This window comes from Cervus elaphus, chromosome 4 (genome assembly GCF_910594005.1).
Source record: "Cervus elaphus chromosome 4, mCerEla1.1, whole genome shotgun sequence".
NCBI lineage: Eukaryota > Metazoa > Chordata > Mammalia > Artiodactyla > Cervidae > Cervus > Cervus elaphus.
Genome location: NC_057818.1, coordinates 31,452,198 through 31,524,286, shown reverse-complemented (window position 1 = coordinate 31,524,286; position 72,089 = coordinate 31,452,198). Strand labels below are relative to the sequence as shown.

General features: G+C 36.6%; 1 non-coding gene across 1 annotated transcript; it reads left to right on the top strand.

The window, feature by feature from the left end:
* Positions 1-52,013: 52,013 nt before the first annotated feature.
* TRNAG-CCC lies at positions 52,014-52,086 on the top strand. The gene has a single exon. It is a non-coding gene; the product is annotated as a tRNA-Gly (tRNA).
* Positions 52,087-72,089: the final 20,003 nt, after the last annotated feature.

Below are 72,089 nucleotides of genomic sequence, written 5' to 3'. Positions count from 1 at the left end.
GGTTCCCATAGCCACTCAGGAAAGAAGTGACAGGCGCTGGCAGTTGTATGTCAGCCTTAAAAAGAAACAAGTTAGAAAAGAGAAATAAGCAAGTGTCTCTTCCAGGAATAATTCCTGTAAATATAGAAATGAAACAGAAAAAAAAAAAACAATAAAAGTGCTCATCTTTCAAGAGTAGTGAATGTAGAAAGACAAGGAAAAGTGATTTTACAGGTGTACTATAGAGAAGATTTGACTAGTGGGAGGCTGTGTAGACTCCCTTTATAATCCTCAAATCTAAGTTTGATGAACTAGGAAGGACATGAGTTAGAGTCATAATATGTGGATTTATCTAATCTCCAACACATATAACCTTTGAGCAGTGTGTTTTAGCTCTCTTCCTTAGTTTGATATTAAGTAAAATAGATTCTTAAAAGCTTGACACGTGATTAATGCCCAAACTGTGTTCCACAGAGCCTAGTCTTTCTTTACTAGAAGAATCTCAGACTTCTTTGAAGGTGGTAGAGCAAGACCAAGTAATTGGGACCCCAGGATTCCATCTTTTCCCACTTAAAGTAACTCCATTTTGACTGTGTTATTGCTGAGATCACAGAAAAGATTCAATAACAACAACAAAATCTTATGAGGTAACAGTTTTTCTCCTAAAAATATTTGAAAACCAATGAAATAGTGCATTAGAAAACTGCTCTATAATCTCTGTATCATTATAGAAATGTGATTTATAAATCTCTGCATTTGAGGATAGGGTGTCATTCATACACATAAAAAGCAACCCATTGTTCAAAATTAATGACAATTTTTTTAAGTGCAGTAATACTGCAGTTATTTGGAATTTCTGCCTCCTAGCATTTCCCATTCAATCATAAATATCTCCTTTAAAATAGGCTCTCTAATGCTCATGTATTAAACAATGCTCATGTATTAAAACAAGGGTTTTAAATGTTAATACAGCAAATGTAAAATGGAAACAGAGGGCTTTCAATGTCATATTTTTTTTGATCAAAGCAAGTAATTTTAGCCTGTGAAAGTATATTTTAAAAATTACCTAGAGAATATTGGCACACCAAATGTTAAAGTCGGTGTTATATTTAGAAATTATCTGGTCTTTTCTTTTTTATTTCTTGTTTATTTTATGATAAACACAAAGAAATACCCAGAATGGGAAATTTCATCTGTTTATTTTATACTCATTCAACAAAGATTTATTCACCACTTATAATATCTTGCCCACAATAGTGTGCACAGAAATAAGATGACTGCCAAATAGCTCCACCTTGAGAGCCCAGTCTACAGAGGAGACATATACAGAAAACCAGGGCTTCCCAGGTGGCTCAGTGGTAAAGAATTCACCTGCCAAGGGCTCTGTCTCTGGACTGGGAAGATCCTCTGGAGGAGGAAATGGCAACCCACTCCAGTATTCTTGCCTGGGAAATCCTATAGACCGTAGCCCACCAGGCTACTCTGTTCGTGGGGTTTTGCTCCTCTGTCGCAAAAGAGTCAGACACTACTTAGTGATTAAACAACAACAATATTTTATAAGGCTTTTGAGGAGTGATAAAACAGATTTGTGTTTCTGAGACATCATAAGGGAAGAACAACAAGTGTGGAGGAGTCCTGGATGAAATTGTAAATTGTCTGGGTAACCAGTGAGCACATGATGAAATTGAAGCCCCCTAACACTCCTGTGGGAAGTGACAGTTGGGGAAACTCGAAGGCTCCCTTTGAATGTCATAAAACTTCAGATGAAATATGCAACTGAAGCACATGGTATCACCAGAATGAGGGTATTCAGCTAATCTTTAATAATTTATATTTGACAAGATCTAGAGTTATTATGATTTTCACTTCAGTGTCCTCTCACGATTCAGGCAACAAAGCTGCTCTTAAAAGTTTTTCCAGTTATGAGATTTGTTTCTATAAGACTCTATAGGATCATACAGTATCAAAGAAATATTTATCACTGATTATCAAGGGTATTTGGAGTACATGGAAGAGAAACTTATTCAAGTTTGCTTAAGCACAAGCTACTTAAGATTTGTGCCCTTTTAAGTATGAAAATGACCATTTTACTCTCAACAGTATCTTCCTTTGTATGATAAATTAGGGGTCACCCTATCAATGAGAGTGAGATGGGAGATTTAATATTAGGATATGGGAGGAATTTAATAAGACTATGATATATTAAGGGAGCAGTCTCTCTCTTTCTCTTATTTACCCTATCCATTCATCCATCTTTTATTTATAGCTCTCTTTCTCTCATCTTCTTTACATATAGGTAGAGAACTTTTCCAAGGAAAAATAGAGAGTCAGTGAACCTGATTGTCATTTCATTGCACAAAAACTTTTGGAGACTTTATCATGCCAAACATTTTGCAAGACACAAAATAATAACATAAAATAACACATAGTTTACCTGTGTGATACTGAAATTTTGATGGAGGAGACAGATAAACAGATTGATTATAATGCAGAATGCCAATTTCCTCAATAAACACAAGTACAAAGTGACAAGGAAGAGGGAAGAGGGGGATTCAAATCAAACTGCAGGAGATAAGGGATCCAAAATTTTATTTGAGCAACTATTAGGTATAGTCTCGATTAGGAGCATTCTAGGAAAACTTCAAAGAGACATATATTGGTGGTATTGGGTAAAGTACAGTTTGGAAGACTTGGTTATAATATGAAGTATTTTGTGTTTGTGTGCTTAATCAAAAGGTATATAGCAGCAGTTGAGTTTCTAATCACTTGTAGTGTTCATATAGTAGCCAGGAACCCCACTTTTTTGGAAAATATATTTGATTATATGCAAATAAAATCTGCAATGAGATATCACTCAGCTTCACCCACACAATGAATAAAATTTAAAAGACTGCCCATACCAAGTGTTGGTAAGTATATGGCAAAACTAATATATTCATACATGAGTTTTGGAAATGAAAATTGGTAGTATAATTAATTTGGTGTATACCCCACATATACATAAATATAAAAACTGACCCAATAATTTCATACTGTGTATAAACCCAACAAAAGTTAATGTTTGCACTTTTTCTACATGTAAAAAACTATTTTAATGATGCATATATAATATCCCCAAAATTGAAAAACTGTGGAATAAATAATCACATATTTATGACATAAAACCTTCACAGTGATGAAAAAAGATGTACTACTGCTCCATGTGATATCATGGGTGAATAGCTCAGACAAATATTGAAGGGAAGAAGCTAAACACACAGTTTAATTTACATGAATTCAAACTCATCTGTGTTCAGAATTATCCTTGGTGACAGTGGTAATATTTCAGGGGACGATTGACTGAGCTGAGACAAGAAGACACCTATCAGAGTGATAGACATAATTTGTACCTCACACTGGGCAATGGTTATGTGAATGTAAACATTCCGTAAGCTGTACACATAAGGTTTGTGCAATTTACTATGTATATATATATACACACACACACATATATATACACACACATATATATATCACCTTAATTAAAAAAAAAAGAATAGTCCACTGCATTGTTAGAGGGATTGATTAATTTGTTCATCTAAGCAGTCAGAAATACCGAAAACAGTGCTAATTACAAGGCATATAAGCAAAGGAGATAATTGACATTTTCATAGGGAAATTAATGGAGGTTGGAAGATGCTACAGTTCAGGTCAATTCAAGGCTGAAATGCTGTGTTTCAACGTGAGATACTGAATCCACTTGCATTTTCCATTCAAAATACAAATATACACTTACTGAATACCTCTTGAGGGTCAGGCACCATAGCAGGGGCTGAGAACTCAGAAGAGGGATAGAATGACCTGTTCTTTAAGGAATTCCCAATTCATTTACACCTGATGCTCCTGTCAAAACATCCACTTTGCATCCCCAATGATTAAGGAATTATGGTCACCAGTCTTATCTGCCATGTTTAAATAGCTGTAGAGACAAAGATATGTTTCAGAATCAATATAAACTGTCAATTGTTTTTATTATCTTATCAACATCCCTTTTATTTTTCCTGAATATTTATGTCACCATCATTGAATGTTTAGGGGAAACACACACCTTCAAAGTAGGTAGGTTCATATAACTAAGAATAGCTTGATGAACAAATCCAGAAGAATGCTACTAAGCCTTAGTAAAGTATGTCATTTTTATGAGTTACAAAATCATTTAAAATATTTCATAACATATATAAATGAATGGAACTAAATTTATAATTGAAATCCAAGAAATACTTTAGTAAATTTGATAGCTCTACATTTTTTCTTTAAAGTATGCATCTTAAGTTTGCATTTACAGTGATTAGTCTCCCTGTCTCTGAGAGGAAAGCTTTCCAAATAATAGTAGCATGACTTTAAAAGGTCTAGGTAATAGGAAAGAAACTCTATAAATTTCTCTTCACACTGTACTTCTGACGAACACCAGAAGACCCTCTAAGCTGTCAAGAACTGCCAAATGATAAAAGGGAAAATGATGAAAAGAAATGGAAACTTGGAGCTGACCACCTAAAAGCTAAATTTCTCCTGGGATTTCTAGATACAAAAGAGAGGTTTCAATACTTCCCAAAGAACACCAGATCACATTAACTTATTCAAATATGAGGTCAGATCTCAGTGTTTAGATTTAAAGCTGTCCTGTATATGCCTTGATAAAGGGGGAAAAAAGTGACAAATCACACCTTTGAATAAATTCATTTTAATCCTTTTCTTCCTTTTGATGTAATAAAAATAGTCTTGTCATGTAGCTACGATTGCATTTAATGGTTGTCATTTACAGAAATGGAAAAATGATATCTGAGTATAATGCCTTCAAATATGGCTAATAGCATTTTTACATATGGAGAAAAATACTTTCATTTTACATGAATAAGACCATTGCTTCATGATGATGATTATTGAAAATTCAGCAGCTTCTCTTATTATAGAATAATGATAAGAAGAGCTCCATCTCTTCTCTGTCATTTATGTTAAAAATGGTAATCCAAGCGAATCTATATTCCTAATGTTTGTTGTAACCCCATTAGTTCTCAGACAAATTCTTAGCAAAATCTTGCCTAATTATTACCACTTTACCTGATTTTAATCTCATATTTTAAATAATAAAGATGCCTCAATCTGTTATATTATAAGATGACCTAGTAATGCTGTTTTTTTTCCTCTGTTAAGCATTTCTTAAGCACATAACTTGTCACTTCTGTGCTAATTTGCTGTAACACTCGTTGATAAGTGGACATTAATTAATGCTAAATTACAATGGAATTTTTATGGAATTACAGGTGACATCCGCATCAGCACCAAATGAGTTCATCATGATTAAACTTATTACCATTTCTAATTAACCTTGAGAGCCCCTGGATGTTAACTGCACACAAGGCAAGTGTATGTGCAGCCTGCAGCTCCCATTGAAAACAAACTTTACACATCACATAACCTTTAAAATAATCTAAGAATAGCATAGGACACATTTGTACTCATTGCAAAGGATCATAAAATAAAATGCCAGGAATAATCTGAAGACTTTGAGCAACTAAATTTTTGCCCTCCAAACAGAAGTCAGAAAAGTGTCTTCCACAAATTGAATTTGTTTGAATGTCATAGGCAGTCATATGGAGAAGGTTTACTTCATTCCCTATAATCACGTTAAGACCTATTCATTACCTACCCCTTCCCTCACTGCCAACAGCAAAACTTTCTCTGATGAATGTTGCTAGACTGTAAGCCTTAGCTCTAAAATCTCTCTATAACCCCCTATGTGACCAAGGGACCAGAGGCATGGAGCAGAAATGATCTGATGTGCATATCTGTTTCAAACTGAGCTACCAGAGTGGAGTCCGGTATGTAGCAGGAAGTGAAAGATGGCAATTACCAACAGCTTCTCATCCTGGAAGCACCTTTTCCTAAACATGAACTGTGGTTAGGAAACCACATCCTGCCTGCTGTAGGGAACATAACTTATTTACAGCCCCAGAGGCTCTCCCACTGGGTCTACTACTGCATTTGCTCCAAAACCAGCCAATGACTGCATGACAGTGATACCAGGGCAGAATCATCCCAGGAAAATATGGGACTCCTCCAGAGAGCACCTTCTACCTAAAGACTCCCAGTGTTTTAGCCAAAATTGGTGAAATTGCACTGCAGTTCAAACAATTTCTACACCATCCTCTTTCCTCTTCTCTTTTACGGGGATCAAAGGTTCATCCCATATCCAACAAAGATGGACGTGTAGCACAGGAAACTCTGCTCAATGTTATATGTTAGCCTGGATAGGAAGGGAGTTTGTGGGAGAATGAATACATGTATTAGGTTGTTGCCAAAGTAACTGGAAGTTTTGCGTTGTTGACCTTTGCTATCTAGTATTGGAATACATTCTTAAATGTGGTTATGTTATACATCATTTTAATGCACATTTCTCACTGTTTTTGCTAATGATTTATTACTCTATCTTTAATATTTATTTTAGATTATGGAAATGATGTTAGAACAAAAGTGAATTTGAGTGATTTTCTTGTTCAAAATGGGTTGTAAAGCAGCAGAGACAACTCATAACATCAACAACACATTTGTCCCAGGAACTGCTAATAAATGTACAGTGCAGTGGCGGTTTCAAGAAGTTTTACAAAGGAGACAAGAGCCTTGAAGATGAGGAGCACAGTGGCCAGCCATTGGAAGTTGATAACGGCTGACTTAGAGCAATCATGGAAGCTGATCCTCTTAAAACTACACGAGAAGTTGCAAAGAACTCAGTGCTGACTATTCTATAATTATTGGACACTTGAAGCAAATTGGAAAGGTGAAAAAGCTCGATACATGGGTGCTTCATGAGCTGACCACAAATCAAACAATTTGTAGTTTTAAAAAAGTGTCATCTTCTCTTATTCTATTTAACATCAGTGAACCATCTCTCAACCGAATTGTGGTGTATGATGAAAAGTGGATTTTATACGACAACCAGCAACAGCCAGCTCAGTGGTTGGACCGAGAAGAAGCTCCAGAGCACTTCCCAAAACCAAGTGTGTTAGTTGCTCAGTCGTGTCCAACTCTTTGCAACCCCATGGATTTTAGCCCACCAGGCTCCTCTGTCCATGGAATTCTTCAGGCAAGAATACTGGAGTGGGTTGCCAAAAAATGGTCATGGTCACTGTTTTGTGATCTGTTGCCCATCTGATCCACTACAGCTTTCTAAACCCTGGTGAAACCATTACATCTGAGAAGTACGCTCACCAAGTTGATGAGATGCACTAGTAACTACAGTACTGCAGCTGCCATTGGGCAACAGACAGGACCCACTTTTTCCCCACAACACCAGACCGTATGCTGCACAGCCAATGCTTGAATGAATTGGGCTATGAAGTTTGACCTCATTTGCCATATTCATCTGGCCTCTCGTCAACTGACCACCACTTCTTCAAGCATCTCAACAACTTTTTGCAGGGAAAATGCTTCCATAACCAGCAGAAGGCAGAAAACGCTTTCCAAGAGTTCATTGAATCCTGAAGCTCGGATTTTTATGCTACAGGAATAAACAAACTTATTTCTCATTGGCAAAAATGTGTTGATTGTAATGGTCCCATTTTGATTAATAAAGATGTGTTTGGGCCCAGTTATAATGATTTAAAAATCCACAGCCTGAAACCAGTTACGTTTGCGCCAACTTAGTATATACACGTCCTTCTTGCTGTCTGCCTGAAGCTACCACAATATTGTTGATCAGCTGTACTCCAGTATAAAATTAAAAAGTTTTCAAAAAACCTTTATGCCAATCCAGAGTCTCTTTCTCTCTGCTTTTTTCAGCCTATCAATTCTCATCTTGGCAACTGTTGCTTGAAAGTACCAAGCTAACCCACTTAATCATTGGTAAACAGGACTCAGAAAACTCTAAGTTCTGATAAATGAATGTAACGACATCTGTTTCCAGAGTGAGTAGCTAGAGGAAAAGAAGGCAAAATTTCCTCAAAATGTTCTTAATGGTTTCACAGAAAATATAACCAAAGAAGTAATAATCTGATAGTGCCAGTAACTATTATAACGGCTCTGCACTATGTTGCTCAGCATAACGCAGGACTTGTCCATAATCAAAACCTAGTTCTTGAAAATTGTCAACCCAGTTTGGGAGCAGATATTTTACTTTCTTCACCTTATTAGAGTTATATATCCATATGCCAATCAAAAAAAAAAAAAAAAAACAGCATGTTTTACACGTTTCTCTTTTGTAGCCAATATTATTAAAACTCAGTGGCTCCTTAAGTTGAGTGATACCTATATTAGAAGAATGGACATTTTTATTAAAAATAAAGACACTTAACTCATATGGTATTGAATAAAAATAATTTTATTGCTGTAATATACATTTGCATATTACAGCTTTCAACAACTGACAGGCAAGAAGGAGTTCTACCTACAAAGGTAATTTTCTTGGGTGAAATTTCCTTGAGGGATATGTTAAAATATTGAATTCAGGTGACTCTAGCCTCCATTTTTTTTTTTTTTTTGCAAATCCTTCTTATCAAATCTTTCTTATTTTTTATAAACCCCAATGCATTGGATGTTGAAACCATTCCCTGTCTCATGAAGCTAGCTTCACCAGTAAGATCCAACTTTGAGATATGTTTGGTTTCAGACATACTCTTTTTTTTTTTTTTTTCAGACATACTCTTTTATGATACTCTCACATCTATCACTTGGTACACATAATCAGCTGATACACAGATTATTGGCCCTTTCTGACTTATCACCCTATTTAATAGAGATTTTATTTTGTTAATGCTAGCTGCTCTGCTCTCCTGAAATAATATCTATGGATAATCTGTCCTATCATACTAGTTAGCAAAGAATAAAATGGACTGTTCCAAGTCTAATATAGAAGAGAAATAGAAAAAAAAGTTATTATAAAATAATTTTTAACATGGAGATGACTGAGCATAACTAAAATAGAATAAAGTAACTGTTTACCTCTAAACCAAAATCTATTATCAAAATAGCCAGACTGCTACAGTTGGGTTGTGATATAAAACAGGGCAAGCATTATTACCATTTAAAAAAAAAAAAAAGTTTTTCTGAAATGGGGAATGACTCTTGCGAAACTTCAAAACCAAACAAAGTAAATATTTCCTCACTTTATCGATTAGTCTTTCTCTAGAATTTAGGGCATATTAAACTATTTTACATTATAGATTTGAGTGATTATAAATTATATACAGTTTTATACATATACACATATATACAAAAATAATGTTCCCTCTCCAAATGAATGGGTAAAGAGATATTCACAAGTTGTGTTGAATATGGGAAGCATTTTTAGGGGGGAAGGGGGCTGCCCCACAGTTTAAATGAGGGTGAAAATGAAAGTCACTCAGTTGTGTTTGACTCTTTGCAACCCCGTGGACTATACAGTCCATGGAATTCTCCAGGCCAGAACACTGGAGTGGGTAGCCTATCCCTTCTCCAGTGGATCTTCCTGACCCAGGAACTGAACCAGGGTCTCCTGCATTGCAGGCAGATTCTTTACAAACTGAGCTATCAGGGAAACCCTTAAATGAGGGTGGAGGGTGAAAATCAGTGTGCAATGAAAAATGTCTTTATATATTTCTGAACATCATTCCAGAATGTGGCCTTCCCTTGTGCAGAATGTTTATCCTAGTTTATCTTTAGCCCCAGTTTTTGAAGTTTGAGTCAACTCCTTGTCTTTACTGAGAAAGCACAAGGACAGCTAAGTGGGAAGCATATTTTGGATAGATAGATTACTCACTTCTGCTTTATTATGTATCACTTTAAAACAATATAAAATTATTATGAGTCAAAAGGAAACCAATACAGAATTATTCAGACCTTGTACATTTCTAGCTAGCCAAGTGTTACATAGACACGTTTTATCAACTCAGCTTATGTTAAAATCTCTTCCCCTTCCTTTTTCACTTCCTCTTAATTTGTTTCTCTCAGAGGTGGGAGTCTAGAGACACCCCATCTGGTTTTCTGTATTAATCTTCCTCTGGCAGAACCTCCACATAGATATTGCAACATACCTACAGTATACTTTCACAAAGGTGTACCTGTTGCAGAAAAGAGCTACAAAGGAAGACTCATCTAAAACACTGCCTGTAGAGTATGACCAATGGTTCCTTTTTCTCAGATGATTGTCTGTCCTCTCGTAATTATTTATCTGCAGACAGTTTTAGGTCAGTCCTCTGATTGAATCATGTCAATTCACCATACAGGTCAGGAGAGCACAAGAAACCTCCTGCCACAATCTTATAATAGAGTCTGTACCTCTTCACAGACTGCTGAAATAGGATAAAAGGATTTGCTTTTCATCATAGGAAAAATTAAATTTTAATTGCCTGTTAAAACACAAATGTCAAAAGCAAGTCTTAAAGGCAAGGTTGCAGTCCTCTCATACATCATGCTTTAGACCTATTTGCATGCAAATTAATTCCTTTCTTAATTTTAACTGTGTCTTTTCACAGACAATATTAACTATTTATTTCAAAACATTGTATGGTGATATAACCTTACTCTGTGTATGTGTGTGTGCAGCAAAGACAGTCAACATTTTTTTAAATATAAAATGTCTTTCATATATGTATTGAGCAACAGCAGATAATTATCTCAGGTGAGTGTGATTCTTTTAAGCTGAAGAGTAAAATCATACACTATGGGTAGTCAGATCTCAAAGTTATTTCAGTCTTGAGTTATTGCCCTGCCCAAACATTATTATGTTTCTGATACACCTTATCTCCCTTGCTATTCCTATTAAAGTATCCTTATTTTGGAAATGACAAGGTGATTTGTAGGCAAAATTTGTGCTCTGCTAGGTCCTATTTGGAAACACATGAGAGTGAAGAATAAGGGATGTATTCTTAAGACCTTAGCAATGCTGATGTGAACATAATTATTTAGTTTCATTTAATTATCATTCAAATATGGCATGTAATTGTGAAACTTATGGAACTATGAAAGTGGAAATTTATAATGATGCAGGCTTAATTTCATTAATTTAATGCATAAAGCACATATTACACAGAGACAGACGTCAAATTAAAAACTCTCAGGCTCTAATTAGCTTTAGAAATCTCTTATGTCTAATTGATATGGCTGTCATAATTAATTTAAATAGTGATTTCAACCTGGCTATGATGCAGACAAATCATTCATTAATAATCTTTAAGGGAAAAAATATAAGATACAGACATATCTATATGTATGTCTAGATAGAGATAGATGTAAATATAAATAGATATAGATATCCTTCTATTTGGTATTGTCAATGAATCACCTTAGAAAGATAGCTTGAAAAGCTTGATTATATGAGTAAATTATCTTTGTCATATTAAAAAATCCTATGATTAACCCAACTTTTTAAAATTCATAGAGTATTCAGAACATTTATTTTAATCACTAGTACTGAATCATTTCTACCAAAATTATGCAAGTGAAATATTTGACTGATTGAAGAAGTTTTCATAGAATTCTAGCTTTAAGCGATATTTTAACAGAAAGGATAGATGATTGATATTACTAGGTAGAGAGGTATTCAGTTCAGTTCAGTCACTCAGTAGTGTCCAACTCTTTGTGATCCCATGGACTGTAGTACGCCAGGCCTCCCGTCAATCACTAACTCCTGGAGTTTACTCAAACTCATGTCCATTATTCCCCTAGCAAACATGTTTTCTGCTGTACTTTACTAACTCTACAGTGTGCTTGTGTGAATGAATGGCATGCCCTGCACAAAGCAAGTGAGGAGCCCAGCTCTGTGGTTCCGTGGTGACCTCATACTGCTTATGGCAGAAACCCTTGTCGGGGGTTTATACCAGCGTGCCAATGGACTTCCCTGGTGCCTCAGACAGTAAAGCATCTGCCTACAATGCAGGAGACCCGGGTTCAACCCCTGGGTTGGAAAGATCTCCTGGAGAAGGAAATGGCAACCCACTCCAGTATTCTTGCCTGGAAAAATCCCATGGATGGAGGAGCCTGGTAGGCTACAGTCCATGGGGTCACAAAGAGTCAGACACGATGGAGCGACTTCACTTTCTTTCACTCTCTTGCTTTCATGTCCATTGAGTCAATGATGCCGTCCAACCATCTAATCCTCTCTCATCCTCTTCTCCCACCTTCAGTCTTTCCCTGCATCATAGTTTTTCAAATGAGTCAGTTCTTCACATCAGGTGGCCAAAGTATTGGAGTTTCAGCTTCAGCATCAGTTCTTCCAATGAACACTCAGGACTGATTTGCTTTAGGATGGACTGGTTAGATCTCCTTATAGTCCAAGGGACTCTCAAGAGTCTTCTCCAATACCACACTTCAAAAGCATCAATTATTTGGGGCTCAGCTTTCATTATAATCCAACTCTCACATCCATACATGATTACTGGAAAAACCATAGCCTTGGCTAGATGGATCTTTGTTGGTAAAGTAATGTCTCTGCTTTTTAATATGCTATCTAGGTTGGTCATGACTTTTCTTCCAAGAGGTCTTTTAATATCATGGCTGCAGTCACCATCTGCAGTGATTTTGGAGCCCCCCAAATTAAAGTCTGTCACTGTTTCCACTGTTTTCCCATCTATTTGCCATGAAGTGATGGGACCAGATGCCATGAGCTTAGTTTCCTGAATGTTGAACTTTAAGCCAACTTTTTTACTCTCCTCTTTCACTTTCTTCAAGAGGCTCTTTAGCTCCTCTTCGCTTTCTGCCATAAAGGTGGTGTCATCTGCATATCTGAGGTTATTGATATTTCTCCTGGCAATCTTGATTCTAGCTTGTGCTTCATCCAGCCCAGCATTTCTCATGATGTACTCTGCATATAAGTTAAATAAACAGGGTGACAATATATAGCCTTGAAGCACTCCTTTTCCTATTTGGAACCAGTCTGTTGTTCCATGTCCAGTTCTAACTGTTGCTTCCTGACCTGCATACAGCTTTCTCAAGAGGCAGGTCAGGTGGTCTGGTATTTCTGTTTCTTTCAGAATTTTCCACAGTTTGCAGTGATCCACACAGTCAAAGGCTTTGGCATAGTCAATAAGGCAGAAATAGATGTTTTTCTGGAACTCTCTTGCTTTTTTGATGATCTAGTGGATGTTGGCAATTTGATTTCTGGTTCCTCTGCCTTTTCTAAAACCAGCTTGAACACCTGGAAGTTCACAGTTCACATACTGTTGAAGCCTGGCTTGGAGAATTTTGAGCATTATTTTACTAGTGTGTGAGATGAGTGCAATTGTGCGGTAGTTTGAGCATTCTTTGGCATTGCCTTTCTTTGGGATTGGAATGAAAAGTGACCTCTTCCATTCCTGTTTTCCTGAGTTTTCCAAATTTGCTGGCATATTGAGTGCAGCACTTTCACAGCATAGATGATGGATGATACTAGGTAGACAGGTATAGATAGAAATAAAATGTTGGTAAAAGAAAAATAGCAGATTGATAAAGCAAAAATATAAGTATAGGTATAGACATAGGCTGTGATGATAGGGTAATTATGAAAAGAAATAAGTTAAAGTGTTAATTAAATTTAAAACCTTGCAACATATTCCATCAGTTGATTATCTGGATATGTCATTGTTCATGAAAGTGCCCTTTTGGTTGCTACCTGTCCACAGGCATGCTTATCTAGATCTAGAATATGGTCTCAGATTGGATGGATGTTGATTAAAAGTATATGTCTACATTTTGTCTCCTTTAGATACTAGGTAGGGACTTCCCTGGTGTTCCTGTGGTTAAGAATCCACCGTCTAACACAGGGGACATCTGTTTGATTTGATCCCTAATGAGGGAACTAAGATCCCACATGCTGCAGGGCAACTAAGCTGGCGTGTCACAACTAGAAAGCCCGTGTGCTGCATCTACAGAGCCCACATGCTCCACAGCCTGCAGACCACAACTAGAGAGAAGCCCATGCACTGCAAGGAAGATCCCACATGCTGCAAGGAAGACCTGATGCAGCCATAAAATACATAAATAAATAGACACAAAGTAAAAACTTTTGTGTAGACTCAAAATGACTGTTAAAAAAAATAAAGAAAAATGGGCAATAGACACTTTATTGGCTCACTAATAAAGTAACTTGTGAAGATAAATGTAAAAATCCCACCATAAATTGTTTTCTTAGAATATGGCCATATCATATGGAAGAAATGGAGATCTTTAAATGAAAGACAGCACTCTATGATCCACAGGCTTTGCAAAAGCACAGATTAACCTCCCCCCCCCCCCAACTGATGAAAATACATAAAAACTCACCAGCACTTCATTTCTTTCTTTGGTGGTGGTGTTTTGGTCGCTAAGACATGTCTGACTCTCATGAGTCCATGGATTGTAACCTGCCATGTAACCTTTGTCCATGGAATTCTCCAGGCAAGAATACTGGAGTGGATTGACATTTCCTTCTCCAAGGGATCTTCCCAACCCAGGAATCGAACCCAGATCTCCCGCATTGCAGACAGACTCTTTACCTACTGAGCTATAAGGGAAGCCCCCCGCTTCTTCCTTTGGGATGCCACTATTTGACCTGAATCTTTCAGCAAAGACCGAGGCAGTAAGTTTACCGCTAGTGTCAATTTTGGCTAACTTATGGAGGGAACACTCCTAACATTCTACTTCAAGGATCCCTTCCTTCCTTGTTGCAGACATCCAGTGTCTTCATCTTCCTGTTTTCAAACCGGTTTACAGGTATGATGAGGACACAAGCCCGACTCTCAGACACATTTTGTAATGATGGCTTTGGAGCGACACGGCTGTTTCCTTGTCTTTTCTTATTAATTCTCTGAATGAGATGAAGTCACTTTCTAATAGTTTCTTGTAGTATATTTTTTTTGTTCTAAGTTATAGCCCCATAATTATTTTCTCTTAAAGGAATATATATTTCTGTTTGCATACATATGGACCTAATTCCAAGAGTGATTCTGAGCTGTGAAAGCAGCTTTTGAAGATTCTTCACCACGTGTGTGTGGTAAACTAAAGAAACTGGCCTCCCAAAGTATATTTACTTCCTAATCTGTGAAATCTGTGACTATCACCCATATGGCTAAAGAGTAAATATTAGCTTATATGTGAAGAAGTGTGATTAAGACTCTTGAGAGGTAAAGCTTATCCTGGATTACCTGGCAAGCACATGTGTCCTTGTAAGAAAGAAGTACAGGTCAGTTTCAGGCAGACACACATAGTTGTGAAGATGAAGGTAATGTTTGGAATGATACTGCCACAAGCTAAAGCCTGCAGTCACCAGGGGCTAAAAGATGTGAGGAAGATTCTTCTTTTGAACCTCTGGAGGGAGTGCCACCCTACAGACACCCCGATTTCAGACTCTTATCCTTCATAACTGTGATACATCCCCTTTCTTTGTTTTAGCCACAAAATATGTGGTAATTTGTTGATGCAGCCACAAGAAGCTAAAACAATGTGATGAAATATAAACTTGCAGGTCATCTTTACTCCTTAACGTCATGTGACTTTGAGTAATGTCTTACTGTCTTAGTTTCCACATCTGTGAAAACCAATGCAAAACACTTTCCCACCTCATGAGATGATGGTGAAGGCTTCAAAAAACAAAGCGCCATATTAGGAAAGATAAAAGTAGTGACTGGCATAAAATCAGGATGTCATGAAATGTTAAGAAATGTAAAGAGTAATACTGGAGACTCCTTACTGTTGGTTCTCCACCAGTCCTATAGGAGAGTAAACCACTGACTGAGATGTAATCCCTTCCAGAGATTTATTTAACTATTTAAACTAGTCACTACCTGGGGTAATTTGCTCCACTGTGTGTGGGTTTTTTTTTTTTTTTTTTGTCATTTGAAAGAAATGCCTGTAATGATATTCCAAAAGGCTTCCTAAGAAAAACGGGCCTGAAGAAAAGCGAGGCCCAAAGTGTTACTAGTCCAGTGATGTAGAGGAGAGGTTCCCTTCAAGCTCTATAACTCTAAGAGGAGAGATATTTCAAGGGAAAATATCCTGTGACATATTTTGGGCCCCTCTCTCCCCAACTACTGAAAATACTCTAGTTATTGTAGAAGATATTGCACTAGGTGCAATAAAGAATACAAAAAGACTTGTCATGTATGCTATGATGCATCCAATTTTTTTTACACAAACACACACACAGGCATTCCCTAATCTCCCAGGCCTTGAAGAATGGACCAATTAATAATAGTCAATGTACACCTTGAAAGGAAGACAGTGGATTTTCCCCTTGTGAAATTGCTATGTGAGAAATAACTTCCAAGTGAAATTTCATTCTACTTCTACACTAAGAAAAGAAACTCTCATGAAGTCTTTAGACACTAGACATGGATGTTGAAGATCCAAATAAAATTCTGGTTTTTCGACTGAGGTTTGGCTCACCAAATCCCATTTCAGTCATTTTTTCCCTTGCCTATATTCACTGTAGAAGCTGGAAAAGCTAAACATTCACTGTGGCCCAGTGATATAATTTTATGAATATTGATGTAAGCTTCCTGCGCTGACATTGTTTTATTGCTTTCTTTCCTTGCTTTCTCTTCCAAGTATGGACATTATGTCTGGAATTTGACAGCCATCTTGTAAATGACAACTTGAAAACATGAGGCAAATGTGTGCATGTGCTCAAATATGCACACATACACACGTACACACACAAATACTTCAGCAGAATCCCTGGTTTGTATTATGAGCTGCTGAGCCATGAACTTCAGCTAACTGGAATATTCAACCTTCTATATTGTTTTTATTATTATTGCCTGTGAATGCATTCCCAACTGATATATCATAGGAGGTTAGGACCTGAGGGAATGTCCATAATTTGCAAAGAACAAAGTATTTTCATATTCAAAGTATATGAAAATACCAAAGGTATGCTTCTAACCTCAAGGATCTCATGTTTAAGGTGAGTTAAACTCATTCCTGTGTGAAACAGTTATGTTTGATGATCACTTTATTGGTAACTCAAGGCTCAAGGCCAGCGTACAGGAATGAGAAGATCGTAAATTGAGGAACTCAAGGCCTCACACATAACATAGTGTTTCTAGTGCATCTTAAATAAAGATCCCAGGTGTATCAGCAGAGATCAGCTACTCCTGACATAGGAAACTAAGTACTAACACAAGAATGACATGTTCTGGTGATTATATACGTAATTATATTACTTAACTTTGGTGCTCTTGAGAAAGCAGAACAAATTACAATAGTTTAACTGGATAGCTCACCAAGGGCCAAATCAGAAAAGTATAAACAGTAACCAAAATTGTTGATAATTTATCAAGCTATACTAAAAAGCTACAATAATCAAAACAACATGGTCCTGGCACACACACACACACACACACACACACACACACACAGATCAGTGGAACAGAATCGAATGCCCAGAAATGAACCCACGTTTATGTGGACAATTAATCTACAATGAAGAAGGCAACAGTGTACAAAGGGGAAGTAATAGCCTCCTCAATAAATGATGTTGGGACAACTGGACAGCTACATGCAAAAGAATCAAACTGGACTATTCTCTACACCATGCACAAATATAAGTTTAAAATGGAAAAATAAAATGGATTAAAGACTTCAATGTAAGAACCCAAACTATGAAACTTCTAGAAGAAAACAGAGTGCACTCTTTGACTTTGGTCTTAGTAATATTTTTTAGTGTGTCTCCTTAGGCAAGGGGAGCGGGAAGCAAAAATAAACAAATGGAACTATATCAAGCTAGCACAGAGAAGGAAACTATTAACAAAATGAGAAGATCACCTGCTGAATGGGAGAAGAGATTTGCAAATGGTCTATTTGATAAGGGATAGTGATAAGGGATTGTCTGTCCAAAATACACAAAGAACTAATACAACTCAACGTCAAAAACAAAACCAAGACACTAACCAATTTAAAAAATTGGCAGAGGATCTGAACAAACATTCTTCCAAAAAAGAGAAACAGGTGGCAAACAGGCACTTGAAAAGGTGCTCAACATTATCAGAGAAATGCAAATCAAAGCCACCATGAAATATCACCTCACACTGGACAGAATGGCTAGTGTCAAAAAGAAGAAATAGCAAGTGTTGGTGAGGATGCAGAGAAGAAGAAACTCTCACGCACTGTTAGTAGGAATGTAAATTGGTGAAACCACTATGGGAAACAGTATATTTTTCTGTTCCACAAAAGCTTAATCAAAAGTTTCTACAAAACTTATAAAAGAGCTACTGTATGATCCAGCAATTCCACACCTAGGTATTTATCAAAAAAAAAAAAAAAATGAAAGCACTAATTAGAAAAGATATACATACCCTTATGTTCACCGCAGCATTATTTACAATAATCAAGATATGAAAGCAACCTCATTGCCCGTCAATAGATGAATGAATAAAAAATATGTAGTATACATATATACACACACACAATGGAATATTAGTCATGATAAAGAATGAAATCTTTCCACTTACAACAACATGGATGGACCTAGAGGGTATTATGCTATGTAAAATAAGACAAAGACAAATAATGTATGGTTTCATTTATGTGAAATCTAAAAAATAAATGAGCAACAACAATGAAAAAAAAACTGGAATCATAGATACAGAGAACAAAAAGGGGTTGCCAGAGGGGAAGAGGAAAGAAATAGGTGAGGGAGGCAGGAAAGAAATAGGTGAGGGAGATTTAGAGGTACAAACTTCCAGTTGCAAAATAAATGTCAAGGAAATCAAGTGTTCAGCATGCACAGTATAATAGCTAACTATGTAATATCTTTGAATGGTGACAGATGGTAATTAGATTTATCATGATGATCACTTTGAAATGCAAATAAATATAAAAGCACTATATTGTGTGACAGGAATTAACACAGTATTGAGGGTCAATCATATTTCAAAAAAAAAAAAGGGAACTCAGAAAAAAAAGCCCAGATTTGTGGTAGCCAGAGGTGAGGGATGGGACAAGGGGGAATTGGACGAAAGTGGTTAAAAGGTAGAAACTTCCAGTTATAAGGAAATAAGTGCTAGGAATGTAATGTACAATATGATAAATATAATTAACATGATTGTATGTTATATGTGAAAGAATAAATCCGAAGAGTTCTCATGACAAGGAAAAATATCTATGTCTTTACATTTCTGTCTATATGAGATGACTGATGTTAACTAAACTTGTTGTGCTCATCGCTTCATGATGTACATAAGTCAAATCATTATGCTGTACACCTTAAGCTTATACAGTGCTGTGTGTCAATTATATCTCCCTAAAACAGAAAGAAAAAAGGAGTGCGAACAATAAGCAAAAATGCTGAGAATTTATCCTGTGAGCCATGAGCAACTACTGAAAATTTCAAAGTAACTAGTCAAATAGTCATGCTTTATTGTTTTGAACAAAGGTGTCAAGAACTCAGCTAAAAGAATACTACAGAGGCTTAGATAAGTCAAGCAGCAATAGAGTTTCAGTGTAGTGTTCCAATTTTACTAATTACAGTGAATACTCAGATTTTAATTTCCTGGGTTCATATCCTATCTCTGTCATCTATGAGCTGTGTGACAAAGCAAATAAGCTCTCTTTGCTTCAACTATTCATGTGTGAATTTAGAGTAATAATTACATCTCATATAATCGTTATGAGGATTAAATGAATCTGTACTGATAAAACATTTATAATAATATTTGACAGAAAATAAGCATTATGTAAACTTGATAAATAGGAAATCAGGTATGGAAATAATTCATTTTTATAAGGAGTAAGAGTCAAAAGTGTTTTCAAGTTTCCTTATAGGGAGTCAACTGGTTTTCCTCTTAATCCTTTAGCAAATAAATCTAACATTTAAGAATAAAATTTCATTTTTCAAGAACTCGACTATTCTGCTAATTCTGTGGCAAAATGGAGAATGATTTTAAAAATTCTCAGTTTTCTAGTATATGAAATTATCATGTCATTCCTCTGTGAATTTTGAAGCAATGCTAAAACTTCTTAGCATTCACCAATGTTGTCAAAAGCACAACATATATATACACACAGAAAAAAAAGAAAATTATGGTCACAATTTTTCATATTCAGAAGATGAAATTTTTAACTTTATTTTCTGTTATCAAGAAAACTAGGTGCATCAACAACAACAACAAACTATATTATAGGAAAAATAATGTGTGTATGTGTATGTGTTTGTGTGTCCTTTTAATCCTGACATTTGATCCTGCATACTGAAATTTTTAATGTTATTTTTTTCAGTAATTAGCAACTGAACACAAATTTCCATTTTGAAAGTGGCCTTCCAGTGGTGAATTTGATAATTGTATGAAAATGAAGAGTTTTAATAAGCTGTGGCAACATAATAAACTGTCACAGAGGACTAATTATCACTTAAGGAACTTACAATAGTTGTCATCTTTTCATACTGAGAACGCGAACCCTAAACAACCATAGAGAAAGAAAAACAATTTCTGCAGAAGCATGCAAAAGAGCTATTTTCTGCCTTGCTAGGAGTAATAAAAGAACTAAATGTGAATAGTCATTCATCATGCAAATGGAGCTGTTTGTTAGATTTGTATTTTATGGAACTAGAAGATACTAAAAATTCTCTTTATAAAAACTTAGAAAAAGAATGGGTTTTTTCTTTCTTATTTTTAAAAGATTTCTTTGCAGAGTAAGTTTTGTTACTTCCTGAAACTTACTCCTGGTCATTTAGGTTCCCTTGGAAACATCATGATCCCTGTTACTCATTGAAAGTTAATTTCTCATAACATTACTAGCTTTTGTTTATTTGATGATTTGTCACTGAGAAATGTGAGATTACTTTTAAACATGTGGTAAGTTTATGTAATTATAAGACATAGTCAGAAAATTGATAACTTAACCTGCCAAAGATGAAAGAACATTATTCCTGGATATCTAGCTTTCACTAGAATAATTAAAAGTGAAAATCTTCTCTCATCTCACATATTCTCAAAACACACAACCTTTTGGACTTAGAGATTTGCTTCCTTGAAAATTCCCCACTTGTCGCCTAGCCCACCTCCTGGGTTCCAGCCTGATCTAGTGATGTTCCTCCCTCAAGAAGCCCATATATAAGAATTCTACTTCCAATTAGGATATGGAAGGACTATAAGATCATTAGCCCATGAGTAACATAAAGAAAAATCCAGAAAGTTTAAAAAGCAAGCCTATCTAATGTACAAGGAAGATTGATAAACTGACTTCCAGAGAAATAAGTTCTGGCTGTTGACAGTTGGATGTCTGTCAAAGCAGAGACTTGACTTGATAACAATGATAAGAGAACAGGAAAGTTATTGTTGCTGGTGGTGGAATAGATTGGAGTTTGTAACACTTTACATTTGGAATCATCAATAATTTTCTCAGCATATCTATTCTCTTCTAATCCTCCTTCCCAGTGTTACAGGATAGTGAAGGCCCACAGTGAAAAGTGAAGGAATCCATGCATTCTTACCCATTTTCATAGTGATTGGTATCAGTCTCTGCTAAGACAAAATAAAAAAGTTGAACTCTGGGTCTAATACCTTTCTAGCTCAAAGTTGGCTAAATAAAAGTGAGTAGCCCCAGGCTGCAACAGTGCTAGACTTTGAGATCTGGTCTCACTTGAGTTTATTTCAAATTTGTTAAACCTGTACAACTTATTTCTTGGTTATTTTTAGATGTTCTTCTTCCTATGTTGGTTTCCAAGCATAGAAAACAAAAATTTCATCTGAGACTTGCATCAACTCAGCAAAAAAAAATGTCTTTTAACTATTGAGGTGAAATAAAGATATTTTCTTTTATTCGTGGGCTAAAAACTACAGCAGATGGTGACTGCAGCCATGAAATTAAAAAGATCCTTGCTCCTTGGCAGAAAAGCTATGTCAAACCTAGACAGCATATTAAAAAGCAGAAACATCACTTTGCCAATAAAGGTCCATATAGTCAGGCTACAGTTTGTCCAGTAACCATGTACAGATGTGAGAGTTGGATCATAAGGAAGGCTGAGTGCAAAGAACTGATGCTTTCAAATTGTGATGCTGGAGAAGACTCTTGAGAGTCCCTTGGACAGCAAGAAGATCAAATCAGTCAATCCTAAAGGAAATCAACCCTGGATATTCACTGGAAGGACTGATGCTGAAGCTGAAGCTCCAATACTTTGGCCACCTGATGTGAAGAGCTGACTCACTGGAAAAGACCCTGCTGCTGGGAAAGATTGAGGGAAGGAGGAGAAAGGGGTAACAGAGGATGAGATGGTTGGATGCATTACTGACTCAAACTCAATGAACATGAGTTTGAACAAACTCCAAGAGATAGTGAAGGACAGGGAAATGTGGCATGCTGCAGTCCATGGGGTCACAAAGAGTTGAACATGACTAAACAACAATTATGTCACTATGAGACATGTATTTAAGATATACATTATGTCATATGACAGATATTGTGAGGCAGGTCTAAGAAACATGTCTAACCACTTTTTTAAAAAAATAAAGATTTGTTAGCTATACTGGAAATCTGTTGTGATATCACTTACCACAAAGGATCTACAAGTCAATGCAATGAAAGCATTTTAGATGTATAGACTTTTTATTGAGTGCAATCTGGAAGAGAGGTAAAACATAGGAGCTATGTTTTAGGACTGCAACACTGCAGTCAGAATTGGCTTAACATGTTGACTTCTCTAGTTATGAATAATGTGACTTGGGGTAAATATCTTTGTTATTGTTTTGCATAGATTTCTTTTTATTGAGATGCGATTGACAAATAACTTTATACTAGTTTCAGATGTGTATAGCCTAATGATTAAGTATTTGTATGTACTGTAAGATGATCACCACATAAGTGTAGTTCACATTCATAACCATTCAGTTCAGTTCAGTCACACATGCATGTCCGACTCTGTGACCTCATGGACTGCAGCACACCAGGCCTCCCTGTCCATCACCAACTCCTGGTGTCCACTCAAACTCATGTCCATTGAGTCAGTGATGCCATCCAACCATCTCATCCTCTGTCATCCCATTCTCCTCTCCTCCAATCTCTCCCAGCATCGGGGTCTTTTCAAATGAGTCGGGTCTTTTCAAATGAGTCAGCTCTTTGCTTCAGGTGGCCAAAGTATTGGAGTTTCAGCTTCAACATCAGTCCTTCCAATGAATATTCAGGACTGATTTCCTTTAGGATGGACTGGTTGGATCTCCTTGCAGTCCAAGGGACTCTCAAGAGTCTTCTCAAACACCACAGTTCAAAGGCATCAGTTCTTTGGCACTCAGCTTTCTTTATAGTCCAACTATCACATCCATACATGACCACTGGAAAAAACGATAGTCTTGACTAGATGGACCTTTGTTGGCAAAGTAATGTCTCTGCTTTTTAACATGCTGTCTAGGTTGGTCATAACTTTTCTTCCAAGGAGCAAGTGTCTTTTACTTTCAAGGCTGCAGTCACCATCTCCAGTGATTTTGGAGCCCCAAAAATAAAGTCAGTGACTGTTTCCACTGTTTCTCCATCTATTTGCCATGACATGATGGGACCAGATACCATGATCTTAGTTTACTGAATGTTGAGCTTTAAGCCAACTTTTCTACTCTCCTCTTTCACTTTCATCAAGAGGCTCTTTAGTTCTTCTTCACTTTTGTCATCTGCATATCTGAGGTTATTGATATTTCTCTCAGCAATCTTGATTCCAGCTTGTGCTTCATCCAGCCCAGCATTTCTCATGATGTACTCTGCATATAAGGTAAAATAGCACGGTGATATATACAGCCTTGATGTACTCCTTTTCCTGTTTGGAGCTAGTCTGTTGTTCCATGTCCAGTTCTAACTGTTGCTTCCTGACCTACATACAGATTTCTCAAGAGGCAAGTCAGGTGGACTGGTATTTCTATTTCTTTCAAAATTTTCTACAGCTTGCAGTGATCCACATGGTCAAAGGCTTTGGCATAGTCAATAAGGCAGAAATAGATGTTTTTCTGGAACTCTCTTGCTTTTTCGATGATCCAGCGGATGTTGGCAATTTGATCTCTGGTTCCTCTGCCTTTTCTAAAACCAGCTTGAACATCTGGAAGTTCACAGTTCACATATTGCTGAAGTCTGGCTTGGAGAATTTTTAGCATTGCCTTGAAATTTAAGATTGTTTTTTCTATTTCTGTGAAAAATGGTACTGGGATGTTGTTGATGATTATACTAAGTCCGTTGATCACTTTGGTTGTGATAGTCATTTTAGCAGTTATCCTTCCAGTCCATGAACTCATTCACTTGTATCTTTTTCAATTTCTTTTATCATTGTTTTATAGTTTTTAATGTACAGATTTTCACGTTCTTAGTTAAATTTCTTCTTAAGTATTTTATATAATTTTTATACCATTATAAATGAATTTGTTTTCTTAATTTTTTTCTTGGATAGTTCGGTTTTAGTGAAGAGAAATGCAACAGTTTTTTATACTTCATTTTGTAGCCTTCAACGTTATTAAAGAAGTTGTAACCATTTTTGTGAATTCTTTAGAGTTTTCTTTATACAAGATTATGTCCTCTGCAAACAGACAATTTTACTTCTTCCTTTCTAATCTAGATGCTTTTAATTTATTTTTCTTTTCTAATTGCTCTGCATAGGACTTTCTACTACGTCTAACAGACGTGCAAAAATAGGCATTCTTAATTTCTTCCTGATCTTAGAGGAAATGATTTCAAGTTTTCATTATTGATTATGATGCTACTTATGGCTTTTATTGCATTAAGGTACATTTCTTCTGTAATTTTTTTTTAGAGTTTTTAATCATGAATGGCTGTTGAGATTTGTCAAGTACTTTTTCTGCATATATTAAGATGATCATATGGTTTTTATCCTTCATTTTGTTACTGCTAAGTACCATGGAAGCCCCAAGAATACTGGAGTAGGTAGTCATTCCCTGCTCCAGGGGATCTTCCTGACCCAGGGATCAAACCTGGGTCTCCCTCATTGCATGCAGTTTCTTTACTATCTGAACCATCAGAGAAGCCCTATCACAATTATTGGTTTGCAAAATTTGTAACATCTTTGCATTCTAGGGATAAATTAAACTTCATCATAGTGCAGAATCCTTTTACTGTGTTGTTAAATTCTGTTTGCTAGTATATTGTTGAAGATTTTTGCATCTTTTTTCATTAGAGATATTGATGCAAAGTGTTCTTTTTCTTAGTGTACTTATCTGTCTTTGGTATCAGAGTAATGCTGGTCCTATAAAATGAGTTTGGAAGTGTTATCTCTTCAATTTTTGGAAAGCTTGAGAAGGATTGGTATTGATTCTTTAAATATTTGGTAGAATTCATCAACAAAACATCCTTGTCCTGGTTTTTTCTTTTTTGGATTTTTTTTTAATTGATTCAATCTCTTTCCTTGTTAATAGTCTGTTCAGATCTTCTATTTCTTCATGATTCTGTCTTAGTAGGTTGTACGTTTTTAGGAATGTATTCATTTCTTCTAGGTTATCCCTTATATTGGTATGTGATTGTTCATAGTAATCCCTTATAGTCCTTTATATTTTGTGGTGTCAGTTGAGATGTTTCTGCTTTCATTCCTGATTTCATTTATTTTAGTTTTTCCTCTTTTTTCTTGATCATAGAAAAACATTGTAAATTTTATCTTTTGTGTAATGTTCTTTTTTTCTCGAAAACTGCCATTCCTTTCATTTAAACACACACATATTTGGTGTATTCTCAATGCCAAACACTAAGAATAGAAATAGGTAAAAGTTCTTTAAGTTTAACTACTTCTATGAGAAGCTTAGTAGTAGGCTTATTTTTCAACCCTGACCCTTAATTAGATATAAAGTATTTTTCTCATTTTCTGTTTTTTTGTTTTGTCTTGTTTTCTTCTTCAAATTGACAGATGACATGAAGCTTGGATAGAGAATACAGTGGCTGAAAACAACCATGTTCCAAAATGCTGAGATTATATACCTCAAGTAGGAAGATAAAATTAAGGAAAACAATCTGACTTTTCATGAATTTGGGTTCAGAGTCCAATGACAAAGGCACAAGGTAAGATTAGATTTTTTTTTAATCTTGCCACTATTCATTAAAATTTATCATTTAAACATATTGAACTTTTTTGGATCCCTAAATTCTGAGTTCTGATATGAAGTTCTGAGACAGAGTGACCTAGTTTGAGGTCGTTTCTAAATTTAATAAAAATGTTATGATCTAGAAATGAATGGTCTGACTCACTGTATACCTAAGTGACCTCAGTATACTGGAAGACAAGTTGGGATAAGTTTCTTTTATTTATGAGAGAAATTCAACAAAAAGAAATAGATAAGAACCAGGTGAAGCATTAATATCTGAGTATGGAATTCTGTAAAAATTTCCTAGACACTTCTATACAATTTCCCAAACGGTAATATATTTGTGCATATACATGCACACACAGGTACATACACACACACATACATACATTCATACATACATACATACACATCCATTTCTTTTTCAAGTTATACAGGAGATACTTAGGGTAGAGAATTTTAATTGTATTCTTACTTGCTCCAAAATTTCTGACCTGAAAGATTTGCACTACTAACGTGGTAAGCCATAGGTATGCAGCATATATCAAAATGCCTAGGATTCTCTCTGGTGGTTTCCTGACTAGGGTGAGTTTGACAGACTGCATTGTTACAGTTGTCATGATATACACAAGAAATACTCTGTGTGGGATCATCAGGGGTCATGGCATTTGTAATCTTCAGAAGAGGCAAGAAAAAAGAAATCTCACTTTTCAAACACTGTCAAAGAAAGGCAGTATTGAGAATAATACCTAGGGGAATAAAGGACTTTTGGAGAATTTTGAAGGCAATTTAGAAAATACCATTCAGAAGTTATACTAGCAAGTGCATATATTTACTTTTAACTATAATTTTCCTTTGTAAGGCAATGCTTACTTGCATTAGATGATACTTCTATGTTTAAAGAGAACCAAGAAAAATTCACATGGTCATGAGAATGAAGAATTAGATGAAGTTTTGGATATATTTTTGTGTAAATACCAAGCTAACCTGAACTAATAGGATGACATGGTTCTTTTTTCCTACGACACCAGTAAAAAGTGTTTCTAATTCCAAATATTTCAAGTTGTGTATTTTGGAAACAGAGAATGAGAATCATTTTTTCAGCTCAAGGTCTCCTCCACAGAGCTACCCAAGTTAGTTCCTAACACAAACAAATATAATTATACTACTTTTCTTTCTACTCCCAGCTGTGTATGAAATTAAGTCTAACCTGCTATATGTAGCCATCTCAATGTGACCTACCTTGCCTCCACTGCTCCTTATTTGATATCCTTCCTCCCCATCTCCTTACAACTTGTGACCAAGCTGAGCCTCCGTTTCTTAAGCACTTTGATTTTTAATGTGTTGTTTCTCTGGAGAACAGTGGTTCTTGATTGAGGACAATTGTGGCCCCCCTACCTCAGGACATTTAGCAATAGCTGGAAACATTGTTGATTGTCATGACCAGGTTGTTACTATTGGCATCTAGCAAGCAGAGGCCAGAGATGCTGTTAATATACTACAATGCACTGAAGTGCTTTCCTCCTTCTGCACCCTCAAAATGACTTATTTGTCCAAAATATCAGTAGTACTGAGATTCAGAAGCATGGATGTTGAATAATATATCCTCCTTCTATACCTGGTGAAATTCTCTTCATTTTTTTTTTTTTATCTTTCATGTTAGCTCTAATGCTATTTTCTCCATGAAAACTGTCTGAATTTCCTTGACTCCATTTATGCTTCAAAAATTCTTTATCTCTTGTATCACACATATAATGTTGTATTGAAATTACCTACACAAGCCTCACTAGACTGAACTGTTTAAGGACAAGACTTAAGCTTTATTCCAGTACTCAAAACCTGTCTGGCATATGGAAGGAACTCAAAGTATCAGTTATTGAAACATAAATGACACCGGTAGAGCCTCATTCATAGTGGGTACTTACCTTTTTGCCTACTGTTATTTGATAATCTTACACTTTATGATGATTTGCCTCATTTCTAAATAGGTAGATAAAAGAACCTACGTTAATAGTTGAATAAATTAGTTAATACATGTAAATCATTTGGGCAATGGCTTCCACAGACTAAGCACTGCATAAATGTTAGGTTTATTATTTTAAAATATTGCTTATTCCTAATGTTTGTCGATTTTACTATAGTTTTTTATTCAGTAAAACTAACTATAAAATGTAGAATCAAAAAATCATATCCTTATCTGTGACTAGTGTCAATCACTCCCCAAATATTTGCATGTAATATTTACCTACCCTTCTTGGGAAAGTATCTATTTATAAATAGAAGCAATGTTTTATTATTTTCAGCCTCAAATATCCTATTTATATATGTATGATAAATCCATTTTTATAAGAAAAAAGATCTATACTTGTGTCTTTATATTTAAAGCTCAAATCTTAGGATTTTAGTATGTTAATGATACAGTTATAGTCTAAAGGTAAATATTTCACTTGTCTACATTTAGGTTATCAAGCATTGGGTTTGAGGCTATTGAACATCCTGGACTTATCTACCGTTGTATAAATATAAATTGGGACTCCCATTCATTTTTCAGTTAATTTTGAAAGAAATAGATTTTAGGTCTACTCTCATCTCAGCCCAAATAAAACCATTAAAATTTCCTCTATAGTAGCAAGCAGGGAGCTGCTGGGTGTGGTGTAGAAATAAGGTCATGCATATCATTCTATCCATAAATATTTAAGGCCACATGATTAGGTGTGATTATAATAATGGGCTCTAGATGGTTGGGTAAAGTTTCAAGATCTGACATTAGTTTATTGAACTAATGGCTTGTGACATAAGGATAGGGACTCTTTAAATGAGTTCATTTCTAGCAGTCATTTCATTGTCTCAAAAGCCCCCAACCTTATCAGAATTGTGAATTACTTGAGTCTAAAAATATTAGGCAAAAATGTAATAACCACCCTCTAGAGATGACTGCCTCTTCCTGGTTCAGTTATTAGAAAAGAAAATCAAACAGGTGAATCAAGTGAATAAAAGAGATAATCAAATTCAATGTGTCAGTAAACTCTCAAATCTATTCTTATGTTATCATAATTGCATTACCCAGACTCTCTGTGTGAGTAACTGAGCAGAAATTTTCCTGTCTTCAATTCTGTTATCTAACACAAGAAAGCAAAACAATGAGAAACAAAGTGAAAGATAAATAGAAAAATAATTAGTGGGATTTCTTCCAAAAGTTGTAGCAGATAGGATATAGGATAGAAAATTCTGTACTGATAACTTACAGAGGGTTGTCATGAAACCCTCTTTTAAAAAAAATCAGTTCTTTATCTCCAGCTCTAGCTCCCTTTCTATCTTTTGTTTAATATGTATATGTATGTATATATGTGAACATATATGCATGTTAATGTACATGTTTAATATGTGTGTGTATGTGGATGCATGCATGTATACATGCATTACATACAGGTATATAATCATATATAAATCATATTAAACACACATATAGTACGTACATATATACATATTATATGTGTGTGTGTTAGTCACTCAGTCATGTCCAACTCTTTGTGACTCCAAGGACTGTAGCCTGTCAGACTCTTCTGTCCATGGAATTCTCCAAGCAAGAATACTGAAGTGAGTTGCCGTTCTCTTCTCCAGGAGATCTTCCTGATCCAGTCTTCCCAATCCAGGGATCCAACCCGGGTTTCCTGCATTGCAGGCAGATTCATTACCTCATCTGAGCCACCAGGAAAGCTTATAGACTAATATATACAGCATACTAATTGGCCGGGAAGATTCCTTGGAGAAGGAAATGGCAACTCACTCCAGTATGCTTGCCTGGAGAATCCCATGGACATTGGAGCATGGCAGGCTGCAGTCCATGGGGTCGCAAGAATCGGACACAACTTAGCGACTAAACCACCACCAATATATTCTAACATATTGTATTAGTATATAAAACATATATTAAACACACACACACACATATATATATAACAGTCTTACCAGTGTAAGTATATATACACATATATATGCAGGTATACATATATACACACATGTATGCATATAACATTTCATGCAAAGATAAGTTTGATAAAGGACAGAAATGGTATGGACCTAACAGGAGCAGAAGATATTAAGAAGAGGTGGCAAGAATACATAGAACTATACATAAAAGATCTTCACGACCAAGATAATCATGATGGTGTGATCACTCACATAGAGCCAGACATCCTGGAATGTGAAGTCAAGTGGGCCTTAGAAAGCATCACTATGAACAAAGCTAGTGGAGGTGATGGAATTCCAGTTGAACTATTTCAAATCCTAAAGATGATGCTGTGAAAGTGCTGCACTCAATATGCCAGCAAATTTGGAAAACTCAGCAGTGACCACAGGACTGGAAAAGGTCCATTTTCATTCCAATCCCTAAGAAAGGCAATGCCAAAGAATGCTCAAATTACCTCACAATTGCACTCATCTAACATGCTAGTAAAGTAATGCTCAAAATTCTCCAAGCCAAGCTTCAGCAATACATGAACTGTGAACTTCCAGATGTTCAAGCTGGTTTTAGAAAAGGCAGAGGAACCAGAGATCAAGTTGCCAACATCCGCTGGATCATCGAAAAAGCAAGAGAGTTCCAGATAAATATCGATTTCTGCTCTATTGACTATGCCAAAGCCTTTGACTGTGTGGATCACTGCAAACTGTGGAAAATTCTGAAAGAGATGGGAATACCAGACCACCTGACCTGCCTCTTGAGAAATCCATATGCAGGTCAGGAAGCAACAGTTAGAACTGGACATGGAACAACAGACTGGTTCCAAATAGAAAAAGGAGTATGTCAAGGCTGTATATTGTCACCCTGCGTATTTACCTTATATTCAGAGTACATCGTGAGAAATGCTGGCCTGGAAGAAGCACAAGCTGGAATCAAGATTGCTGGGAGAAATGTCAATAACTTCAGATATGCAGATGATACCACCCTTATGGCAGAAAGTGAAGAGGAACTAAAAAGTCTCTTAATGAAAGTGAAAGACAAGAGTGAAAAAGTTGGCTTAAAGCTCAACATTCAAAAAACTAAGATCATGGTATCTGGTCCCATCAGTTCATGGCAAATAGATGGGAAAATACTGGAAACAGTGTCACACTTTATTTTTTGGGGCTCCAAAATCACTGCAGATAGTGATTGCAGTCATGAAATTAAAAGATGCTTACTCCTTGGAAGGAAAGTTATGGCCAACCTAGATAGCATATTAAAAAGCAGAGACATTACTTTGCCAACAAAGGTCCATCTAGTCAAAGCTATGGATTTTCCAGTGGTCATGTATGGATGTGAGAGTTGGTCTGTGAAGAAAGCTGAACACCAAAGAATTGATGCTTTTGAACTGTGGTGTTGGAGAAGACTCTTGAGAGTCCCTTGGACTGCAAGGAGATCCAACCAGTCCATCCTAAAGGAGATCAGTCCTGGGTGTTCATTGGAAGGACTGGCGCTGAAGCTGAAACTCCAGTACTTTGGCCACTGATGCGAAGAGTTGACTCATTGGAAAAGACCCTGATGCTGGGAGGGATAGGGGGCAGGAGGAGAAGGGGACGACAGAGGATGAGATGGCTGGATGGCATCACCAGCTTGATGGACATGAGTTTGAGTAAACTCCGGGAGTTGGTGATGGATAGGGAGGCCTGGCGTGCTGCGATTCATGGGGTTGCAAAGAGTCGGACATGGCTGAGCAACTGGACTGAACTGACTGATGCATATGTGTGCACACATACATGCATACATGTGTATACATACATGCATACATGTGTATTTGCACACATGCCTCACACTGGTAAGGCTATCATCCTTTGCTAACTCTCAGTGTAGGTGTAGGATTGACAGAGATATCAGAAATAATTTATGCTTTCCCAAAATCAGATAAATATAACTAATAGACGTCTGTTGATTCTGTCATCCAACATCATTCTTCTAATAGTAATCACAGCCGGATTTTGCTTACCAAAAAAAAAAAAAAATCTCTTTTTATATCTACCACAATCCTTATATTCCACTCCTTGAATACTTGCTTGGGTGATGGACACATGGAATCTTCTCAGTGCAAAAATTTGTGCTAAAATAATTTTTTTTAAAAAATGGAGTTCATTTTTCTGCAGAGTGTTTAGTTAGTAAGATATAAACCTGAAACCTCCAGAGTGGAAGTCCGAATCCAAAGTGAAAGTCCATCTGTGAATAATCATGACATAGAGAAAATCAGAGATACATAGAGATGGATTTCTGTGCATATATATATTGACAACTACTTTTTTATCATTTGAGTTAGAGTATTAGCTAGGATCATGCTTGGATGCAAGTAACAGAAAAGAAAAATTTCTGTTTTTATTTCCTCAAGCAATAGGAAGGGTGTAGACAGGCAGCTCAGGAGCAGGGCTAGAGGGGCCTATTGTGATCAGCTTTGCACACTCCTCTTTTCTGATTCATCACTCTTTGCATGGATTTTTTCAACCTCATGTTCACAAAGTGGCTCCTGCTCATACTCATTTTCTTCTCTCATAAGTTCCTGGATCATATTTCAGGCAAGAAGCAGCAGGGAAAGATGAAGGCAAAAGATGTGTTCACACTCGTTAAACTGACACTGCACAAAATCTGGGCCCTGTTAGAAGGATGAAGAGGAGTCATATATTCAGTATACAGATACCACCAATTTCTACAACTTGCAATTTTTATCACTTGCAATTTAAAAAATAATAATTCAATACATAAAAATTTTCTGCTTTAAAATATAACATGTGCTTCATATTAGATATGTGCTAAAGGTGGTTCAGAGGGTAAAGCATCTGCCTGCAATGCGGGTGACCTGGGTTTGATCCCTGGGTTGGGAAGATCCCCTGGAGAAGGAAATGGCAACCCACTCCAGTATTCTTGCCTGGAGAATCCCATGGACAGAGGAGCCTGGTAGGCTACAGTCCATGGGGTCAAAGAGTCGGACATGACTGAGCGATTTCACTTTCACTTTCAAAGGGTTATAGAAGTATAAGGGAGAGAGAGAATAGAATTGGAATACATTCACAGGGGAAATAACACATGAGCTGAACATTAAAGGACAGGAAAGTGTTAACCTTGAGGAGAAATAGGAAAGATACCACATTATATACAAAACAAGCATCATCTGGGAAGTTATTGAGGCAGGAAAGGAAATGACATTCAAAGAATAACTAGATACTTGGAGGGGTTGGTGCAAAATTTACTTGGGAAGAAATGGTAACAAGTAAATACTTATATTGGTGTTATCCTGAAGTGTGAAGGTGGCTGAGGGAACAGGTCAGTGTGTTCTTACTACTACATAACTGTGGATGGCCCCATCAGGACTGCCTCTGACTCATGACTTGGGGTCCAAGAAGGATAGAAAAAAGAAGGAAAATGGAACCCACCTGTTGTCCCTTCATATAGCTGGTGACTGCTTCCAGGACCCCTCTGTCTCTTGCCATATTCTCTGCAGATACCAAAATCTACAGATGCATAAGTCCCTTCCTTAGCACTCTGTACCCATGGGTTTGAATTCAGGGACCAAGGAGGGTAATGATTCCACCCCGTGGAACCTGAAGGTGGAACCATCTCCTAGGTGAACCCAGAGGAGAGAGCTTTAAGCAGAAGACAGTTATCCTCAAGCCTTGAAATTAAATGGAATTTGCCCTGCTAGGTTTCAAGCTAATGCAAATAGGGTTTGAAATAATCTTCCCTTCACCACCGTCTTTGTATTTATAGAGGATGGTATCACCTTGAACACATTTACATGTGTATCACATACTTTAGAGAAACAAAGTCACCAAAGTACTGCCAAAACTAATAAGTAAATTCAGCAACCAGAGATTTAAAGAGTGTAGAAGATATGACAAGTCTTCCATGGAAATCAGTTGATAAAGATTAGTCACTTAAAGTGGGCTTCTCCTGTGGCTCAGCAGTAAAGAATCTGCCTGCAACACAGCAGACATAGGAGACGTGGTTCAATTCCTGGGATGGGAAGACCCCTGGAAGAGGGCAGGTCAACCCACTCAAGTATGCTTGCCTGGAGAATCCCATGGACAAAGAAGCCTAGCGAACTACACTCCATGGGGAGGCAATGAGTTGGACACGACTGATGCAACTTAGCACACATGTATGCACGTTTACTTAAAGATTGCATTTGAGAAGCACATCCTGTGATTCAGAATACAGCTCTTGAAGTGAGCCCTTTGTAGATGGTGAGGTGTACAGTAGGCATTTAACAAAAAGATGCATCAGTTTCCTTATTAATTAAAACCATTCCCTTTCACACTGGTGAAAGGGTGATGCCAGTTTCATAAGAAAAGGAACTAGACATAATTATCAGAAACCATTGAAGAGTCTTTATACTCCTTCATATCAATGACTAGTAGAATAAAATATGCAAGCTTCTTTTTATAGCATGGACTAATTACTCCCAACTTTGTAAAAAAACTATTTTCATAAATTAACAGTTTTATTTTTATTTTACATTGCTTTATTTCAAATTGTTCATGATAGATGCTATTAATACTTCACTGTTACAGTGGAATATTAAATTCTGTGTATTACAGTGTTAAATTCAGATTTCAAGGGTGGAGGAAGTATATCATTCAGTATCCTGAGTGAAGATAACTTTTTCTTGAATATATTTCATGTTACAGAGGCAACTACTGCACATTCAGCTTACTTGTGGTATTTTCATAGCCCAAATGTTCTAGTTTTAAGTATGCTTTCAGTAAACTCTATTTTGTGAATTCTACATCCCACCACAAATACAAAACAACACCCTTCACAGAGAAAGACAGGCTAATGTTTGGATAATTCATATTTTTACAGACACATAAAAGTGTAATACTTTCTTGTTTAAAACCTCACAATAGTAAGATATTGTTAAAATAAATAGCAAGTCATTTATGAGCTATAAGTGAACTATAAATCAATTTGCATAATGCATTCAATATATATCTATTGGCCGTGAGAATGCATGGATGGCTTTGAACTAAATTAACAGTTATCTCTGGTAGGTTTAGAGTTACTTCTTTTTCTCTACTAGTATCTTTGGATTTATATTGCTGTCATATAATTATGGTGGCTTCTGTGAGAAAAATAATATCAGCTTTTTCAGTTTGGTTATGCAGAACTGGTTTTTTTTTGTTATTGATGTAAACATTTTCTAGAATTCGATTTGTCTTATTCAGTTCCCAGTGTGAGTGTATAGAACAGTTATTATCTGTTTGCAGATCTAGGCTAGGTTCAAAATTATTGACTTAAGCCTAAAACATTTTATACTCTGGAAGATTATGTTGGAAATTTCAGTTTGTCAAAATCAGTTACCTTTATCCATGTATAACTGCATGAAGAAACTATTTCTAGCTGTATGTTTGCTTAGCGTATACATAGCTTTATATAATCAATAGAAATACACACTTTTAAGTGGAATAACAAAAGAAGAAAAAGAAAAAATTAGGTCACTAGATGGTGCCATCATGTTATTTTTTACTTTATTGTCAGGGATCCTGGAAAGATATCACAATTATTTTTAAGAGGCATCATTTCAAGTACCATTCAGAGCAAAAAGTAAACTTAATGCTTACTTATAGCATGGACATTTTAGAGAGAAATGTTATTAACCAAATAAAGAAAGAAGGAAAGAGTTACACTAGACAATACTGAATTAAAATGGATTAAAGTACTCCAATAAGCACTGTGGACAAATGTTCACAGTATCAAGATAGAACAGTTTAATGTGAAGAAATTTTATACTGGATTTTTAGACTGAGTTTAGTAGTTGTTCCTAAAACCAGTTGTAATTGCTTACCACATATGTAAATACACACATAGAAAATAACACTCTTTCCTAGACTACTCATCAAAGTCAAAATTCCTTGCAGTTTTAAAAATAAGCACATTTTTTAACATGAATTGTATTTAAGGACTTCTGTTTAATCAGGGGTTTCTGTGATGGATGAACCTGGGTCCGGTGTCTTTTGTTGTTGTTGTTATTATTAAGCAAAAAAGATCTTGGGATAGAATATTTCCTGATTGACATTTTCTCCATATGGTTGATATCACAAAGAAACTGCAACTGGAGTGGCAGTCTTTCAAACAAACAAACATATTTCACCACACCCGAAACAAATCAAGAATAACATTCTTGTCTTTGGAAATGTCAGAACTTGTTGCCAGAGTTATAGGTAAAAACACTGCTTAGAGAAATGTAGAAGCCTGAGAGAGGCTCATTTGCATTTCTAAACTTCCCCACTGGCATAATTACTTAGCAGAGAGAAAAGGAGTTTCTCCCTCTTGAATCCTCAACCACCATTCACATGCACAATGTTCAAGGGATCTAGCAATTTTAGGTACTTTGTAGATTTAATGATGGAGGAGAGGAGAAAGACTTAAAAGTCTCAAAGTGCTTCTTTATTTCTCTCATTATTGGAAATAGTTTAACAGTGTACTTCCAGGTCTTCCTTTTAACAGAGTTTGCCCTTTTCCACATTATTATTCAACATGAAAACTGATTTTTTTTTTAACCTAGATAGAACAACAAGGAATCTTTCAAAAAAGGTGCAGGTTTTAGTGTCAGATAGATTTAGATATACCTTTGATAACAAAATTCAGTGTTCCCCAAACACTGATCTGTGATGTTTCTGAAGATAAGTCAATTTCTTACAGGAAGAATTTGTTTAATGTTACCAAAAGCACCATCTCTAACTGCCACAGTGCAAGTGATGGATTTTGGATTGAAAGCAGTGAACAAACAAAGGGGATAAGGTTGTTCCTCAAGAATATTTCTTGTTTTCTTTAGACAAGATGACTGCTCTACTCACTTATATTTAAATTATTACTCCGCCCCAAAGTTGACAAATTAATATCTAATAATACACTGTTGTATGGGAAGAGTTTATAGCTCTGCTGTAACCTCATTTGGGGGATGGGCTTCTTTGATGTGATTTACGGTAACCTTGGGCTTGTCTCTGGCTTAGGTGAAGATGTAGTTAACAGATTATTCATACCGAGGCTTGATGCTCTATTTTACTGCAGGTTTCCCAGGGGACATTAGTTTGTAACAACCTTTTTCTTTCTTGATGGCTATTAATGATACTTGGCACTGCTTTTCTTTAACAGGCTGTGTACAATTAAACATAGAGGTTGACATTTTGGTGTTGGCTAAAACGGTATGCATAAATGCTGATAGCGAAGTGAAAGTAGCTCAGTCGTGTCCCACTCTTTGTGACCCCATGGACTATAGTCCATGAAATTCTCTAGTTCAGGATATTGGAGTGGGTAGCCTTTCCCTTCTCCAGGGCATCTTCCTGACCCAGGAATCAAACCAGGGTCTCTTGCATTGCAGGTGGATTCTTTACCAACTGAGCTATCAGAGAAGTCCTACATGCTGACAGCCTTATCTGAATTCATAAGAGTTTCATTTAATAGGTGCAGGAGCCAAAAGAAATAAAATGTTCCAAGTTTTTGCTTAAAATATTGATCTCAGCCCAAGCCATTGCTTAATTTGGATCTGTTTATTGAGCCAGGGTTTCCCCCAAGACTGCAAGCCTTGCTTTCTTTCATATTAGCCAAAGAGTTTTACAGTTATCAGTGAAACACTACGTCCTAAGCACCGTGCCAATGTTTTTCAGGCATCCTCTCCTCTGCCCACCATTACTGAGTAAAGGACTGTTATTAAGCTTACTCTGTGGTTGAGGGAATGGGGGCTGGAAGTGGTTAAATGATTTACTCAAAGGCACTGAGATACCACACAATATGGTGAAGAGCCGTAACTGCAACCTAGGACCTGTGCGCCACAGAAGTTTATGTAGGTTTTATGAAGATAGCATGGAAGAAGTATTAAAACCGTCTATGGGGACTTCCCTGGTGGTCCAGTGTTTAAGACTTTGCCTTTCAATGCAGGGGGTGTGGGTTCGATTCCCGGTCAGGGAGCTAAGATCCCATATGCCTTGTGGCCAAAACCAAAACTTAAAAAGAAACAACCTTGTAAGAAATTCAATAAAGATTTTAAAAATTATCCGTATTAAAAAATAAGACATTTAAAAAGACTTTTTTGTAGTCAGAGAAAGTAGTGGTTTTGGTGACATAAAGTAGGTAAAAACCTGAGAGTTTCTCTCCTCCACCCAAAAATTGTAATGTGTTTCATCTTAGATAGATTTTTATTATCTGTCCAGAGGGCATCTCATTTGGACTATCATGTTTACTTGCCAGGAATCCATCTCTCTTTTTTGTTTTCCTTTTCTCTCTTGCTACCATCTAAAGCTGTCAATTAAGGCAGTCCAACCTACTGTGACCAATGGGGGCGGGTGGCTCCAATTAGTCAATCACATCATCTTCTTAAGAATTCACATCTTGTTCTTCCCTGGTGGTCCAGTGGGTAAGACTCCGGACTCCCAGTGCAGGGAAACTGGGTTCGATCCTTGGTCAGGGAACTAGATCCCACACGCCACAACTGAAGATTCCACCTGTAGCAACTAATCATCCCATGTGCCACAACTAAGGCTGGTATAGCCAAATAAATAAACAAATATTTAAAAGAAAAGAATTCACATCTTTATAAGTGTGACCCAAAGACTCAAATCAAGTGAGATGAGGGAGCTGGTTATCCTGATGACTGTTCCCTGAGGACATGTCCACTACTTCCTGGCACAAGACGCCTAGAGTCCCCATTTCTTAGCCATCCTGCAATCGTTTCTTTTCCATTGATGCCATGGGTAGTTCACATTCTTTATGAACCTAAGCTCTCTTTTCAATAAGGTAAAAATAATAACTTAATAAAAGACTTCTGATAGTTGTTTTGGGATTTATTTAAATAATATAAACAAAATGTTGGGCACATTATCTGACATATAATAATGGCTCACCTGTTAGTTAAATTTCCTGCTTCCGAAATCTAACAAAAAACATTTCTACCCCTTTCAGGCATCAGTAGGTTGTAATTTATGACTTTCCTGCAGTTCATGGGGTTGTAAAGAGTTGGACATGACTGATTGACTGAACTGAACTGAACTGATGTCAACACCTATACTTGAAACACCATTTGATCCTATTGTATTGTCTTCCTCATCCCCTTCAGTATCTCCACTGTTGCCCTACCAGCCTTACCTGATGATGTGTCATTGATTTAATATAGAGTTTTCCCTGGCTTTTCTAATTTGATTTTGAACAACAAGGTTATCAAATTCTTGGGAGTGAGAGTGTCTTACTTAGTGAGCCCAACAATTATGAAAATTGGGTTGTGTTGGAGGGGAGGCAGAGGTAGGGAAAAGTGACTGGGTGGGGGGAGGATAAAACAGTTTTAAACTACATTGAAATTTGAATTGAAACATGTTCTGAAAAGGTGCCATTTCTGTTTATACAAGGCTCTTTTGAAAAGGATTTAAAGTTACAATATTCAGATTAGTGGCAGACATTCTCTGTACCCAGCTTCGCACATGCTGATCAATGAGGCATAAAGATATAATTGGTTTATAGACACATTTGTTGGAATGTATTTACCAGGCTTTTAAACACCACATTTATGTTTTGAACCTAAATCATCAGCAAATGAATTTCAGCATTAAAAAAAAGGGGAGTTTCTCTGAGATATTAGCTAATTTATCTGTATATTGACATTAAAAGTTCCTACCACTCTGTTTTAAGGAACTCATTTTAAGGCATGCCAAGAAGGAATTAATTAAAGTGCAACTTGGCAGTAAAATGTCTTTTTGGAAAAGTCCAGAGGCCTCTCGTATAGAAACGATCAGTTAAATAGGCTAAATCGATTTTTTAAAGTATTAAATTATCTGTTTATGTTTCTAGGTCTAGTGAAAGTTGTTCCTGCTCATAGCAAGATAGACAGAGATTGAAATTTTGGCTGTGGCTTGAGGTATTGTTTTCTGGATATCTCAGTCTTATTTTTCGTAAGCCAACTTTCAAAAACTCTGGAGAGGTATATACAGAAAATAATGCATTGAAGATAAGTTCTTCTTCCTATAAGTTTTTGGACCCAAATTCTACCTGGTATTTGTGCCTCAGCCAAACCGTATTTTGTAATTAAGGAAAATAAATACAAATAGCAAATGTTGGAGGGGGTCTGGAGAAAAGGGAACCTCCTACACCGTTGGTGGGAAAGTAAGTTGGTACAGTATATTGGAAAGCAGTATGTAATTTCCTCAAAAAACTAAAAATAAAGTTGCCATATATCCAGCAATCCCACTCCTGGGCATGTATCCAGACATAACTATAATTTAAAAAAAATGTACCCCTATGTTCATTGCAGCACAATTTACAATAGCCAAGATATTTAAACAACCTAACTGTTCATCAGCAGGTTAATGGATAAAGAAGATGTGGTACACACACACACACACACACATACACACACACACACATAGGAACATTACTCAGCCATGAAAGTAATAAAATAATGCCATTTGCAGTAACATGGAGAGTCTCATACTAAGCAAAGTAAGTCAGAAAGAGAAAGGCAAATGCCGTATGATGTAACTTATATCTGAAGTCTAAAACCTAACACAAATGAACGTATCTATGAAACAGAAACAAACTCACAGATATAGAGAACAGATTTGTGTTTACCAGCAGGGAGCAGTGCGGGGAGGGAAAAAGATTGGGGCTTGGGATTAGCAGATGCAAACTATTATATATGGATTGTATAAACAACAAGGTCCTGCTATATAGCACTGGGAACTATGTTCAATATCCTGCGAGAAACCATAATGGAAAATAATATGAAAAAGAACATATGTGTGTGTATGTATAACTGAATAACTTTGCTATACAGCATTTATTAACACATTTAACTTTTAAAAATCAACTGTTGTTCATTAAAATTAAAACTGAAATAAAATGAGGGGAAAAAAAGCAACAAGTATAAGTTCCCCCCACAGCCATGGAAAGTGTGATGACTTGCAACAGTCTCTTCACATATAACCTCAGAATCCTTATCATCACAGCATTTCCCAGGGAGCTACTACTGGTAGATTGATACAGGCATATGGAATGAATTTCATCTGCTATCCCTATTATAGGGCATTAGTCTAGGAGAGTAACTCTAGAGATGAGATCATCAAATGAAAGTATTTAAACATTTTGTAAAGACTAACAAAAACATATACTTTCCAGGAAGATAAAAGCATAATAGAAATAGAAAATAAGCTTCAAATATAAAAAAATATATATTGCATTGATCACTATAACTATTAATGCAACTTTTTGGATAGAGTTTATAGAAAATTCCCACTGTTATGATCTCATCTTATGTAAACCTTATAGCCACTCTTCCATGTTGATATGATCACTGTCTCATTTGGAAATCAGAGAAATGAACAACAGAGAGGCTATTTTTCTTGAGGGCATATAACTTATTATGTAGAGTCCACACTGGACCTTTTGACTCTGTCACATACATTGCATTCTAAGAGTAAATAGCAATTGTGATATAAATACACTATTAAATTAACAGCAGGAAATTTCCTTATATAACAATTTTACATTGGACCACTCTAAATCTATTTGTCTCCTACTATGAACAAAGAAGATGAGCTCTAGAGGATTATGATATATTAATAATAATAGCAAAGTCTTAAATTATACTTTATATTTGCCAAGTCCTGTACCAAACCACCTCTGTCATTTCCATGATTTCATCCATGTAAACGGTCTTTCATAACTAATGGTTGACATGCAAATTGTTTGCTTCTTTAATACTTAAATTCAAATAGTATGTACCAATAGTAAAAATGTTATTCAGGTATTAAAACATGACATATATTGGAATAGATGCTATACATGATATGAAATTTTAAAAAAACAACAAATATAATATTTGGATTATATTTTAGGTGAGATGATAAGGAAGAATTTAGAATTCATTAAATCATTAAAGCAGTGATGTTTGTAAGTGATCACAGTAATATATGTCTTAAAGTACAAATTAAACCATCCTAAGAGAACCATCAAGGGAACTCTAAATGAATGACAAAAATCCATTTAAATAATGAGAAGACAACACTGCATCAATCTGTTCACCTATGCATTTGAGATATCAGGGAAAACCTCTCTGAGGAGATGATATTTCTGCTGAGAAGGAGCCAGTCATTTTTAGACCTGGGAGAAGTGTTTTCTAAGCAAAGAAAATAGTAAATATTCAAAGCAGAATAGATACTATATTCAGGAAGACAGAAGACCAGTGTGGCTGGAACAATCTCAGTAGGAACACCTGTATGAATAGCTGAAGATAAACAACCTAGGGGGACTTGGCAGAAAGGGTAAGAGGAGGGCTTCCCTGGTGGCTCAGATGGTGAAGAATCTGCCCACAGTGCAGGAGACTAGGGTTTGGTCCCTGGGTCGGGAAGATCCCCTGGAGGAGAATGGCAGCCCACTCCAGTATTCTTACCTGGAGAATTCCATGGACAGGGGGAGCCTGGCGGGCTATAGTCCACGGGGTCACAAAGAGTCGGACATGACTGAGTGACAAACACACACACCCCACATTAGCTGTGGGTTATTTTCAATATGTAGACTTTTTATGTAAGCACTTGTATGCATTGATACTAATAAAATCATAGTCTTGAAGAGGAAAATTTCATTTCTAATAGAGTAGTCTGTTGATCTAAATGCAAGTCTAGATATTTGAAAACTTCTTTCTGGATGGATTTTTACTTTTGTAGGACATCACCAGATGGTCAACACCGAAATCAGATTGATTATATTCTTTGCAGCCAGAGATGGAGAAGCTCTATACAGTCAGCAAAAACAAGACTGGGAGCTGACTGTGGCTCAGATCATGAACTCCTTATTGCCAAATTCAGACTTAAACTGAAGAAAGTAGGGAAAACCACTAGACCATTCAGGTATGACCTAAATCAAATCCCTTATGACTATACAGTGGAAGTGAGAAACAGATTTAAGGGACTAGATCTGATAGACAGAGTGCCTGATGAACTATGGACAGAGGTTCATGACATTGTACAGGAGACAGGGATCAAGACCATCCCCATGGAAAAGAAATGCAAAAAGGCAAAATGGTTGTCTGAGGAGGCCTTACAAATAGCTGTGAAAAGAAGAGAAGCGAAAAGCAAAGGAGAAAAGGAAAGATATTCCCGTTTGAATGCAGAGTTCCAGAGAATAGCAAGGAGAGATAAGAAAGCCTTCCTCAGCCATCAGTACAAAGAAATAGAGGAAAACAACAGAATGGGAAAGACTAGAGATCTCTTCAAGAAAATTAGAGAAACCAAAGGAACATTTCATGAGAAGATGGGTTCGATAAAGGACAAAAATGGTATGGACCTAACAGAAGCAGAAGATATTAAGAAGAGGTGGCAAGAATACACAGAAGAACTGTACAAAAAAGATCTTCATGACCCAGATAATCACGATGGTGTGATCACTCACATAGAGCCAGACATCCTGGAATGTGAAGTCAAGTGGGCCTTAGAAAGCATCACTATGAACAAAGCTAGTGGAGGTGATGGAATTCCAGTTGAGTTATTTCGAATTCTAAAAGATGATGCTGTGAAAGTGCTGCACTCAATATGCCAGCAAATTTGGAAAACTCAGCAGTGACCACAGGACTGGAAAAGGTCCATTTTCATTCCAATCCCTAAGAAAGGCAATGCCAAAGAATGCTCAAATTACCTCACAATTGCACGCATCTAACATGCTAGTAAAGTAATGCTCAAAATTCTCCAAGCCAAGCTTCAGCAATACATGAACTGTGAACGTCCAGATGTTCAAGCTGGTTTTAGAAAAGGCAGAGGAACCAGAGATCAAATTGCCAACATCTGCTGGATCATCGAAAAAGCAAGAGAGTTCCAGATAAACATCGATTTCTGCTACTGACTATGCCAAAGCCTTTGACTGTGTGGATCACTGCAAACTGTGGAAAATTCTGAAAGAGATGGGAATACCAGACCACCTGACCTGCCTCTTGAGAAATCCATATGCAGGTCAGGAAGCAACAGTTAGAACTGGACATGAAACAACAGACTGGTTCCAAATAGAAAAAGGAGTATGTCAAGGCTGTATATTGTCACCCTGCATATTTAACTTATATTCAGAGTACATCATGAGAAATGCTGGCCTGGAAGAAGCACAAGCTGGAATCAAGATTGCTGGGAGAAATATCAATAACCTCAGATATGCAGATGACACCACCCTTATGGCAGAAAGTGAAGAGGAACTAAAAAGCCTCTTGATGAAAGTGAAAGATGAGAGCAAAAAAGTTGGCTTAAAGCTCAACATTCAGAAAACTGAGATCATGGTATCTGGTCCCATCACTTCATGGGAAATAGACAGGGAGACAGTGGAAACAGTGTCACACTATTTTTTGGGGCTCCAAAATCACTGCAGATGGTGATTGCAGCCATGAAATTAAAAGATGCTTATTCCTTGGAAGGAAACTTATGACCAACCTAGATAGCATATTAAAAAGCAGAGACATTACTTTGCCAACAAAGGTCCATCTGGTCAAGGCTATGGTTTTTCCAGTGGTCATGTATGGATGTGAGAGTTGGACTGTGAAGAAAGCTGAGGGCCTAAAAATTGATGCTTTTGCACTATGGTGTTGGGGAAGATTCTTGAGATTCCCTTGAACTGCAAGGAGATCCAACCAGTCCTTCCGAAAGCAGATCAGTCCTGGGTGTTCATTGGAAGGACTGATGCTGAAGCTGAAACTCCAATACTTTGGCCACCTGATGCAAAGAGTTGAATCATTGGAAAAGACCCTGATGCTGGGAGGGATTGGGGGCAGGAGGAGAAGGGGACAACAGAAGATGAGATGGTTGGATGGCATCACCAACTCGATGGACATGGGTTTGAGTAGACTCCGGGAGTTGGTGATGGACAGGGAGGCCTGGCGTGCTGCGATTCATGGGATTGCAGAGTCGGACACGACTGAGCGACTGAACTGAACTGAACTGAACTAGCAGGGTTAGCGTGAAGTCAAGCAAGAACTGCTATCACAAAGACATACCAGGACCTTCATGCTTGAATTACAGATGCATAAGAGAACCCAGAGCAATTTATTGATCATAGCTTCTACAAAGAAACTATGACTCCAAGTGTTTAGATGTTTATTCCTCTGTTTGGATCCTCTGCATCAAAAACCTCATTTTTAGCTTCCAAAAGACAGATGGTGGAATTCTCAAGGTCTTTGAAGTTTTATAATTTTGGTTAGAATCTTGACTATTTGTTTTTTCTAGTTTGTTTTTTCTCCATCGGTCTGTTTTATGTCATTGACCCCCACTTTCCTGCTCACAGGTAGATGAGAGTATAGGTCTGAGGGATAGATCATTTATGCAAATCACAGGGCACAGCCCTTGGAAAGCAGTCACAGATCGATAGTTATGATTTTCATAAAGTCTGAGCCTTCCTTTGGAACACTGATACTTTTTAGATGTAGGGTACTGTTGAATCAGTGGCAGAAGATAAAACAGAAGAGTAGTCTGGAGGACGAAAATCTGAAACAGACCGTGTTTCAAGAAGGAAAGTAAAAGCATGCCTGAAGGATCCTCTGGGCTTCAGAATATTCTCCCAAGGGCACTTTTCCATGTATTTGTAAGTTTTGAATAAAAGAGTTTATTTGAGAAAGCTTCTGGGGTGGGAGTGGGAGTAAGGGGAAAGAATTTTACATTGTTCAAAGAATAAGGTAGAGGATCTAATAGGTCTTCTCTGTTTGTCAAATTTAAGGCTTTTATTATAATTGCAATGCACAAAATGTAGTCTTACACTTAAGGAAAGATTAAGAGTCAAATTATGTTATCGATACATTCATGTAGCCTCCATTAACTTGAATAAAAGTATATTCATGGGAAGTTAACCCCTTCTATGGTTATAAGGAAGAACTTTTCTACAATTTTCTAAAAGCTGCAATTAGTTTCCCCCCCCCGCCACACCATTAGTAAATCAGTTTCTTTTCAATGCTCCTGTGTAAAGAAAGCAAAACCATCTGTGTAAAAATGTCCAAATACACATATATATTACAGGAAATGTATATGTACATACAGACTTCAAAATATTAAATATATACCACTGAAGTATGTTAAGATTTGCATTGTAGATAGCTTGAACTAGTACAAAATCCACTTATAAAATAGAAAATGATAGTATATAGGCAGATAAACCTATCTTATAAAAATAAATTCACCAGAATATAGAATTTTAAAAATGGTCACTTGGAAAGTTCAATAACTGCTCTGATTATACAGAAAGAACACCAACAGTGTCATTTTATAACCTCTATTTCACTGGCAAATTTATTTCGGCATTGATGGCTGGCATAATTAGATAATTTTACCTTCAAAGTAGAGGTTAGTAAGCTAATTAACTGATTTACTTCGTGAAAGAAGGATTTTGTTAGGGGGGAAATCATCATATGAAGATGGTAGGAGGAATTTTGAAATCAAGCCAACTTTCAGTTTAGAACTTCTGTTTTATTTTATATGCCTAAGATATGGTTGCATAAATGCATAAATGAATGAGCAAATACCTGATAGGCGGTGCTTGTATAAATTCCTAGAGTCAGATATTTAAGAAAACATATACTTCATTTCTATGAGTCCTGGATGGGGAAACCCTTCACTGACGATAGAAAGTCAAATTTGGGACTTTCCTGGTGGTCCAGTGGTTGAGAATACTCCTTCCAATGCAGGGGGCACAGGTTCAATCCCTGGTTGGGGAACTAAGATGCCACATGCCGCAGGACAACTAAGTCTGCACTTTGGAACTACTGAGCCTGGTATTCTAGAGCCTGTGTTCTACAACTAGAGAAGCCCATGCACCATAGCTAGAGAAAGCCCATGCACTGCAATGAAAACCTAGCACATCCAAAAAAAGAAAGAACAAAAGAAAAGTCTATTTTTCTCCCAAAGATAAAGAACTTGAGATCTTAAAAGGTATCCTACAAAATTTTGTCCTGTGGCCTGAAAGGAGCATTGGACTCTTTTCTCTCCAAGGGTTAGAGTTCAGGATTGAGTTAAATAAAGACAAATTCAGGAAAATTATACCCACATAAAATTGATAGAATTGAAGATAATATGTGGATGTTGGTTTCCACTAGTGTTTGTACGAAAATTATGTGAGACCTCCAAAAGCTATCTGTAGAGACATTTGCTGAAAAAGAAATTCAGTGACTCTTTTTTTTTAATTTTTTATTTTTTCGGATTTTTCTACAAATACAAGGTTAAGGCTATACCCTCCATACTTCCCACATACTGCACATATCATAGAAGAATGCCATTCTAATGCTTCCTCCCACATGGACACTCTTAACAATGCCCCTAGGGTGGTCAGTCTCCATTCTTAGATTAACTTAGAGGCTTTCTTCTAGCCCTCAGAATTTTTCACCTCATATGCTATCCACAGACAGTCCCAAGGCTTGCCCCTTTTCACCTGGATAAGCAAGGCCACCACCATCTCTTGGCTGCCCTTCTGACGTTGACTCAGCAGCAAGACAAAGTCTTACCCTCAATATGCAATGGAAAACTTGTTTCCCCACCTTGAGGATCACCAAATCTCATGGGTGAATCAACAGGTTTCCTCTCATTTCAAACACATGCTGTTTTCCCCTTCTAACTCTCTCACTGTTTTGTCTCTATCTTGCTCAGAGACAGCACATTTCTTTAATTTTTTCTATTCTAAACTAAGTTCCTCAGGCAAATGCTCATCTTTGTATCTTGGTACACATCTGGATAAAGAGAGAGTTGACATTCTTTTGAATTTAATGCTCTGGAAATTAGTGTTTTGGTTCTTAGGAAAGAACATAGGAATCTAACTTGCAGCTACTACTTCAGCCTGTCAACCCCTCACAACAACCTACAAAAGCAAATTTCATTGGGCGTGTGACCATTTTTCAGATATATAACCTGAAACTCAAATACAAGTTCAAGTATTTTGATGATGGTAAAATAGTAAACCACCAATCTATGGATTTGCTTGTTTCTTTGTATGTTTCTCATCTCATCTCCTACTATGCTTACTCTAAGATAAACATATTTCTTAGCTGTAAGTGCTTTCAGAGCGATAAAGAAGACAGTACTGAATTTCAGAACTCTCAGAAACAATTTGCCTAGTACTGAATGTCAATCTCTGTGGTCATTTGTAAGGAGAGCCAAATTTCTTGGTAATGAGAGAACATTGTTCAGTATATTTCCCGGAGAAAATTGGACATGAACATTAAAGAAGGTTTGAGATTTGAACAAAGCTCTTGGAGTCTCAGTCATGAGTTTGCATTCCAGTTCAAATGCTTTAAACCTGCCAAAATTATTTAATCCTTATAGGCTCTCATTATCTCATCTGCATTTCCTCTTTTGGGTATGGCCAACCATGTCTAGTGCATTGCCTAATGCATTGTAGGTTTTCAATAAACATTTGCTTAATAAATATGTTTCTACAAATATGGCTGCATTATTGTAGCAAAATTCTTACATATGGGTATCTATTTACCATGTTGCATAAGACTAAATCATAGATTATCAATGCTGGGAGATATGTTTGAAATCACCCATATCCTTCATTTTTAGAGGAGTGGAAACTCAGGCCCAGATTGAAGATGTAAATGACTTAAAAGTTTATATGTTAGTGCTAAAAAAGACATGTAAGAAAATGAGATGGGAAGTTACTGTAAGTAGAAATAAGTTTATAAAGGCTATTATGTCTCAAATCAGAGAATCCCCCTAGAAGGCTGTAGAAAAACCCACAAAAAATTTAAGCATAGGTATGACAAGGTGAAAGAAAAGAAAATGGAAGAAAATGAACAATCAACTGACTCTGTGAATTAAGAGTTTTTTTTTACTTCACTTGTAGCTCAGTTGGAAAATAATCCACCTGCAATGCAGGAGAACCTGGTTTGATTCCTGGGCCGGGAAGATCCACTGGAGAAGGGATAGGTTACCCATTCCAGTCTTCTCCTTCCCCTGGAGAAGGGAAAGGATACCCACTCCAAAATTCTGGCCTGGAGAATTCCGTGAACTGTATAGTCCATGTGGTTACAAAGAGTCAGACATGACTGAGTGACTTTCACTTTCACTTTGCACTGATCAAACAGTGATTTTTCACCCCATTTTGATCTTTTGGATTTTCTGTTTAAAACAAGCTTTCTATTTAAGAGTTTACAGACGCAACTTTGTATGCATCCTTATTGGCTTAACAGTAGGTTACCATTAGCAGTGGATGGAAGGCAAATGTCATCTATATGGTATATATTAAACAGGAAATTAAAATAGAACTTGAAGTGGTACCAACCTGTGCCAATTCAGAGTTCTGAGAAGACAAATGGTCTGCTGCTGTAAAGCATAAGTGAAATGAAGTGAAGTGAAGTCGCTCAGTCATGTCTGATCACTTGCGACCCCATTAACTGTAGCCTACCAGGATCCTCCATCCTTCAGATTTTCCAGGCAAGAGTACTGGAGTGGGTTGCCATTTCCTTCTCCAGGGGCTCTTCCCAACCCAGGGATCAAACCCAGGTCTCCTGCATTGCAGGCAGACGCTTTACCATCTGAGACACCAGGGAAGCCTAAAAAGCATAAACCACCTTCATTCATCCACAGACCAAAGTCTTTCAAATCGAACTACATGTCCAACTCTCCCCTTGGTTCTGGAAATACTATGAGGACAAAACTTGGTCTATGCCTTCTCACATGGAAGGATATAATGAAGGAGAGAGACATTATTAGTAAAATAGGCCCATTAATAAAGGTATCAAAGACTTTAGATAAGTGGTAGAAATGAAAGACAGCGACTCTGTAAGCACATAAGGCAAAAAAACCAAAGCCAAATCAAACAACCAAAAAAAAAAAACTTTGCTTTTGCTATAGCAGCTGGAGAAACTTCTTAAGAGGATACTGGAGCTGAAACCTAGATTATGAATAACAATGAATTTGGTGCAAAAGTGTATGTACTTGATTGTGTAATTGTGTGTGTGTGTGTTTAGAATAACATGGAACATAAAATTTGTTTTCTTTGCACTCAGAGCAAGAATGGTTTTCTCTTTCAATAAGAAAGAATAGTACCTGTTTACCAGGGAGCAACCAAGTTAATGACTAACTTACATACCGATTTAAGGCAATTGCTTTGAGATCAATACTCTTTCAACTCCAGGTAGATGTATTTAGCAAGAGACGCTCAAGGTTACTATCTACTTCAACAAGATCCAGGAGTAGCCAAATCTGTTGAAAGAAAGGGAGAGCATTTTTTTAGAATATGAGATATAAATAGAATGAGAAGTATATCATCTCCCAAGATCTCATTCTGCCTTCTGCATTGATAATAGAGAATCAGCAGGCAATAGACACTTTAATAAGAAGAAACTTCTGAACAATGTAAGTATCCCAATTGATTGTATTTACATATATGAATAGCCTCACACGTCAAAGTCACTTGGAAATTTCTTAACCCTTAATACGAAGATCAAAATTACTAGTTGCAGAGTTTGGAGGAAAATGTACTTATAAATACCATTGCAATCAGTTTTGTTACAAGTGTTTCTTGAAATTAATACATGAATTACTTCTTGGACTGAAAACAGAAGGCATTGTTAAAAAGCAAGCATTTGAGACCTTAGCTCATTAGACTGGATGGTTAGGTGAAGGACATGTTTTTAGTTGGCAACAGAGGATTTTGAAAAGCCTGTGAGACCAACAGTGTTAACCAAAAAAACAGAAAACAAAAAAAAACCCAAAAACATGTTTATTCATACATCTTTAAGATAAACATCATTATGAACACAGCATATTTATGAAAATGCCTGAATACCTATAGTCTAGGTGAAGACAAAGGGACCGATTCTAAGTGGAAGCTACTGTTGTATATTTGTGTTTGAAGGAAAAAAAAATCATATCTTGGAATACTTGTCCCCCAAATAGCATCAATCACATAAATGACATCTGAATAAGACACTTATATTTGGTAAGCATAAATTCACACTGAAATACTATTTCCCTAATAACCACTTTAGTTGTGATTCTTGTTTGCCCTAGAAATACTAATGCAGCGATAACAAGAAATCATAGTTATATTTTCCACTAAATTTAGAATTTTAGTAATTGAAACACAGATGCAGTGGTTTTGACAGGAAATTAATTTGGTGTTAAGTACCCTGCTAGTGTTAGATGTGCATAGTCACTCAGCATGGGCATATTGCTCATACCAATGTTGATTTACACACAACACACACACCTGGGAATAAGACTAAAAACCCAAGATAAGTGTGGGTTGATAAGAGTGAAAGTATTTTTAAATTATATAAAACATTGACATATTTTATTTTCTATTAGTATATTCATTAAATGTTTCTGTACATTTTAATAATTCTGTAACATTTATCTAGGTAGCATACATTAACATGCTATATTTTTAGCTGTATTCTTTTACTACTTAGTATAGATGAAAGAGGAAGAAAACATGGATAGAAATCTCAGTTTTTCTTTACCTTTGCAGAACCTTAAGTGTTGCTTGCGCCCTTAACTTCATTCATTCATTTGTTCATTTCTTCCTTCCTCCCTTCCTTTAAAAATACTTATATGGAGTTTGTTATAAATTAGGCACTACACCATGGATTGTAAAGTCAAAGAAATGTCTAATGAGGTGGGTTTGTACCCTCACAGAGTTCGTGATCTAGTGATATCATAGGTGTCAATAAACAATCACACTGGGGTAGTCACTTTCATTGAAAATTGAAAATGATCCAGTACTGAGAGAAATCCTTAAACAGTTTGATGGGCTGAAAGTTTCAGAGAAGACCTTCTGAAGGTATCAGAAGTACCTTTGAGCTGAGATATGAGGGAGGCATAGGGTTAGCTACACAAAGTTTGTTAGGATAAGGGTATTCGGAGCAATGGAAATAACCTGTACAAGGACTGAAAGTGACAAAAATACATGGCAAGTTTTGAGATATAGAAACATTACAGATGTAGAGGGGAAAAGATGAGAAATTAAACCACAGAGGTAAGCATTGTGCAGACAATAGATCTGTTAAGTAGTTTGACTTTAGCCTGAGAAAGATGAAAAATCTTTAAAGGGTTATATTCACAGTAATGGTGTGGACATAACTGCATTAAAAAAAAAAAAAAAAAGATTCTCCCAGAACTTCCCTGGTGGTCCAGTGGCTAAGATTCTGCGCTCCCAATGTAGGGGACCCAGGTTCAATCCCTGGTCAGGGAACTAGATCCTACATGCAAAAACTAAAAGATCCTGCATGCCAAAGATCTAAGATTCCATGTGCAGCAACTAAGACATGGCACAAGCAAATATATACATAAAATATATAAATATATTTAAAAATATAAAAGATTTTATCTTCTCTTTGGAAAACAGATCATATATGATACAGGAATGAATTCTGGGAGGTATAGTGTCATGGTACAGATACAGGCCAGATTTGATGATAGCCTATAATAGATTGATTATAGGAGATGCAGAGAACAGAGTAGGTGTTTGAGATACTTACGAAATAAAATCTAGGGGCATGCATGTATGCATGCTCAGTCACTTTAATCGTGTCTGACTCTTTGCAACCCCTTGGACTGTATCCCACCAGGCTCCTCTGCCCCCAGATCTAGGGGAATCTTTGCTAGATAAGGCAAAAGGAGACAACAAAAAATGACTCTTAGTTTTCCAAATTTGCTTACCTCACAAGAATTGGGTGGAGAAAACACATAGGGTGTGTGGTGCCTTTTATTATCACTAATGGGTGATGTCAATATGACAGATGGATAAAGTTCTAGGATATTAGAGAAGACATTGGAAGACATAAAATAAAGTGCCAATCTTCCAAATAACTGATACCACAGACATACACATGTTTGCTAAGAAAAACACAGGTAGAGTATACACCACTCAGGGTCAGCTCTATATTTATAACAATTTCTAAATATCACTGGCTTACCATAAAAGTTGACTTTTATGATTTTTTTTTTTTTTTTGCTTTTTAAAATGTATTTGTGTGTGTGTGTATTTTATTTCACATATGTTACACAGTATACAGGAGTGAGGTGCTCAGCTTCATTTAGTTTCTCAGAGAACTGGGCTGGCGGCAGCTCTACCATCTTGAAGTTCAGTGGCTCTCGCTTGGAGCGAGTATCTCCCAAGAAGGTATTTTTCAGTGCCATAATATATCACTTATTGTCATAACTGGAGAGAATGATGCTGGAAGCTACTGGCGACGGATGCCATAAAACATTCGACAGTTCATAAGATGTATCCTGCCGCCCACACCCTGGTGGCTCAGATGGTAAAGATTCTGCCTACAATGCAGGAGGCACAGGAGATGTGAGTTCGATCCCTGGGTTGGGAAGATTCCCTGGAAAAGGAAATGGCTGCCCTCTCCAGTGTTCTTGCCTGGGAAGTCCCATGGACAGAGGAGCCTGGCGGGCTACAGTCCATGGGGTCACAATGCATTGGACACAGCTTAGTGACTAACACTTCCACACTCAGGATTATCTGGTTCAAAATGACCATAGTAGCAAAGTTGCGAAACCCCGCCATAGCGGTACCACCAGCACATCCTCAGACCCCACAGCGTGGAAAAGTGACTGATGGCTTTCCAATACCTAACCCTGAAAATAATACACATCACTTCTGTCGACAACACAGTTGCCATAAGTCGTTTCATGTCCATGCTTAAGTGCAAGGAGGAATTGGGGCATGTGGTGAGGGAGATGACATATTTTGTCAGCACTGCTGGTACGCTATGGTCCAAAGCAGGATCCTGCTCTAAGTACATTGTGCCGCTAGAATCATGACTTTAAGTTATTGTATTAGAGTGGTGGGGTGGTGAGGATCAGCATGACTGACATCTAATCCGGGGGCTGAGAGAATAAATGTAAGTCTACCAAGGAGTTCTGAATTCAGACTGATCTGCTTTCACATTGAGGTAGTCACTGAAACCCAGCAAAAGGCAATATATTAACTTCCCAATGTAATTTTCTCAGATATGTGTGAAAATGGAATTCATTATACTTGAGAATTGAATATTAAGGGTAATTAATGAATTTGGAAGCTCTTTTATTCTCAGCATTAGCTGGGAAAATTCCAAGTATTCACCAAATGAGGCAGGTTTTCTAGTTTTCAAGTTATTTCTTCAAGTGGAACAAGTGACTGAGAAACTACTTAAAAAAAAATTCCCTAAGATTTCTTAACTTCTAAAAAAAGAGAATAAAATAATTTTGGAGTACATCATAATGGAATGAAATTCATTGGTTTATTTTCTTCTTTTTCTGGCAGATACTTCTTTAAAATTAATATCTTAATAGTTACAGTGAAAGACAATTTTTTTAAAGGCAGAATACAGTTATGAAGAAAACAAGCTTTAGATCTGATGGTCTTGAGTTCTGACTTTACTTTTTTTATGGCTGCATGTCCACTGGCCTTTCATTATCTTTCAAATGACTATCCTTTTCAAAGGAGAACTTTGAGAATGCTTTATCTCAGTAGATTTTGGCATATGCCTCATATATAATAGACACTTACTGTAAGTTATTAACACTATTATTATAATTATTGTTACTTGTTTAAATTTCAGATTAAACTATTCGTCCCTTGGAGGCTGTTGAAGAATACTAAGAATAGTTTCATTTTGACCTTGGATATGCTGCTGGAAAAATTTTGGTCAAAGAGATTTGCATCCTACTTTCCATTTGTTTCTTTCAGTAAGCCTATGTATCAGTGTCCTGAAAGGAGATAGAAACCACACCAGTAATTCAAATAGTGTGAGGGATTGGAAAGATGGTTAACTACTAAAAGAGGTTAAAGAGGGCTCTAAGAAGTCCAGAAATTACAGATGCAGAAGGCAGCAAGCATGTCTAGGCTCACAAATCTGTGAGAGAAAGTGAGCAAGATAGAACTAAGAATTTAGAAGATCACTGCTCCCCACCTCCCACCATCCAAGACTGTCCCAGATCCATAGCGTACTTTACTTCCCGGGTAATTCACACTGGAGAGAGTGTGGCCGCCACAGAACCACACAGATAATGAAATGCCCCCATAGGGGCTGGGCTGTTTTGTAGGAAGCACTCACCAAGTGGCTGAGAAACTTTCTATCCTGGCCACTTACAGTTGTTTTTTTGTTTTTTGTTTTTTCTGAACTATTTGCTTCTTTGCTGAAAGAAAGAATTTTGGAAACAGAATGCCCTGGTCTTCCAATCTCTCTCCAGTGGAATCCTCCAATATATATTGGTCTTCCAATATCTCTGCAGCGCCCTCTTTTCACAAAGCCTAATAGAGCAGACTGGTGAAGGAAGGATATTCACAGTATCTCGTTTCTGTTTCATTTCAGTGGTCTCTAGCCTTTTGGGCATCAGGGACTGGTTTTATGGAAGACAATTTTCCCACAAACCTGGGGGAGAGGGCATGGTTTCAGGATGGTTCAAGTGCATTGTATTCACTGTGCTCTTTATTCCTATTGATATTACCTCAGCTCCACCTCATTAGACCCCAGAGGCTGGGGACCCCACCGGCTGGACTAATGACTGCACAGTCAGCGGTGTGCCTGTGATGACTATGCCAGCTTATGAGAGCTGGATATTTACATCTCTCCGCGTGTGGTGACATCATGTAGACGGAAACTGGCCATCATCAAAGTATCTACAAAGGGCAAACACTGCATTTCAGTGCTTCTTGTTGTCGTTGTTCTCGGAGAACCAGTTTCTCAGTATACGACTGGGCACACCCAATTTATGGGGAACAGACATACGCTAAAACAAAGAATCCAATTAAAAATAAAGTATTGGAATCCATATATAAACAAAATAGTTCATTTAAAAAACTTGTCAGCTTTGGGGTCTAGCAGCATAGAATCTGTCATTTACTATTTGCTATCTGTGTGACAAGGATGTAAAGTTTCTTCATCCGCAAAGTAAAGACCTCTCAGGATTGTTCTGAAAATGGAGCAAGATAAACAAGAATAAGAAACAGGCGTACAATAAGCCCTCTCTAAATGTGAGTGATAATGAGAAGTAACACCACATATCATTCTAAAATTTTTTTCTGTGCTTTTTAATATTAAAACTCAGCTAAATGTATAATGCATAGACTAAAATAATAATTACAGCCCTCAAAAAGTTTGCATTACAATTCATTTAGAAATACTTGAAATAGTCTAAAAGACTTATTATTCATTTGAAAGTTAGGTTTCACAGATTAAACGTCATATAAACTATGTAACTGAAGTCAATAGCTCAATTTCTGGGAAACTAACATAAGGGTCTATCCAAAACAGAGTAAAATTTTTATTGCCTCATTATTTTTACTGTGTTACTTATGATAGTGAAAAATCACAAAATAGGAAACTGGTTAAGTAAATTATGGGATAGTAGGAAATATTTGGAATATTATACAATACTTTGAACAGTGTTTATTAATTACTGATTGACATAGGAAATGAAATTAATAATGTGAAGAAAGGAAGAGAAAATTTTTATACATTATAAACACAACTGTAGGTAGGATTGTAGGAAAAATGAGGATAAAATAATATTGAGATTGTTTCCTATGCGTGTGACATTGAGTTTTTCAGAATAAGAGAAACTTGTCAAGGGTTAAGAATTTCTTGGTCTATTATCCCCATCTTTGAACAAAGGTTGCTAGTGATTTTCCTTTATACAGCAATCACTCTTTTTCTTTTAATGTATCTGGTGATGTTATTGAACTCAAGACTCATAGAAAGTCCATCTCAGCCTGGATTGTTTTTCTTTTTCATGAAAGCATTTCTGTGGGGAAGTGTTATTCTCCCATCTTCTCTATTCTAGACCAAAATCAATGTTAAGAATGTCTTAAAATGTTAAGAAACAGAATGTCTCATTCAGCATGGGGTTTCGTATCTATTATGTGTTTTGATAATTCCTCTTACTTACATTTCACGTTTCCAGTGTTCATTTCACAATTTATTAGCAAGTATTGCACTCAGAATTCTGACAGTGGAGAGTAGACATGGTTCCTAGCCAGTGTTGGTGAGGACAAACACATCCTAGCTCAGTTAGTTCTAAGTCACATTAATGCTCAATTCCATCTCTATTCAAGTTTCTCCCTGATACTTCAGGCTTCCATGATGTGTGATAAGGTAAGGAAATTGTATAGTATAGAAAATTTCTCTTGGACTTTAAACGGTGCAAGCAATATGCTTCCTCAGAACATATTAAGAAATATACCAATTGATAATTTTAAAAATAATGAATGACTAGTGATGCCTCAAAATGTCACTGTTGAAACTTTATTTTAATTCTTTGCTTTGTAATTCATGTTATTATTTTTGAGTCAATATTTACTGAGACTCTAGGAGATGAGGTTAATGGACTAAATTGTTTGTGTTTTTGTTTGTTTCTTTGAGTGTTGAACATTCATTACTATTAAGAACACAGTCTTGTGATTTCCTATTTTTTCTAGCTCATTTTAAAGTACAAGGAAACTGTGGACACTCAAAAAGCATTGCTTAAATGCAAGACAAATTAATACAGGCTATTTAAAAAAAACAGTCACAGAAATAAGGATGCATATTTGATTAATATCCTAGTCTGTTTTTAAACTTTAGTGACTCTTTATCATGACCTATTCATGATCTAGCCTTTGGCTACCCTTAGAAAATATTTTACTCTAATTCCTCTCTTCTTTAATTGTGACTCAGTCATACTGGCTTTCCTGCTGTTCTTTGATCACCCCATGCACACCTCTACCTAATTCTCAGTGACATCTGCTCAGTGGCTTCTCCCTGACCATCTTATACAAATTGCATGAACCATCACTTGTGATTCTCTTTCTGTCTTTGTTATTTGTTCCATACTACTCTTACTACCTAATATTATCATATGTATACATCAATCATTCTTCCTCACTGGATTAAAGCTCCAAGTAAACAGATACTTTTCATTGTTGTTGTCCCATTGTTTTATCCACAATGCCTGGAACATAGTAAGTACTGAGTAAATAATGAATAATCAAATGAATGGCTGAATGAATGGGCAATGCTGACAGGTAGGTTATTAATGCCAACATTTCAGAATTATGGACCTGAGACCTAGAGTGGTTACATACTCCCTAAACTTAACAGAGCTAGAAAGTGGCAGGTCTAATTTATCGAGATTGTTAGCTCTCAAGATCATGACCTGTGCTTGTTTCACATTTGAACAATTGATTTTTAGGGTGAAATCACAAATTAGGTTTTTCAAATTAGGAGAATGTTTGAAAATTTCTGGTGTGAAAATCAGGATCCAGAGTTCTCCTCCCACTGGTAATTGAAAAATTTGAGAATCTCTCTCTGTGATTTCTAACTTAGTCTTCTTCACCTGGGATTTCCATGGTCGTCCAGGAGCTAAGACTCCATGCTGTCATTGCAAGGGGCCCAGGTTTGATCCCTGATAAGAGAACTAGATCTCACATGCTGCAACTAAGACCCAGCACAACCAGACTAATATATATATATAGTCACTGTAATGGGGACTATAAAATTACATTGAGTGAGTGAGTGAGTGAGTGAGTGAAGTCGCTCAGTCTGTCTGACTCTTTGCGACCCCATGGACTGTAGCCTACCAGGCTCCTGCCTCCATGGGATTCTCCAGGCAAGAATACTGGAGTGGGTTGCCATTTCCTTCTCCGGGGGATCTTCCAGACTCAGGAATCGAACCCAGGTCTCCTGCATTGTAGGCAGATGCTTTAACCTCTGAGCCAACAGGGAAGCCCATAAATTACATTAGTCCCCATCAAGTCAGGCAGAAATCTCAATCTTACCATGCTAAGTGATGGTAAAATATGATGTGGTCCTGGTATACCTAGAATTGAATATGACAGCCCCAGAAAGACTGGCTATAGTTTTTTCCTGAATTTCCCTTGTGTTGTACAGATTATTTTATCTCATTCACAAACTTTCATATCCTATGTGGGTTACATCAAGATTGTTTATATTGTTTTAGGATTTTATTAATAGTTTGAAATTATTAATGGTTTCTGATATGTATGAGTCTCTGTTTTATGTTTGTTTATGCATATATTAATTTTTGGTGCAGTGTCAAAGGATTCTTATATTTTCCCTCACACATGTTCTCAATAATTGTACTTCTTTTCTTTATAAAGCTGTGAAATCTGCCAAATTGGACATTTTTTGCATTATAAATTCTTTACTAAGATGTGCTAAAGGGAGAATTCTTTTTTTCCTTCTTTCCTTCTCTCCCTCCCTCTTCTCCTTCCTTTCCTTCCTTCCTCTTTCTCCCTTGCTCAAGATGAGTTGTTTCTTAGAGTCTGATTTTTAAAAAGTGGGTATAAACTATCATCATAATGGAGTGTGCTCAGTTGCTCAGCCATGTCTGACTATTTGCAGCCCCATGGACTGAGCCTACCAGGCTCCTCTGTCCATGGAATTTTCCAAGCAAGAATACTGGAGTGGGTTGCCACTTCCTATTCCAGGGGATCTTCCCAACGCAGAGATGGAACCCATGTCTTCTGCATCTCCTGCATCAGCTGGTGGATTCTTTACCACTAGAGCCCCTTGGGAAGCATCGCAAATGGGGTAATTTCATTGTTTAAAAAAGCATCTCATATACTTGGGTATTTGAAGTAGAAACACTCTATTAGAATTTTCCAGACAATTTTATTAAGGCCCCACTTCCTTTAAAATAGGTCAAAATATGTTATAATAAAAAGAATACTTGCCTTGGAAAATCTGAGTCAAGGTTTTATTCCCATTCTTGGGACAAAATGCTCAAAATTCCTTATCTCCAGGCTCCATATTCTAAACAAAAATAGAAAATATTCATCTCAAAAACTCTTATGTGGCTTTTATGAGATACAGTGCCCACCAAGAGTGTTTTGTAAATGTCACCTGAATTTCACTTTCATGTGTTCCCATCTGGAATCTAGGATTATTGTCCTTCCAATCTGTTGCTTTACTTTTCCTCTACTTTGTAACATTAAAATTGAAAATAATAAAGTATTCTACAGCCTAGTTCTTGCATACTTTGTAGGAAAAAATACTATGGATGGCTATTAAATAATGGATAGATATCACCTTTCAAGTGTAATTTTAAGTGTACAAAAATGTTTTAGTCTTCTGCATGCAAGTATCGAAATGATAGCCACAAAGCACAAGTCTGCTAAATCAATATTATCAATGAGACAAAGTTTAAAGAGCAGAAGATTACAAAGAGTGAATCTACAACTAAAAAATTAATGTGTCTTTATTTTATTTACAGTTCTCATGAAGACTGTATTTTTCTTACATATTCCAAATTGCCCAGAGTCAATTTTTTAGAATATCTTTGTATCAGATTAAAAAAAAATAAACATCTGAGATATCTATTGTTTCTACGTAAATTAACCATTTCTAAATATGATCATAATTAGTCCAAAATTTTACTTCCATCTTCTTTAAACCTCCATCTGACTTTTAATTGGAAGGTAAGCTCTCCATAGTCAGAGGTCCTGTTCATCATTGTGTCAAATGCACTTAACACAAATGTTGTTATGTTTTAAGTGATCAAAATGTGGCTAAGAAATTTTTGCAGTTTTTTTTTCCTTTTTTTTCCATTTATTTTTATTAGTTGGAGGCTAATTACTTTATAATATTGTAGTGGCTTTTGCCATACATTGACATGAATCAGCCATGGATTTACACGTATTCCCCATCCCGATCCCCCCTCCCACCTCCCTCCCCACCCCATCCCTCTGGGTCTTCCCAGTGCACCAGGCCCGAGCACTTGTCTCATGCATCCAACCTGGGCTGGTGATCTGTTTCATATATGACAAACCCACAGCAAGCATTACCCTCAATGGTGAAAAATTTTTGCAGTTTTACAGATCATTTCAAACCTCACTACTGTGAAAAACCTAAATCAGCACTTATTGTTATTTATTCACTGATTTTAAAATAAATTACAAATATATGGTTAGTCAACCTTTATAATATTTTACCCTGTATTATGTGCGAGTATGAGAAGCATTATGTACATATTAAATACAACAATTGAGTACATCTGATGCTTCTTTCTAAGGGTCCTGGAACACTTTGTAATATTAATTAAACAGCAAAGAAGGGAGTTGTACATAAGGTAGACAGGAAAGGAGCAATAGATGAATCATGGAACTGGATTCAATTCCTACTGATAGAATTTATTCAGAGAATGAAAAGCCAGATGACAACTTACTTGAATTATTAGATTATTGCAAATCACTATTTGCTATTCAGTTCAGTTCAGTTCAGTTGCTCAGTTGTGTCCGATTCTTTGCGACCCCATGAACAGCAGCACTCCAGGCCTCCCTGTCCGTCACCAACTCCCGGAGTCCACCCAAAGCCGTCCATTGAGTTGATGATGCCATCCAACCATCTCATCCTCTGTCATCCCCTTCTCCTCCCACCCTCAATCTTTCCCAGCATCAGGGTCTTTTCCAATGAGTCAGCTCTTCGCTGAAGTATTGGAGTTTCAGCTTCAACATCAGTCCTTCCAATGAACACCCAGGACTGATGTCCTTTTGGATGGACTGGTTGGATCTTCTTGCAGCCCAAGGGACTCTCAAGAGTCTTCTCCAACACCACAGTTCAAAAGCATCAATTCTTCAGTGCTCAGCTTTCTTCACAGTCCAACTCTCACATCCATACATGCCACTCTTTGCTATTATATAGCAATAATCACAACCTTTTGAAAATTATAAATCTATTTTACATTCATTGTCTCATTTGATCCCACAATCCAGAGTTGTTTGAAGGACAAATATATTTTAATGATTTTCAAATTGTCAGAGTGGATATTAAATGCTTGCTTGTTTAATTTTTTAATTTAATGGGAAAGCTAATGTCTTACCTCCCTTTAGGTTGTGATATGCCCTGTTCCAAGCTCTTATTGGTAGAACGGTCTGATGTAATCATGGCATCCTTGATTTTAACAGTGAGATGGATTGGAAATATTTCAAAAATAAAGTCCATAATAGTTAGCTTTTTCTTTAAGACTGTATCAAATTAGACAATTTTAAATGTGGTTTCTGGTTTTATCACAAAACTTAAATCAGCACAACTGCTAAAACATCGCAGTAGGAACAGGTGAAGCATAAGGAGGAAAATGCAATGATGGACATCTGACTATGGCTCCAAGGAAGCAACTGTGTCTGTCTAATCCTAAGAATTCACCAAGTGTCTGTTTTATTTTATGCTGTACATTAAAAGGGCCTCCTTGGTGCCTCAGACAGTAAAGGATCTGTCTGTGAGGCAGGAGACCTGGGTTCGATCCCTGGGTCGGGAAGATCCCCTGGAGAAGGGGATGGCTACCCACTCCAGTATTCTTGCCTGGAGAATCCCATGGACAGAGGAGCCTGGTGGGCTACAGTCCATGGGGTCACAAAGCGTCAGACAGGACTGAGTGACTAACACACTATAATATATATCCATTGAGAGGAACTAGGAATCATTTTGAAGAAAAAAATACATATTTATTGAAAAAGTATATGGTTTAAATCCAAGGAAGTTTGTTAAATTGTCTTACAGGGAGAACATCGGGTACAACAGCAAATTTTTAGTCCTGCCAAGATCCGTCATAGTTATTATGTAGCCCCAATCATAACATTGATGAAGATAATAATGAAAAAATATCCCAATAACAATGCCATAACTTTAACAAATATGTGTTCTACCTGTTTGCATCTCTCAGACCCTGTCAATACATATACATGATTTGAACACTGGCACACTCCTTGAATAGATGCAATTAATTTTATATTCTGACTTTTTTCCTGTTAGCATGACATGACATGTTTTTCAATTACTACTTAACTTTAAAAATTCTGATTTGAATAGCTGAGAATTTATATTTTTTTCTTTTAGATATATTGATAGCAAAACAAGCCTGAAGACCTAGAGATAAAACTCTAGGCTTCTAGACAAAATGTCTGAAACGGTTATAATAATCTGTGATCTGACTTTAAATTTGATTTCCCTGCTCCCTCAACACCATTTGCAGCTTTACTTATTTTTATATTGAAGTTCCACTCTATAATTTATCCATTTTTTTCTCTCAGTTTTCCAAGATGAGATAGTAAAATCACACTACAGTAAGCTGGACTACAGGAATATTTTTTTGAGGGGAAGGGGAGGAGGAGAAATGAGGAATACGGATAAGCCAAACCAGTCTGTAATGGTAAAAGAATGTCTTTGCAAGGATCCCCTGCCTACCCCTCTTCACTATTAAAGAAGTAAGGAGCTTCTTTCTTTGAAGTAGTTCTGTACATCTTTCAGACAAACAGCAACACTATTCTATTATTCTCACTGACCTAGAGTTAAATATTTGCTGTTATTTCCTAAAATGGCTTTTGGTGGATTATCCCTTGATTGTTCTTTTTTTTTTTTTTTTTTTATTATTTTTTTTTCCAGTGGGTTTTGTCATACATTGATATGAATCAGCCATGGATTTACATGTATTCCCAATCCCGATCCCCCCTCCCACCTCCCTCTCCACCCGATTCCTCTGGGTCTTCCCAGTGCACCAGGCCCGAGCACTTGTCTCATGCATCCCACCTGGGCTGGTGATCTGTTTCACCATAGATAGTATACATGCTGTTCTTTTGAAATATCCCACCCTCACATTCTCCCACAGAGTTCAAAAGTCTGTTCTGTATTTCTGTGTCTCTTTTTCTGTTTTGCATATAGGGTTATCGTTATCACCTTTCTAAATTCCATATATATGTGTTAGTATGCTGTAATGTTCTTTATCTTTCTGGCTTACTTCACTCTGTATAATGGGCTCCAGCTTCATCCATCTCATTAGGACTGGTTCAAATGAATTCTTTTTAATGGCTGAGTAATATTCCATGGTGTATATGTACCACAGCTTCCTTATCCATTCATCTGCTGATGGGCATCTAGGTTGCTAAATTCAAAATTATTTTGGGCATTCACATACTAAGGAATTTTCAATTAAAATAGGCTTTAACTTTAAAAAAGTTACTTACAGTCCACTTTATTTTTAAAAAAAGATAAGCCTTTCCTCTATATTTTAGGTTTAATTAAATAAAAACAGTGAATTCAGTTAGGTCACAAAATGGCACTTCAGTGACTGGAGAAAATTTCATATAAAATTCTAGTTCTCTAACTAGCTATGTGGTTTTACCCTGTTGATTTATTGCATGGGACTTAGCTTCTCTGTATAATGCCTTCTTAACCCCTGTGGATAAGGAATAAATACCGAAGTTTTTAGCATAGTTTTGACCCTTATTGAGCATTCAGTAAATATTGTTTTTGTTCTGTTTAGCCTAAATTTATTGAACATCAAATGTGTGTCAATTCAGCATGACCCATATAATCAAAAATAAAGAAAATGATTAACACAAGATGCTTGTCCTAGAGAAAATTCAATTTTAAGGTTATGAATTATGTTTGAGGATTAGACATCTTTACATTTTTTAATTGAATAAACTCAGGTATAAGAAGGGAGATGGTGCAAGGAAAGCATTTCGTATGTGCATAACATGAAAAGAATATTTGGCAGATTTGTGGGATTTTTGTTCTTTCATCTGAAGTAGCCTGATAATCCCAACAAATGTTCAGCCCTGTAATGCATACAGACTCAATATTTTCATTGCTGAGAGAATTTATGATCATTACATGCTAAGTGGATTTAGCCATGTCTGACTCTGCGATCTTGTGGACTAGCCTACTAGGCTCCTCTGTCCATGGGATTCTCAGGGCAAGAATATTAGAGTGGATTGCCATGCCCTCCTCCAGGAGATCTTCCCAATGCAGGGATTCAACCTGCCATCTTTTATGTCTCCTCCTTTGGCAGGTGGGCTCTTTAATCATTGCCAACCCACTGTTTTGCAACTTACCCCTTCTGACCTTCAGTAGCAGATAGAATCAGGGCCAGTAGCACCTTGGCAGAAACAGGCATCAGTGCCATCACCAGGAGACTTGGTGTGAATATATAGGAGATTGAACTCTGTAACAAAGCAATGATACCATTTTACTTGTACCAGGCTTTGGAAAAAATCTTCTATCAAATGTATAGTATATTTGAAATCAAAATTGCCCATCACAATCCCACTCCTTTGAGCTAGTCCTACCCATTCACATATATCATGGGCAGTTAACTAGAAAGAAAAGCTATTATAAAAAAAAAAATTCACCTCTGTTTTGACAGTAGCTTGTGACTCAAAGTCTAATGTGGTTGCAGTACCATCAACCACATTCTGCAAATTACTGCCTCTTGGATTTGTGCCCAGTTTTGAATCTTTCTTGTGTCTCCTTAGATTTGTTGCCTACCTGCCATTTCCTTGACACCACTCATACCTTCTTAAAGGACATTGTTCAACTCATCTCTGCGGATCGTCCTCTTTGTGGGTGCCTGAGATCAAGCTTGTTCAGCCTATTCAGGCTGAATCCAGCCTTGCACAGCTTGTCTCTTATTTTTGTGCATGCTTGCATTGCATATGGGTGAATTAGCTCCTAGGTACTAGCTCTAACTTTCCCCAGAAGTGAAACATTCAGTGGAGGTAACTTGGGATTTATATAAATCTAAATATGTGATAAAATTTGATACACCCCCACACATGTACACACACACATACACACACACACATACACACCCCTGAATACAGGCAGAAGTGGGTGAAGTCTGAGTCAGTTCTGTAGTTTAGTTAAAGTATCATGCCAGTATTAATCTCTTGGTTTTGATAGTGTACTATAGCTACATAAAACACGGGGGAAGTTGGAAAAGCTTAAGCAAATCCCATTATAATCCGTTAAGTGAAGGAACTATGATTTCAGACTACAAGCAGCATTCAAATCCAACTCCACAATTTAGTAACTATATAAACTTGAACAAGATTTTTTATGTTTCTAATTCTGAGTTCCTTACTTCTAAAACTGGAGTAAAAAGGATAACTATCTCTCAGGAAGTTTGTGAAAATTGAGTAAAATGGTGAATGCAAAGAATGCAGCATAGCCAGTTCATTTTCTTTAGATTATTTAGCACAATCAATATGTTGGAAATTAATCAATAAATATACTATCTGCAGAATTTTCTTTACAAAATCCAGCCAATACACACTATGTTGTTAATTGAACTCCAGATTTTCAATTTTCAATTTAAAAATTTTAAGAAAATTATACAGAGACACTGCCCTTTGAAATGACTTATGTGTAATTGGTATTATAATGCAATGATGAAAACACACTTATAATTAACCACAGAAAGTCATCTACTTGATTTGCAGAGAAAAATAGTTTCTGCTTCATTGTCTCCCAATAGTTCTTATTAGACTGTTCTCATTTTCTACTGTATGTTTAAGCTCTGACTGTATGCTAAAATGGGGCCTTCCTGGTTGCTCAGTGGTAAAAATCCTGCCTACCACTGCAGGAGACATGGGTTTGATCCCTGGGTCAGGAAGATCCCCTGGAGAAGGAAATGACAACCTACTCCAGTATTCTTGCTTGGGAAATTCCAGGGACAGAGGAGCCTGGTGGGCTAGAGTCCATAGTGTCACAAACAGACAGGACTGGGCACTCACACACATTTATACTAAAATACAGCTATAATTTTACTCTGACCGCTTGAGAATGATGAATGAGGTGTAAAACCCAAACTTTAAAGCAAAGGAGTTCCCTTCAAGAAACTTGTTGAACTTTGACTGGCATTCCACTCCTTAAAGCAAAAAGTGACTTCATTCTGTAATGACTGTCATGTGAGATCTTACAAAGGCTACATGATAAGGCTGTAGTATGCAGAATGTCTTTCACAGTAAATAGGCAGTTGTCATATTATTTCTATTTATAAACCAGTCCCTATCTCCTGACAGTCTTGGAGGGAGATACATTCAGGTCTCAAAAAAAAAAAAAAGTTGTTAAAGCAATTTCCTAGATGCTGCTGCTTAAAGTGGGTTTGAGTCACATGAACCTATAGATTCCTGGTTTTAAGTATGCCATACCATTTAGAGTAACACAGACATCAGTGTCATTTTAAAAGTAATCAAATCATACAAATATCTTGTGAAAAGTAGATTATTTGCTACTTCATGAATATTACATTCAACATGTAGGGAAAATATATTTCTTAATTATGTAGGAAAGCCCCATTTTCAGTATTCTCTCATATGCTTGCAAAGGCAAGCTTGACAGCTAGGGTAGAAAAATAACAATGAGAACGAAAGAATAATGAAACATGGTGAATGAGAAAGTCAAATAATATTGTAACCATCAAGTTGGATTATCATTTAGTCATTTTTATATAATGTTATAAAGTATTTAATTATAGGACCAAAGAAAAAGGACTACAAAGTAGGGGGGATATTGAGAATTATTTTAACTTTTTAGAGAAAAGTACATAGAAATTAGACATGACGAGTATATTAAAAATGTTAATGTCAGCTCCTAGGTATTGAGTTTGGGGTAATTTTGGAAGCCTTTTACAAGTTTCTCAATTCATAACCATTTCATAGAAGGAACACATATTGCTGAAGGTACACACACACATACACACATGCACACACACAAACATATGATATATTTAAAATCAAAAAGAGTAACCAAGCTACTGAAGAAGAACCGAATATAAAGGAACGTGGAATAAATACTTCCACATCTTATAAAACCTTTCTGCCAGTACCAGCTACATAATTTGTAGAGCACAATAAAAAAAAAAGAGAAAGAAAATGTGAGGTTTCTTGTGGAAAATGTATTAAGTATTTCAAAACAGTGATGGCAGAGTATTAAACCAAGACTACATACAGGTCACATGCCCATGACCATGGCCCTGCTTCCTACTTATCATATCCATGTTTACATCTTTCTGGTTCTAGAACCTTTCTGACTAAAGATTATCTTACCGCTTACCACTTTCAGACTTACCACCATTGCTCTCTAAGGCTTTAACTCTTTTTGTGCCTTTCTTTACTCATCCTCTTTCATTTGGAAAACAATTTCCACACTTTTAGTTTTTAGTAAACTTCTTTTCAAATATCCTTTGCTATTGTAATATGACTAGAACACTGTCTTGTTTTGCTTTTGATGGAAGAGATAGGAGAAGGGCTGTTGGATGGCACAATACATATTTATGGTGTACCTCCTGAATCCTATACATCAGGTGAGAACTAAGGATAAATGATGGTCTCTTCCTCCAAGATCCTGTAAAGCCAGGAGGAGACAGAAACAAAAACAGAACTTTTCAAAAGCAAGATTTTCTAATTTCTAATCATAAGGAAGCCTAGAGGAACATAGTGGTTGGAGGCAGGAAGAAAAGACATCACCTTACATGGTTACCGAGTACATGGTTTTAATCAGAAATCTCAAAAAAAAAAAAAAAAAAAGAGAGAGAGAGAAATCTGGCAGTCCACCTCCACTTGGAAGAGTTCTGCGTCGTGATTATCCAGGGCCAATCGTTTCCCCCACATACACAACTATTACCTCTCTCCCTGACCTACTGGGGACTAGAGTTCTCTGTAACACAGCTCTAACATGGGGAGCAGTGAACAAACAGGGGCTCGTCAGAGGATAGATCGTGCCTTGATGTATTACCCTTTCGACTGTATATTTTATTGTGCAATGAGTCTGGCAAAGAGAGAACTGCAGATTGCTTCAAATTATTTAGGAATAAATGTTCTTCTTCATAGCAAACTTGCCAGGCAATAGGAACAATAAAATTCTTCATAACAGGAGACTGCAATTACATAACAAAACTTTGACTGTAGTCAGCAGAAATAAACTACCTACCTTAAAATGAGTGAGATATTAGCAGAAGCCAAATATACAGTGAGACAGCCCAAAGAGACTATGTGAATTACTTTCTGACAGTAGGCATCAAACTGCAATGTAACTCTCGTTGTATTGTTGAAGTTGTGCCAAAATATAAGACTATATTATCATCCACATATTAATATTATATCAATTTTATTAATGGGATAATTTATGTGATGCTTTGTCCTAGGTAAATAAATAGGTTTTCCATACTTAGATTTTTAAGCAATTTCTTCTAAAGTGGTTAACATGTTTTGATTTATACAGGGTTGTTTTATTATTTGGCATATGAAGTTTAAATAAATATGCATCAATTAAATGCCAGTAAAAATGTTACCAAATTACTAAAAAATAAATATTCATGTAGTTTTCATTGGAAATATTTTAGCAATATAAAATGACACTTTTGTCTCATTTAATATCCTTTTTCCCTGAAATCTAATTTGTCTGTTAGTACTAATGCAATTTCTTATTTTTTTTCTATTTGTGTTCACTTATATTTTTGAACATAATTTTAATTCTCCTGTATTATCACTTTTGTGTTAATGATGTATGATTTGGTGGTCTGTTACATTGTTGGACTCCACTGATCCATGTCTTCTGATATTTATGCCCCACTAAAACCCCCTCTTTTTTCACTCTAGCCTAATTATGAGATTATTTTAAACAATAGGATGAAGCAGAAATGTTGGTTCCATATTTAAAGTTAAAAAGACTTGGCAGGTTCTGAGTTTGCCTCTTGGGGAAAGCTGAAATTCTACTTGTCACAAGACTGCCATGATTTGAGAAGCACTAACTAGCTACATGAAGAGGCCCGTGAAAGTGATCCAAGGGATTCAGCAAAAAACCAAACAAACAAACAAAAAAAAACCCAAAAAACAAAACCCAGACACCTGGCTACTCTAGGTCCATTAAGCTAACCCCAGTTTTTCAAGCAATCCAGTTCATGCCAGTGGAACAGAGACTAGCCCACTGGATTAGGCCTTCTCTGAATTTCTTTACAAAATTATGCACAAACTGATTGGTTCCCTGCTCCAAGGAATGTGGTATGTGTAGGTTATTATCACCATTTCCAACAAAATAATACTAGGAAAGTATAAACACATGACTACAGCTATTTGACCATCAATATTAAACAAACCCCCCCCCAAAATTCAGACATATATTCAAAGTTTTAAATCCATTTATAATCAGATATCAATGTCCAAAATGAATAAAATTTCACAATAGGAAATAATTTCTGCAGAGCAGAGTAAATTAAAAATAATGAAAAAAACTGAGGATAGTCTCAGAGACCTCTAGGATACTATCAAATGCACCAACATTTGAATTATAGGGGTCCCAGAAGAAGAGTAAAAGAAAGGGTATGAAAAAATTTTTGAAGAGATTATAGTTGAAAATTTCCCCAACATGGTAAAGGAAATAGTCAAGTCCAAGAGAAGCAAAGAGTCCCATACAGAAGAAACCCCAGGAGAAACACCAAGACACATATTAATAAAACTAACAAAGACTAAACACAAAAAAAGAACACTAAAAGCAGCAAGAGAAAAGCAACAAGTAACATACAAGGATGAGTGCAATTGTGCAGTAGTTTGAGCATTACTTGGGATTGCCTTTCTTAGGGATTGGAATGAAAATGGACCTTTTCCAGTCCTGTGGTCACTGCTGAGTTTTCCAAATTTGCTGGCATATTGAGTGCAGCACTTTCACAGCATCATCTTTCACGATTTGAAATAGCTCAGCTGGAATTCCATCACCTCCACTAGCTTTGTTTGTAGTGATGCTTTCTAAGGCCCACTTGACTTCACATTCCAGGATGTCTGGCTCTAGGTGAGTGATCACACCATTGTGATTATCTGGGTTGTGAAGATCTTTTTTGTACACTTCTTCTGTGTATTCTTGCCACCTCTTCTTAATATCTTCTGCTTCTGTTAGGTCCATTCCATTTCTGTCCTTTATCAAACCCATCTTTGCCTGAAATGATCCCTTGGTATCTCTAATTTTCTTGAAGAGATCTCCAGTCTTTCCCATTCTGTTGTTTTCCTCTATTTCTTTGCATTGGTCACTGAAGAAAGCTTTCTTATCTCTCCTTGCTATTCTTTGGAATTCTGTAATCAAACAGGAATATCTTTCCTTTTCTCCTTTGCTTTTTGCTTCTCTTCTTTTCACAGCTATTTGTAAGGCCTCCTCAGAGAGCCATTTTACTTTTTTGCATTTCTTTTCCATGGGGATGGTCTTGATCCCTGTCCCCTGTACAATGTCACGAACCTCTGTCCATAGTTCATCAGGCACTCTGTCTATCAGATCTAGTCCCTTAAGCCTATTTCTCACTTCCACTGTATAGTCATAAGGGATTTGATTTAGGTCGTATCTCAATTGTCTAGTGGTTTTCCCTACTTTCCTCAATTTAAGTCTGAATTTGTCAATAAGGAGTTCATGATCTGAGCCACAGTCAGCTCCCGGTCTTGTTTTTACTGACTATATAGAGATCAGTCCTGGTGTTCATTGGAAGGACTGATGCTGAAGCTGAAACTCCAATACTTTGGCCACCTGATGTGAAGAGCTGACTCACTGGAAAAGACCCTGATGCTGGGAGAGATTGGGGGCAGGAGGAGAAGGGGACAACAGAGGATGAGACGGTTGGATAGCATCACCGACTTGATGGACATGGGTTTGAGTAAACTCCAGGAGTTGGTGACGGACAGGGAGGCCTGGTGTGCTGCAATTCATGGGGTCACAAAGAATCGGACACGACTGAGCGACTGAACTGAACTGAACATACAAGGAAAACTCCATACAATTGACAGCTGATATTTCAGCAGAAACTCTGCAGGCCAGAAGTGAATGGAAGAATGTATTTAAAGTACTGAAAAGGAAAAATCTACAACCAAGATTACTGTACGCAGCTAGGTCTCATTCAAAATTCATGGAGAAATAAAAAGCTTTTCAGACAAGCAAAAGTTAAGAGAATTCAGTACCACCAAACCAGCTTACAACAAATGTTAAACAAACTTATATAGTCAAGAAATACAACAGAAGAAAAAACATCTACAAAATCAACCCCAAACAATAAGAAGATGGCATAGGAAAATATATATCAATAATTACTTTAAATGTAAATGGATTGAATGCCCCAACCAAAAGACACAGACTGGCTGAATGGATACAAAAACAAGACCCACATGTATGCTATCTACAAGAAACCCAGTTCAGACCTAAAGGCACATATAGACTGAAAGTGAGAGGATGGAAAAACATATTCCATGCAAATGGGAAGCAAAAGAAAGCTGGAGTATCAATCCTCATATCAGACAAAATAGACCTTAAAATAAAGAAGATTATAAGAAATAAGGAAGGACACTATGTAATGATCAAGGGATCAATCCAAGAGGAAGACATAACAATTGTAAATATCTATGCACCCAACATAGGATCACCTCAATACATAAGACAAACACTAACAGACATAAAGGAA